General features: G+C 40.9%; 2 protein-coding genes across 3 annotated transcripts; one reads left to right on the forward strand and one right to left on the reverse strand.

Moving 5' to 3' along the window:
* Window positions 1–1,269: 1,269 nt before the first annotated feature.
* On the reverse strand, window positions 1,270–9,363 carry dld (deltaD). The gene is made up of 12 exons (XM_047362531.1): window positions 8,511–9,363; window positions 8,091–8,393; window positions 7,389–7,449; window positions 6,539–6,796; window positions 5,186–5,246; window positions 4,954–5,084; window positions 4,670–4,839; window positions 4,365–4,581; window positions 4,088–4,261; window positions 3,275–4,004; window positions 2,935–3,190; window positions 1,270–2,833 (listed from the first exon to the last, which is right to left on the reverse strand). The coding sequence occupies exons 1-12, from the start codon at window positions 8,562–8,564 to the stop codon at window positions 2,828–2,830; spliced, it is 2,421 nt and encodes an 806-aa protein (XP_047218487.1). The 5' UTR covers window positions 8,565–9,363; the 3' UTR covers window positions 1,270–2,827.
* A 5,897-nt stretch (window positions 9,364–15,260) lies between these two features.
* Window positions 15,261–45,114, forward strand: fam120b (family with sequence similarity 120B). Of its 2 annotated transcripts, none has more exons than XM_047363753.1 (15): window positions 15,261–15,345; window positions 15,661–15,798; window positions 17,092–17,282; window positions 17,447–17,580; window positions 17,715–17,837; window positions 18,028–18,219; window positions 19,193–19,457; window positions 19,566–19,746; window positions 19,888–19,989; window positions 20,120–20,292; window positions 27,434–27,526; window positions 34,731–34,937; window positions 35,116–35,263; window positions 44,135–44,414; window positions 44,493–45,114. In XM_047363753.1, the coding sequence occupies exons 2-15, from the start codon at window positions 15,663–15,665 to the stop codon at window positions 44,515–44,517; spliced, it is 2,250 nt and encodes a 749-aa protein (XP_047219709.1). In that variant the 5' UTR covers window positions 15,261–15,345; window positions 15,661–15,662; the 3' UTR covers window positions 44,518–45,114. The 2 variants fall into 2 exon arrangements, with proteins under 2 accessions (XP_047219709.1, XP_047219708.1); XM_047363752.1 differs by having other exon boundaries at window positions 15,291–15,505.
* The last annotated feature ends 26,975 nt before the right edge of the window (window positions 45,115–72,089 follow it).

The raw sequence follows: 72,089 nt of genomic DNA on the forward strand, positions 1-72,089 counted from the left end.
TGCCATACAATTGGAGCCACCAGGCCCTCTGACCATGCTTAGCGGGCAAGGCGGGTGAAGTGTTTTGCCCAAGGACACAACGACTGAGACAGACAAGGCGGGGGTTCGAACCGGCCACCATCAGTTGGACTCCCACCACCTGAGCCACAGTCACCCTATATATGAGGAAATATGAGGAATTATTTCACTCTGACCTTTATCCTGAAGCTTATCAGGCCTCATGGTCATCTGCTTTTACAATTAAAACTGTATGACACAAACTGGAGTGTATAAATGATTACCCTGTGGACATGACCTGAGGAAAGAATAGAAGCAAACTAAATGTCACATTTTGAGGGGTTCATTTACACTAAATAAAACTGTAAAACTATTTGCGAGCAACACATGGCTTATGTATTTTTTTAATATTGCAGATAAATATAATTTAAAGATACGTTAAAAAATTGTTATTTATTTTTTCTATTCATATCAGACAGCCAAACCATGACTTCTGTGTCTCTGTATTAATGTGCTGCATGTCAACACTTAATCTAGTGCATCCCGTTGGTAACTTGTAACTTTCAGATCATCCGTCATCCAATTTTACTGCCTATTTTGTGTGTGTTTATAAAAGAATGCAAACCATATGAGTTTCTTTGATGCTCCTACTCTCTCAGTGGTCGCTAAATGGAACACACACACACGCACGCACGCACGCACACACACACACACACACACACACACACACATTTATATACAGAGTGTAGTCAGGCAGGGGCAACTGGGACTGCATCCAAACTGGTGGTTTCTGTCTCTAGCTAAAAATACCCCTCTGCCTAAATAAGATCACACACATAAACTTTTACTCAAATAAAGAGGCTCATAGACAAAAAGAGATTCAGTCACAAACACATTAAGGAACAGAAACACACACATTTGGACTCACATTCAGATCCACACAAAGAAATGACTATGGCCTCAGAGGAGGCTCTCTAAGCGCTCTATGATTATGGGGTGTGTCTTTGTCTCATTTAGTGGTTCCACAAGGAGACAGTCTTCTGCTGTGTCAGACAGATACACACACACGGACACCCACACACACATACACAAGGACACCCACACACACACACACACACACACACACACACACACATCATGCAAACACTTAGTGACGACAAATCCCTCTACCTAAATTTGTTCGGCAACTTTTTACAGTACTTGTACTGGCTTTGCCATCTCCTGTGTTTCTCCAAACAGTATTTCCTTAAAAAATATATTTCAACACCATAGTAGATTTCGTTTCTCTTTAATTTTGGAAAAATATTTCATTTTCCAGTTATAAAAAATGACAGGTTTTGTACATACGACTTTTCTCTTAAATACAACACAGTCACAGTGGTCTCAAGTGCCTAACACATGCATACATACATACGTACATACATACACCATCTGCCAAATAAAAACAACACAACTTAAATTATAATGGACTTAACAAAAACAGCACAACAAAATAGAGCAAAAATAATTACATAATTAAATTAAATGCATACATCTTTCTTTAGATAACAAATAAAATTTAAAAAACAAAACAAGAGATCCTAACCAGTGGCAGGTAGTGTGATGGTGTCCTTGAATTGGCTGATAGCGCAAGACTGGGGCGGGAGTGGGCAGTGTATACATCGACACCAAATGCGGTCATTTACGTCCTCTGTACACACACTCGCACACACACATATACACACACACCTCTATAGTGCAATAAGGTCTTGGCAGTTAAGACTTTATAGCTAGGCCTTGTTCTCTTGGAAAAACATCATCATTAAGAGGTCAGTAAAAAAAGCCAAACTGTCTGTTTTAAGTTGAACAGATGATTTGATACTTAAATGTCATGCATGTATTTGTTTGATTTATTTTGTCTTGTATTCCTTGCCCTTGACTTTTCAGGGTTCAGAGGCCAGTATGGCCCAACAGCATCCATGGTGGATTGATCTGCAGTCACTACTGGAGTTTTCAGTTCTCTGTTTCCTGCTGAGAACCAGCTCAGCCACATCTGTCAGTGCTGTAGAGTTGAAGGTATTCGGCTGTCCTACAATTGGTCCTAAAATTTATATAATCTTGTATGGAAAGTTCTGCTTGAGATTTACAGAATGAATTCCTAAAAATGGGCAGCCTATAAATACAGGTACTCCTACTTTTGCAACAGCTTCATACTCTACTCTCCAGCACTGCACAGAACATAAACAATTGGAAATCCAGGACAGATTTTACACAGCAATGTGAAACCACAGCACATAACAGTACTACAGCAGTACTTTAAAGGTTTTCAGTACACTAAAGGTACTACATTGTTCAATGAGTCGGTACACCACCGTACAATATCATCGGTCAACATCCAAGTCAATGATCCGCTGCTTATCAGGAGAGAACAGTTCATCCACTTATGAGCTGTAAATCTTCCAGTGCTGCAAGGAGACATCAGGTAAGCTCCTAATGAGTTCTCCAGCAGTCTTTGACTGTCTGAATCAGCATTATGTCTGTATAAAGTCTGTACGAGTGCTGGCACTTTATTCTGGCGCTTCATCCATAGCATAGAGTCACCAATAGACCTGCGTCCATCGAAGGCCAAGAAGTTTCTATATTCACCCGTAGCATCACTGTAGTCCTCAGTCATGGCCAAGCAGGTAAAGACTCGGCACTGGTGCCTCAATACCTTGGCTCAAAGTCCTCTAGGAAATCCCAGGGAACAGCAGCAAACAGCAGGAGTAAAACCTCCCAGAAACAAGCCGAGCTCTACTGCTCACGGTTGGTGTGCATGGACAACATCAACCATAGGAATCTGGTATCATCATTATACCTGTCAAATAGAGAGAACAAAGTTTGTGTTAGAGTACAAATGCAGATGGAATGTTTTTTTTGTGTTGTGTCTCAAACTGTTAAAAAATATTGTGTTCTCACCTCTGTAGCAATGATACATTCATCTTTCTGGTCTGATATGACGTAGACAGACTGGTATTTGGTGTCGCTGGAACAGGGGTACCGGGTGTCACTGGCAGTGGGATACCCAGCCTCACTGCTCGACTGGTATTTGAGGTCGCAGGTTGACTGGTACTGAGGATCCCTCGCTGCGTGACAGTTTAAATCAGTGGTTGATTGATCTTTTGTTTCGCTGCATCCTGGTGACTCTGCCACTGGTTTCTTTTCCGATGCATCACTTTGGGATGAACAGGAAAAAGATTAGAAAGACTATCCCCCATTCTGCATGGGGTTACATTGTATAAGGGTGATTCTTGTGTACCTGTTTTGTCTTTTCCTAAATCCTTCCCCAGTAATCAGCTCATCTAGTGGTTCACATTTGTGCTCTGGCTCTTTAGATTCCTCCTCTGCAAATGGTGACAGATCTTCTTGCCGGAGTTCGTGGACCAAGTTATACTCCACACTTGGGTAACGAGGCTTAAAGCCATTTTTCTCAGATCCATTGAGGCTGCTGATTCCGCTCAGGCCCCCAAGTGACCCAGCAAGGTCAGCATGATAATCTGCCTTCTTATTGGTGTTTTTAATTGATGTTGTCATCATTCCACCAAGCTCCTTCTCACTTCGAAGACAGTTATTGGTTGTGAGGTTATTCATGGTCTCTTGGCTGTCACTGTGAACACTGTCGCTGCTGTGATTGTGTCGGGTTTGCAGTTTGACCCGAACATAGACTACTAGGACAGAACAACTGATCAGGATCACAAGAACGAGGAACACTCCGGCACAGACAGCTGTCCATGGGAATCTGCTGTCATCATCCTCCTCAATGTCAGCATTTCCACTTTCTGAGGATGAATATCGCCTATCTGGTCCATCGATGACTGGCTGGGAACCCCCGAGAACTTCTGGTAGGAGGAACTGGCAGTTATTTCCACCATAGCCAGGCACACAGGCACACACGTAGCGTCCGCCACGTTCATGGCAAGTGGCTCCATTATGACACGGGTTGTGAATGCAGCGAGAGATTGGTGAGCTGCAGTTTCTGCCAGTATATCCTGCAAAGAAAATATCAGAGACTCAAAAACTGGTCCAATACAACATAGAAAGACAGTAGAAAGTAGATCAAAAACTGTCATACCTGGGGGGCAATTGCATGTGTAGCTATCCACTGTCTCCTGGCAAGTTCCACCATTCTGACAAGGAAAGGACTGACAGTATCCAGAAATACTGCTGCTAACCTCACAGTTGGGACCTGAAAATCTTTCAGGGCACTGGCACAGGTAGGAGTTCACCAGATCCACACATTCTGCGCCTGTAAAGTGGAGAATTATTAAGATTAGTCTCCCAGTACTCCACTACTTGGTTTAGATGTAAATGTGAAATAGGTATACTGACAAAAACAGACAGAAACCTACTGTTTAAACAGGGATTGGAGGAGCAATGGTCAATTTTCTTCTCACAAGTAAAACCAGCATATCCCAATGGGCACTGACAGAAGTAGCCACCTTCAGGGTTGTCTACACAGCGTCCACCGTTGAAACAAGGCCCATCTGCACAAGTATTGGCGCTTAACTCACAGTTGTTTCCATAAAAACCAAGTGGACATGTGCACTTGTAGCCACCGTCATTGTCCTGTGTTGGCAACAATTGTTGGTTATGCACAAGCATAAGGTCATAGCTGTGCTAAAAAACATTCTTATTTCTTTAAATAGGTACTCACATTGCAGCTCCCTCCGTTACGACAGGGATTTCCTGAACATTCATTGACTTGGATCTCACAGTTAGCACCCGTGTATCCAGGTGGGCAAGAGCATGTGTAGCTGCCTTGACCAGTGTTAGTGCAGGTGGCTCCATTAAGACAAGGCTTGTGGTGTGTACAGTAGTTTAGGTCTGGAAATCCCCAAAAATAGCACTTATGAGGCAAATAGATTAAAAGCAAGCAAGGAAGGCAGGAATTCAATGAGTGGCACAGCATTTTAGTGAATTTGTCAACAACAAACCAACCCTGGTTGCAGAAGAGTCCACCCCATCCCTCCTGGCAGTTGCACTGCCACGGTTGTTGGCAGGTGCCATGGAGGCACCCCGGGTAACGGATGCAGTCATCACAGTAACGCCCACTGAAGCCCACGCGACACCTGGGAATACACCACTCATTTAATATAATTAATTGAAGGGGATAATGATTAGGGTTACCTTTGTTTAGAGACACGTAACAGCAACATATTTTTGGACTTACTTGCACTCTCCTGGTTTATCACAGAATCCATGTTCCTCATCACAGCCAGGAAGACAAATTGCTGTAAAAAGAAAACAAATAAAGTCAGTCAAAGTATGGCAAATTCAAGATTTTTAAACAGCAATTCAAAAAAACTAACATTTACATTGCTATTTGTTTATTTGGTGTCTGAAATGTTTGTTCAGTTATCTATGACTACTCTTTTAGTCTCTCTAGTTCAAGTTTTGGCATGTTGAAGGGTATCATTGTCATCAGGTCATTTGTGACCACCCTTAGATTTTTTGTAGGTGTTACAGATGCAAATTTTTATGAAATATTACCTTTCAGCCAAGCTGGAAGCCATCACAGTTTGGGTCTCAAAACAGGAGAACCAGCCAAGAAGCCCCCTCTTTTAACAGGGTTGCTCCACAACAAAAAGCCCCCAAAACAAAGCCCCCTTTCTCCCCTTGACTGTGGGTCAGAAGTCCCCTTTTCCCACCCCTTGCCTCTGTCCTTAACCTTTTTTTCTTTATTTCTTCCTCCTCCATCCCCTCCCCTACTCCTTATCTCTTCCTTCTCCTCCTCTCCCCTTCTTTCCCTCTCTCCTTGTCCCCCTCCTCCTCCTCCACCTATTCCCCCAGGGCCAGCTGGTCTGTGAGGAGCTAACCACCAGACAGCTGCTCCATTGTCTCCTCTCACTGAGCAGCTGCCCCCTCCACAACAATACACAGCCCAGCTCGGCCAATCACTAGCCTAAGCTGCAACAATACAGGACCCCCACTTGGCCAATCGGGGAGGAGGTTTGGGGGCGAGGAGGCCCCAGTGGTCTAATGGAAGGCACGCGGCGTGTGAATTACTGAGGAGCCACCGCGGCTCATTAGAACGGAGGTCTCTGGTGCAATGGAATAACTAACTGACGCCTGTTGCACACGGGCGCTGCATTATGAGGTGAAAAAAGTCTCCAACAATAAAGAGAGGCAAATGACTGTTGGGAAATTAACTTTAGATAGAGACACGGTTATATAAACTGTGCAGAAACCATAAAAAACTCAAATCCTGTTGTGATGATTAAATACCAGGTTCTTTAGGATGGAAGTGTCTTAGCAACAACTAATGTAAGAATCTGTTGTTGCATTGGTCAACAATATAGGGACTGTGAGCGTGATGTACACATCAGCTTCCTCAGCTAATGACTGTGTATGTCCCCCATTTTATCAATGACAACCACCTGTCACCAGATCCAAATATTTCCCACTGCTTTACCACTGAGCTGGAACAGTCTCCCATCATTTTTATGCCCCTTTCATGGCCTTTCATTAAGATGCCCTACGCAGGCATAATGATAGAGTTTGATTAATGTGCACCCCCACTCACGTTCTGTGCAGTACTGGCCCTTCCAGCCGGAATTGCATAAGATTTCCCCACGCTCGCCACAGGTAAAGTGTCCAAAGGCATCGTCCCGAGGCCGGCAGAAGACCGAGCAGCCATCACCATAGTAGTGCTCATCGCACAAGAAGCGGTAGGAGAAGCGCAGCTCTGTCCTGCTGGCCGTCTGCATGTCCTTGGACCATTCCTCTCCCACGGTAAGGTGCCGCTGTGTGGTGAACCTGCTTATCAATCGCTCAGGGTTCTCTGTAAAAGTGAATCAAAGTTTGCACAAGCTCATTTGATATCACTGTGAAGTTTAAAATGCAAACATGCTGTTTCTGCCATAGAGAGTGGCACCTATATTAAACTTGCTTTCAAATATAAATATATATCAGTTTGAGGGTGGGAATTAAGTGTAAGCTCGTATTGTTTTGTCTTCTTTTATAAATATGAAAGGCTCTTTCAATCACAATTTCCACTTTCACTTTCTATGGCCTGCCTTAATTTTAGAGCAATAAGTGATGGTAAGGCACTACAATGGTAGTGCACGATGCACTTTTATTTCAGGATAATTCTGAAACAAAACATGGGAGTCAAAATTACAATGTATGTTTGGGTTGAGGAAATACTAATGCCTTTTCATGGAAATTACTATTTGAAGACCTTATTTTAAGGAAAGATGCTATCTATACTTTTGAAACATAAAATGCATAAACAAAAGTACAGCTGAGTGTTTCCTGATCACCCATGATATGATGAGATCTGAGTGGAAAAACATGCAAGCAAACAAGGCCATCATTTAACCCCCCTCCCCCGTCTGTCTGTTAGGGTCCAGCCTCCTCTTGCTGTCACCCACCTGTTGTCAGGTCGTCCAGGGACTTGGTGTGCAGAGCTTCAATGATCAGTGAAAACGTCCCCTGAGGAAACAGGAGAGAGAGTCAACAGCTGCTTTACTTGGAGAACCCCCCCCCCCCCCCCCCCCCCCCCACCCCACACACACACACAAACACACAAATCTCCCCCTCACCTCGCCTCCCCTCCAGAACAGCAGAGCACCATTAAGTAAACTTCACAGTCTAATTCTCCTGTTGATTAGAGGCCTAATAAGGCCAGGGTACCTGCTCCTTTTTTCACACCCTTGCTACTATCACACTCTGACACCGGCGTAAAAACCAAAATGAGGCGGAATTTCACGCTGCGCTGCCAATGATGTGCCAACTCAGAGGATGCTAGATTTCCCACCACGACTGGGTCGGAGGGGAAAATCTTTTTGGTGACACCTCCCCTCCTCCCCTCTCTCTCTCACCCACATCCCCTCCCTGTTTTATCTCACCAAAGAGCACAGAATTACTACAATAGCCCCTCTCACACTGCTGACAAAGCCCCTCACAAGTGTTGAGTCTGAGAGCATCTGAATATGTATTCATATATTTTTTCTGCTGTTTCCTCTTTAAATATATCTCACAAATATAAATTCCTACATCGATTACATAAAACGTGAGTATAAATGATGTGATGAGATGATTGTAGCTGTCAGGACATATAAGCAGTTACTCACTGGCCATGTGAAGCCGAAGGAAAAGTGGATTGGGTTGGTGAAACTGTCAGCGTTGGTCTCCGGCACCTGGAAGGAGTTGGAGCCCAGCACGGGAGTCACCGCGCCGCCATAGGTGCAGGGGGGCTCCGGGGAGACGCTCGCCTGATAGTGTTTCAGGCAGACCCGAAAGAAAGTCTTGCACTCGCACTGCTGGTGGCCCTGCGGGTGCGCTGCGCCTCCTGGACAACAGTTAGCGTTCCCAGGTATCCCCTTCTTGTTGAGAAACTCCTGCAGTTTGAGCTCGAACACGCCGGAACACAAAACCTACAACACAAAAAAATGTTGGATCTGTCTGAAACAAGTTTCTAAAGAATTAATTATTTTGGATCAGATTTGATTGCTTATAAAGTGCGCAAAGGAGCCCTCAATTTTGGAACGTACCTGGCAGGTGAGTAAGGACAGACTGACAATCAGGAGCAGACACAGGCGTCCCATTGTGTTGACAGTCCCCTCAACAAGCAGTGAAAGCTCCGTGGGTCCGTGTAGCAACACTCAAACACTCATGGAGAAAGTTTTCAAAGCTGTCCGCTGTGCTACAGTCAAAGCGCACTTTTTACGCACAAGGCTAAAATTTAAGTCACTTTTCCTGCAGCGTGTGAGTCACCTGTCCCTCTGTTCACCCCCCAAAAGTGTCGGACTTTATCTCAAAATTAATCTGACTTTCACAGATACAAGTAAGATCCAGCGGAATAGCCCCTTTGAAGAAATCCAGAATGGGAATATCGGAGTTAATTCCAACTAGTCGTTGTAGAAAAGACGGTCTTCTTTATTTGTTCCAGTTTATTTCTTGTCGGATGCTAAAAAACACACATCCTAAACACAGAAAGCAAGCCTCCGTTCCTCTTTGATTACATGTATCAGTGCGTAAGTCTGATAGGTTTCGTCCCCTGCGCAGGATTTTATACCGGGCCAGCAAGCGAAGGGTAATAAGATGCAAATGAGGCCCTCTGACTCTCTCCGTCCCCTCCTTCCACCACCACCACAAGTCCGCCCCGGGGCCATTACAAAGAAAAAGGAGGAGGCGGCGGGTGGTAGTGCCCCCCTTCTCTCAAGAGGACAGACCAAATGGCTACTGAGCTGTTAAAAGTGCAACAACCCTTCGCTTCCCTTGATGGCTCCCTCCTCCACAGCACACGGAGCCTATTTGCATTCCGACAAATTCTTAAACCTCCACACGAAATCCTCAACTCTATCCGGAGAACTATATGCAGCAGTCAGTTGGACGGTGGCTTCTCATATCTGAGCTTATTAGGGTGAAGTCTTGGCTGGCCTGATGCGGGTTTGCGCGGCCAGCCGGCTAGCCAGCCAGCCATCCGCTAACGACCATCTGCTCCATCGCATTCCTATGGTGTTACCCCGTTTTGTTTTTTTTTTTTGCATGTTCCCACCCACAACTAGTCAATCTGTTCCTGTTACAATAATTTATTGACTTGTTTATCTGCTCCGTGCAGGATAACTAAAAGAGCCTGATCATAATCGTTTGGATGAACATCACATTTTTGCCGGCAGATGGACTATTGGTTTGATTAAGTTTAAATAGAAAAACAAATAGAAAAACATTACTGTGGTTCCAAGAGTAAAATATGGGGTGAGCCTATCAGTTAATTTGTCGCTTTTCAAAGATTTAAAGACAGTTTATTTGTGATCGAAAACGTCTACATGATATATTAAAGCGCATAAAAGTGATAACAGAATTTTACGCCAAAACAAAAACATTACTGCGTCGCGATACCAAATTACGCTCAAGGGCCACAGACCAGCGCACCTCAAATGTTTATTTCCCTTCATGTCTGTATTTCCCTTAAATGCGCTTTGGTATATGCAGTAAAAAAATACTTGGTGGTGTGTCATTCGCGTGGCTGTCATTAAGGGACTTTGTAAGGGGAGGGTGGGGGGAGGATGAGGAGGAGGGGACTCACAGAGGGAGTAAACTTTTTTCTCTTTGTGCTTTCAGCTGTATGTTAATTGGGCCGGCAGCACCTGCTCTCCCACAATAATACAACACCAGAGACCCACAAATGCACACACAGACACACGAAAAGCACGACCGGTTTTATAAACAGTAATCTAAACGTGTATTTAGATATTACAAATTTCATTACTTAGAGACGCGCGCAAGAGATGAAACTTTACAGATGGTCAAAATCTCCTGTTGTTTGCACAAAACGTGACTTGCAGGTCTGTTTGTCACACAGCCGGATGACATCAGCTCACACGGACTCACAAGCTTATTTGCATATGTGTTTTTTATAGCAGAAAAATGCGGGGAAGAATGCACACTTGTTGCCATGAAGTTATTATGAGCTGGCCTCTGGCCCTAAAGCAGCTTTAGATGTTAATGGACCTTTGATCATAACTTATAGTCAATGCCTCAGCATCCTATTATTTTTCTGTTGTGTAATATTTTCATGTGGGTATTTCCACAAATCTTAAGGCACTCTCATTTCATCAGTTAAATACAATACAGATAAAAAAATGCGGTGTTATCAGTGAATATGTGGGCTATGTTCACAAAAACTAAATGAAAGGCTTTAAAGAGAGTTGCTGATTGGCCAGAACAGTTAATTGGTGTTTAGTGCCACACTTGTCAATCACCTCAAGCTTAAGGCTATGCAGCAGAGATCCAGAGAGAGGGCCTCCTCTCTGAATTATTTATTTATTACTGTGTTGGCACACCAGCAGAGCTCACTGAGAAACAAATGCGCTGCATCAGAGTACTATGCCACTTATTATGTCTACCAACACACACACAAGTTCTGTGAGAAGGAGGACAAGAGGAAAGGAGGGAGCATTAATCAACTTCTCTAGTTAAAGCTGCTCTGCATAGCTTCAGTGTTTTGGTCTACAAACAAGGCTCTCGTTCACAAACTACAGCTAACATGTGGTCAACTTTCAGCCTGCCATGTCAACACATACAGTGCTGATGCAATATGTATGAATACTTTTCAAGGCAATTTAGACAGAAAGAAAGAAAGAAAGAAAGAAAAAAAGAAAGAAAGAAAGAAAGAAAGAAATGTTTGGGAATGGTGAGTTCCACGAAAAGTATATAATTTACCCATAGTCACAAACAGCTAACAGCTGACATTATACACTCTCAGCCCACTACGTCACATACAGTGCTGAAACATTTCTTTGTGGAAGCTGCAGTCCTGTTGCTGCATGTAAGCTTGATGACCCTGCTGTGGATGTCCAATATTGTTTTGTATCTGTGGAGTGGCTGACTCAAAGGCCTTTAACGTTAAGCATTGACGCTATTATTCTTGCCTGCCAGTCTTTACATGTCTACCCCTGTTGAGCTGTAGGACGCTGCTTATTTTATTTTACCAGTTGATTTCAGCCCACATGTCAATAGTCCGTAGTGCTCCTTTGGCATGGTGTAAAATCCATGTCTTGAAGCCTTTTATTTAAACTCAACAACTTTCAGAGTTCTTCTGTGCTCTTTCTACCCCTCTATGTGTTAGACCAATACCTACTATCAGTCACTCATCACCATGACATGGCACACATTTCCAGATTATGGCAGCAAAGCGTGACTGAAAGGCATGTGAGATGACCCCCCCCCCCCCCCCTCAGTTCAACAACGTAGACCACACTTTTTTCCAAAACATGATTTATGTCAGGAGATTGTGTGTCTTAAGGAAACAGCATAAACTCCTCCCCTCTGATGCCTCTTCTTCTGCGTGCGTGCATGTAGCTACGTGGACGCGCGTGAGGGATGTTGGTAAAAAAATTGTTTAAGTGTAGGTCTGATTGTTTAATTAAAGTGCTTTACTGTTGTCTATCTGCGTGCGCGCGCGTATGTGAGAGAATAGCTGCGTGTGAGCGCGTGTTTGTCAGTGCATGCGCGCGCGCAGCGGGAACAACAAAGAAAGAGGTCTCGCGCCCCGCCGCCCATTCATCTCTTTCTCTTGTGAAGTAATTCCCATTGATTCCTATTGAACGGCGAGTCGCGAGCCCCTCAGGGGAGAACTTGTGATTTGTGAAGGGTCGCGAGGACAGTACACGCCCCTCCTCAAGCCCCGGCCATCTGCTCACCAAACACCAAAACACCGACCAACCAGCCACCAAATGTCTTCTCTCATCACTATCTATCTATACTGCTTCCCTTAGAGGTTGGTCCTGCTTTTCCTTACAGCATTTTGTTTCTCCATCTCTGTGTGATCTCTTTTATTTCTCCGTCTAATTTCCAACAGAAGAAGCCAAGGACCTCTGCGGGTGAAACTGCTTGCCTCCAGAGCCAAATCACAGTGGTGGCATGCAGAGGCTATGAGGTGGCCATATGGCCCGTGAGTGTGTGTATGTGCATGCCAAGAAATGGATGGATGGCCATCGTGGGAACCTCCACATCATCACCATCACACCAACTACACACACATGCACATTGTTGCACATATAGCACGATGGCCTTTGCTTCAGTCAGCTGTAAAAATCAAAGTTCAAAGGGACTCTGGACTGCTCTGATTCAGCATTGCTATCTGTCTTCTGGTTCCTATGTTAGAACACTCATTTGGATTAGCTTTATACGGAAGTGTGATATTTATTTAATGTCAGAGCCATGATGGTTATGTAAAGCTGAACTGAGATACTCAGTCAGACAGAAGTTAGAAATCATTGGCCACTGGAGCATCTCTTTTGAAGACCTGATGTCCTCAATTAAAAACCCAACAACTTTGAGTAAATCTAGTCTGTCAGTTTGTTACTGAAGGCCATCTGCAGCCAACAGAAATGTTGAATAGATCGATAGATCGATAGACTGATCGATCGATAGATAGAAACACGATCTGCACCCTGTCCATCTGAGCCACAAATAAGAGATTTTAAAGAATATTAATACAACATTTGTTAGAGTTGTCATTTTATTTTGAGATTTCTGTCCTCTTAAGGTACTTAACCTCCACTATGTAATTTTCAAACTTAAACTCTGTGTTGTTTGTGGGGATATTCCAGTACCTCCAAAAGGCACTACCTTAATAAACCAATCTCAAGAAATGACATTAATCAAGAGTAGGTGGATATAGATTATGGGTTCAGGGACTTGTTAAGCAGGGACTGATGAAAAATGCGTTTTTGAGAAGGTTCATAAGTAACTTGTTGATTTTAGTCAACAACCTCAGTGACTTGATTTATTAAATATAACTTTAATATATTATAGAACTTCAATTATGCTGAAAATATTTAGCATGTTATATGTAAATTCTAGTCACTGTTTTAATCAATACTCATATCCTAGAACAAAAAGTTTTGATAATAATGAAGCTGATGAGCTACTGGATCAGTGGCACTGTGACTTTTAGAATTTGAGATGAACTTAAAATAAGCAGACAAATCCCTCTCCCCTACATTTTGAACAAATCACACAATAGCTGCTCCTGGAGATCCCTGACCCGTCACTCTCCAGGAGTCCTTGGCCTTTAGTTTGAGAAACAGTGGTCTTCAGCAGCTGGATTAGTCAGGCCAGCTGCCCACAGAGACGCCGGACCCTGGACGCTGACACCAGACCCCCAGGGTTTCTGCTATCAGGCAACCTGAGGGGATCTGGACAGCGCTTGGTGTGTGAGGCTGCATGTCTGTGTGTGTTGCTCATTCATTCAGACAACTGTTGAGCTCTTACAGATTTGGGCAGCAGTGTTCTTTGTATGAGTGTGTGCATGCTTGTATGGCCTATTCTTTCTGGGGGTTAACTGCTGATCCAGTACAATTGGGAGGTGCTGGGGGTAGGTGGGGGCTTGGAGTGGGGCTGAGGGCAGTCGTGTGCTCCTGGAACATCTGCCTCTGTTACTCCCAAGTCAAGCTTTGGTCAGGACAGGAGGGGAAAGGAGGGGAGGTGCATGGAGAGGGGAATCAAAGGGGATGCCATCGAAGAGGAGAAAGAAGAGCAAGTGTATGAGAAGGAGGAAGCTGAAAAGATCTGACATGAATAGGCAGCAGACCCAAACTATGAGAAATGAGAATGAGATGCAGGATTATGGAGTTTAAGCCTTGCTCTGGACTGGTCACTTTGTAACATTTTTGGGGGGTGGTGTATGAATGTATGCATGCAGATGTGTGCAAAAGCAGGTGTCCAGTTTTCTTGAGCATGTGCAAATGTTTTAGAAGCAGACGATCATATTCAACATTGACACACTGTAAGCTTAATGACTTGGAAATTAATGATGTGAAAATCAGATTTTTAGAATTAATAAATGGGTCTACCTTTTTAAACAAATTGAAAAATGGATCTGCTCTCTAAGGTTAAAATAAATGAATAAAAAATACTGCAGAGTGATTGATCCTCATGTCTTCAATGAATACAAATTTATTATGAAATTATACCAAAACCTGAAAATGTAGAATGATATTAATGGTTCAATCACACTTTTTCTTGTGACTAACACCTTTCTTTGATAAGCTTTTTGGGAAGAACACTGGTTGTTTAGTAGGATTGTTCAGTCAGTCCATGTAGCATCTGGCAAAGAACCAACAGATGCTGACAGCTGGACTGACTGCCAGCATATGTTCCCTTTCTTATTATTGCTCAGTGCAGACAATAGAATGAACGGAATGGGGTTGCTTTATGTTGAGAAGGTAGACCTAATAGCTTCTGACTCCTGAGAGGAGGACCCCTCCCAACCCCATGCTCTTTGGGTGCAATTAGACCCTTACTTACTCTTGCCTGGAGAGGTATTATGAGGACTGACTAAGCCCACAAAAGTAGAATGGTTCATTCTCATTCATGACACTTTTAAAAAGTGTATTTGTAATTACGTCTGTACCTAAGCACTGTTGTCAGTTATATTTTCCACCGGCACTGAATATTAACTAACACCTGTTGTCTTGACTGTTTTTGACAAACTATTTCACAAAGATTTTATCTTAACAGAAAAGTTTTAATGTGGTGTAACCAGTGGCTAAAAACTTCCACAAATATTTAGGTTTCATTTGTTGTGCAGGAATTATTCAAACGTTTAGTTCAACAGTAGATATATATTGTGGTGTAGTTTAGATGTTTTTAAACACATATTCTGCAAGATGATCTAATATTTCTTATGTGGAATTTACCAAAAAATAAACTAGATTAAAATGGCTCTATTACTAAGTATCACCAGTAAAAAGAAAGAAAGAAAGAAAGAAAGAAAGAACGCGTTGACGTCACATTTACGCACCCGGAAGTAATCACAATTTTCGTTATGTAAACACTGCGCGGAGAAATACTTGACAGGCACCCCGAATTTTCACAGTAGGTTTTACCTAGTTTACCTCTTAATGGTGAAATAATTTTCGCAGACTCTCTTAAGTATTGTAAGGACATGACACGCAGCTGTGAACAGTTCTGTGACCGGGTAAAAATAAGGCTGAACGTATATTTATTCTCATGCTGTCCTGAGCCTTAGATTAAGGTAATCGTCCTACTATCTGTTGCTACACAGCAGCAGAGAAATGCATGCTTTGGGTTTCAAGTCCTTCATTGTTTTAACATGACATTAACAAGAATAGCATATTCAGAGCACACACCTGTTTCCTTTAGGGATGTCTTTGTGTTTGTGCTCTGCAGGGATGGGTGTAAAAGGTCTGCAGAGCTTTGTGGAGCGATGCTGTCCAGAAGCTTGTGTGACAGTGAACCTGCGAGAAATGGCCAGACAACATGTCGCCAAAAACCAGCAGAGCTGTACATCCACCGCTAACATCACCAGCTGAGTTTCTCTGTGTTGTCACTGTGCCATTGGCGAAAGGATTTAATAGTCTGACCTTATTTTCACTGATAATAACTCTGGGTCAAACTGAGGGGTGATGCATCTGGTCATGTGTCAGGTCTTTGCTGGACTTTATTTTCTATTTCTCGACTTTTAGATACTGTTAAAGTGGAGATTTTTTCTTTGTACTTTACTTTATTAGTTTATTCCCACACAATGCACATCAAAGTGAGAAATGGCCGGTTTTAGTCTGATATCTCTGAAAATTACATTATTTTGTTAAAAAAAAAAAAACACCAACCTTTATCTGTTGACTTTATTTGTAGACACAAACAAAGAAATTCCCCAAAAAATTACTGAAGATGCTGCTTATGTTGAAACAACTTTTTAAAAAAACCTTTAGAAAGCATGGGGATTTATAGTTTAACCATGGGATCAACCAGTAAGACTTTTCCTGACTGATACTTGTTTTGGTTTATTCTTTTCAAATAAAGGAGAAAAAAATCAGCTTCAGTCTTTTTTTGATAGGGGGTTTCAGTTTAAAATCCAACAAAGATGAAGACATTATCTCCATTTATGTATCAAGCTATGTCTCTATTCTTCAAATAATTTCCATTAAGCTAAAGCACATTATAGCACATACTGTTGATTGTTGCATTTATAGATTGAAAATGGTGTACATTAGATGTCTTTAATAATGGAAAAAGGTTTTTATTGTTTGACCTGTCGATCACTGATCAGAGCTGATCAAGGGAAACTTGTGCAATTGACAGATAACAACAAATATAAAGAGAAAATGATGCAGCAGTGAACACAAGTCATTATCTTCAAATTACCTCAAATTAACTATAATCACACCTCAGCCGGATAGTTATAGTTAACACTATTTATTTGTACACAACATCATGTAGATTGCGATGCACCTGTTGTGCCATTTGTTTTAAGATAAAAACAAAGACCATGAATGTAAACACTGTGAGATGTATCATGGAGTTATTTATCTGGCATCTTGAAACTCAAGTGACATGACTAGCTTAAACACAATGTGATGTTTTAATTGTGAAAATCAAACTGCATTCGGTTGTTTAATATGTTTGGGCACTATTTAGTGATATCATAATGAGATATAAACACTTTAATAAATATGTACCTGTTGTTTTGTCATAAACTTAACTCTTATTACTGATTCAATGTTTTATGTTTCCAAATTGTAAACTTAGATACCTAAACATTTCTTAGGTGGACTTTGCTTTGGTTTAGCACTTACATTTTCCTATTTAACTGTTGTGCAGGTCCCACACTTGTTGTTGATGGCATGTCCTGCCTATGTCATTGGTACTCGTGTATGAACTGGGTGTGTGGAGGCCAGTGGAAGGAGTATATTGATGTCCTGAAGAACTGGGTGGAGGCTTTTACCTCTGCAGGCATCGAATTAGTCTTTTTCTTCGATGGAGTCGTGGAAGAGCAGAAGAGACCAGAGTGGGTGAGGAGAGACACTGATTAGGTGGCTCAATTTAGCTGCATATGTTAAGTACAGGGAACATGCCCTGCTCATGTTTCACTTATATTAAGCGGCTTTTACAACTATTTTCTTCAACTAAATACAATCCCAAGATGTTTTTAAGCCGCATGGCGTCTTTTCTACAGGTGAAGAGGCGACTTAGGGTGAACAGGGATATTGTAAAAATATTTAACCACATTAAAGAACATGGAGAACAGCCTGGCAAACAGCTGTCTTGTCTGCCATCTGCTCTGGCAACATTCACCCCTTTGGCCCTCAGGTAAGCGATTCCCTGGCTGACTGTGATGCAGCTGCCTTTATGTAGAACATGAATGCTTTATAATTGAGTTCTTACTGACAAAGAATACAAAGTTTTGTTGGATGAAGTTTGATAAGATGCTGTCTTGTCCATAGATCACTGGGCCAGGAAGTGTTCTGCTCAGTGAGAGAGGCAGACTATGAAATTGCCAGCTATGCTCGTCAGCATGGCAGCTTGGGCATCCTAGGGCAGGACTCAGACTTCATCATTTATGACAGGTTTGGAAAAAAAATGATTATGTGGGTATAGCCGGAGTGCTTTGTAATGGCTGCAAAATGGCAGGTGTAACCAAAATTGCTGCTTTGGACTTCATGTTGATCTTACATTAAGATAATAATAGTAATGACAATAATAAGTAATGGAAAAATGTTTACAAACTGAACATGTAGTTTTATCTCATCTCTTAAGTGCTCCCTACTTGTCTGTGGCAAAGCTGCGAATAAACAACCTAACAACTGTCATGTATGACCGGCAGAGGCTCTGCAGAAACATTGGACTAACAGTTACTCAGCTGCCTCTGCTGGCCTGTCTGGTGGGTAACGATGTGGTTTCAGAGGAGCACATGCAGAATATCAGACACAATGCTATGGCAGCATACAGGTATGAATTACAAACATGTAAGGTGCTGTGAAAAAGCTTAAACAATCTCGTAGTTCTTTGTATAAATTAATTATAATCTGAATAAATTCAGTTCATTTTATTTTTATTTATTGGCTTACTTAACAGAGACAAATGTAGTCAACATTGGGTTATAGATGATACAAAGTTAATTTTCAACCCCACAGAACAACCATCCACACGCTACTCAGATACAATGGCAATTTAGAATAATCAATGAACTTAACAGGTCATGTTTTGGGGCTGTGGGAGGAAGCAGGAGTACCTGGAGAGAACACATGCAGTCATGGGGAGAAAATTTAAACTCCATGCAGAAAGACCCCAGGCTGGGATTTGAACCCAGGACCTTCTTGCTACAAACCAACAGTGCTACCAACTGTGCCAGTGTGCAGCTTTATGTTCAATTCATTTCAGTATAATCAGTTAATTTCAGGTTCAGTTCAACTCAATTAATTTCAGTTTACTTCATTCAATTCAAGTCAACTCAAATCAATTCACTTCACTTTATATAAATAGTGCCAATTAACTTAAAAATGAATCTCTTGGCCCTTTACAGGTCCAGTTCATATGCTGTTAAAGGCAATCCAGTTCAATCCAAATTAATTTGATTCAGTCCAGTTAAGTTAAATATATTTAGTTCCAATACACTCAGATTACCTATCTAAGAAAGTCCCCAGATTGCATCAAGTCATTGACTTTGCAGCAATTCCTCAGGCATAGGGTAACAGTGGAGAGGAACAAATCCTTCATGCATAACCAGTATTTGGTTTGAATGGCCCTTTGCCTTAACTGGCTGGGACTGAGAAGACAGGAAAGAGACAGAAAAACACAGAATCAAAACAAAATGGAAAGTTGGGCATTCACCTGTAATCTTCCGGAACCAGTATAGTTGAGTTTGCCTGCAGTGATGGACATCCATTTGCTTGGGAGGTTTGAAGATCTTTATCGTTCACAGGAGAACCAATCCAGCACCATATTCCGGTCCTCCTCAGGGCCAGGTAGTTCTGGCTGTAGCCCAGTTTGTGAGGTCTTTGTATGTTTCTGAAAAGGAAGAAACTGGACTTGTACCACATTCTCTGAACATATCATCTTCTGAAAGAGAGCTACTAAAGAAGGGAATCTGCTCCTACTTCACACCTGGACACAAAGATTATGAACTGGTTGACCGTTCTGCTCCACCCTGTGCCTTTGAGAAGGATGTTAGTCCTGAGATTTTAAAGGTATGTTATGATTCATAATTTTAGCTTTTCAGTTGTAAATCTCCCTGTAATGTGTAACATACCGAATACCAGAAGAGCTAAATATTTTTGCTGTGTGGTTTTCCACAGGCATGTAGAGAGAAACATGTAGCGGCGAAGGGTTTCATGGTTTACAGTGTTGTGTGCGCTGGAGTCACCGAATGCAGCAACTCTCTGGAGGACGAGGAGGACAAGGAATTGCTGCCTCAGGCCATCGTCTACAAACTGTGCAGACAACGCGTCTATGGTTTGCTGCTGCTCAAAAAGGATGGTAGGACAGCAAAAAAACAAAGACTTAAGTCTACGCATCAAAATGAGCAGAGGACACTGACCTAATTTAATCTTCTACAGAAGAAGGGTTTGATGAAACAGTAAATTTAGGTTAAACATGTAATTTTTGGTATGTTCTTAGGCAGCTCTGTGGATGTTCCAGCAATCAGAGAATGGTTCGTCTTCCCTGGAAACCCTTTGAAAGAAGCGGACACGGTCCATCCTGTCCCCATTAACATCCCATGTACTGCTTGGATCCTACTTATTTACTGTGAAAGACTGCTTGAATACTGCCTAAAAATGAAAACATCTGTTATTTTTTATCTGCTGTTTTGCATCCATCCCATATTATGTTCTCTTCTGTCAATTTGTAGGTGGTCAACCCAGTTTGGACCTTTTATGGTTTAGCTCTGGTCCTGAGGTTTCTGCTCTTCGCCTTGCAGCCTTCCTTACAGTCTTTGACTGCCTCGACTATTCTGACTTACAAGGAGAGATTGAAGACACTCTCTTGGCGGCTCTATGTCTCATCACATACATAGTCCTTCAGGTAGTGTCACCTTGGTTCACTGATATTGAAAAACATTTTCAGGTTTTATTTTTCTTTATAAATGGTAATCATAGAGAAAAGCAGTGAAACATGTATCCCCTGGTTATTGCACTAAGTCAAATTTATCATTAAACAGTGAAAATTTAATATTTTCATTACAATGCTTTGTAAATGTATTCATACAATTTGAACTTTTTTCACATTTGTTGTTCTTTATTGGGAGTTTATGAGACAGACCAAAGCCTAATAAGGCATAATTAGGAAGTGGAATGAAGAGCATACATGGATTAAAAAAGTGTGGTGTGTATTTGTAGTGAACCCACTTCACTCTGATTCCTAAATAAAGTCCAATTTACCCAAATGCCCTTAGAAGTCACCAGGTAAGTAAATAAAGTATACTTAAAACTCAGCAGAAATGCAGATGTTCTGTGAAAGCTTCAGAGGTTTGCTAGAGAACATTACTGAACAAACAGCATCATGAAGAGCAATAAGGACATCAGGCGGATCAGGGATAAAGTGGTGGAGAAGTTTAAGATTGGAGTTAAGTTTTAAAACAATATTCCACACTTTGAACATCTCACAGAGCTCTGTTCAACGTAACATCTGAAAATGGGAAGTATAGCACAGCTGCTAATATACCAACACAACTAAACTGAAGGATTGGGTAAGCAGAGCAATAATCAGATAAGCAGACTAGAAGCTTGTGAAACTTTTGAGAAAAACGGCTCCAGTCTAACACTACCGTGCAAGATGTTTTGTACAGTGCAATGCACCCACTGCAGATTAATCCCTGAACACACCACCCTCGTAATGAAAGATGCTGTGTGGACGAATTTCTTTTAGCAGGGACAGAGAATGTGTTGGGGTTGAGGGGGGGAAAGACTTGAGACTGGGGAGGACGTTCACCTTCCTGCAAGAGAACAACCCTAAACATACAGCCAAAGATACAAAGGGGTGTTTCAGATGAAAGCATGTACATGGGTTAGTAAAGCCCAGTCAATCCCGAATCCAATTGAAAATCTGTGGCAAGTCTGGAAAATTGATCTTGACATAGCTTAAGCAATATTTTGTAATTGCAGCCAACTGAGTTACTACCCCCAAAAGTATTGACTTTTGGGGTCCTGAATACAAATGAAAGCTTTCCAGAGGTTTTTTTTCTGTTTCATAACTTTATGCCCCCTTGTGTTGTTCTGTCACATAAAATCCCAGTGAAATACATTGAAATTTGGGGTTGTAACGTGATGTTAAATCACAGGTAAGTTTAATGTATATTTTCATCTTTGTTCTAGACATGGCATGAGATGGGCGGGGGCACAGTGGTAAAACGCGCAACCCATGTTCGGAGGCCTTAGACCTCCAAGTAGCCCGTCACGGGTTCGAGTCCTGGCCTGTTGACCTTTGCTGCCTGTCTTCCCCCCTCTCTCCACCCCTTGCCTGTCAGCATACTGTCAAAAAATAAGAAAATAAAGGCCACTAGTGCTGCAAACACATAAAAAAAACAACATTCCCTGAGACATGTTTTGTTCACTTACATAAAGTATGAAAACATTGTGACTGAACTCCACTTCTTAGATCTGACATCTTCACCTCGATTAATATGTCTGTTGTGGGTTTCAGTGGTCAGGTTTGCATGTCAGGCGTAGCCTCCAATGAATACAGTACAGACCAAACGTTTGGACACACCTTCTCATTCAAAGAGTTTTCTTTATTTTCATGACTATGAATATTGTAGCTTCACACTGAAGGCATTAAACTATGAATTAACACGTGTGGAATTATATACTGAACAAAAAAGTGTGAAACAACTGAAAATATGTCTTATATTCTAGGTTCTTCAAAGTAGCCACCTTTAGCTTTGATTACTGCTCCGCACACTCTTGGCATTCTGTTGATGAGCTTCAAGAGGTAGTCACCTGAAATGGTTTTCCAACAGTCTTGAAGGAGTTCCCAGAGATACTTAGCACTTGTTGGCCCTTTTGCCTTCACTCTGCAGTCCAGCTCACCCCAAACCATCTCGATTGGGTTCAGGTCCGGTGACTGTGGAGGCCAGGTCATCTGGCGCAGCACCCCATCACTCTCCTTCTTGGTCAAATAGCCCTTACACAGCCTGGAGGTGTGTTTGGGGTCATTGTTCCTTCCTGCCCACAGCCATCAGCATCTACAACAGCTCTTTGAGGAAACCCTCATAATGAGCTGCAACAACATTTAATTTCCCTTTGGGATTAATAAAGTATTTTTGAATTGAATTTGAATTGAATTGAATTGTTCTGTTGAAAAATAAATGATGGTCCAACTAAACGCAAACCGGATGGAATAGCATGCCGCTGCAAGATGCTGTGGTAGCCATGCTGGTTCAGTATGCCTTCAATTTTGAATAAATCCCCAACAGTGTCACCAGCAAAGCACCATCACACCTCCTCCTCCATGCTTCACAGTGGGAACCAGGCATGTTGAGTCCATCCGTTCACCTCTTCTGTGCCGCACAAAGACACGGTGGTTGGAACCAAAGATCTCAAACTTGGACTCATCAGACCAAAGGACAGATTTCCACTGGTCTAATGTCCATTCCTTGTGTTCTTTAGCCCAAACACGTCTCTTCTGCTTGTTGCCTGTCCTCAGCAGTGGTTTCCTAGCAGCTATTTTACCATGAAGGCCTGATTCACACAGTCTCCTCTTAACAGTTGTTCTAGAGATGTGTCTGCTACTAGAACTCTATGTGGCATTGACCTGCTCTCTAATCTGAGCTGCTGTTAACCTGCAATTTCTGAGGCTGGTGACTCGGATGAATTTATCGTCCGCAGCAAAGGTGACCCTTGGTCTTCCTTTCCTGGGGCGGTCCTCATGTGAGCCAGTTTCTTTGTAGCACTTGATGGTTTTTGCGACTGCACTCGGGGACACTTTCAAAGTTTTCAATTCAATTCAAAAATACTTTATTAATCCCGAAGATAAATTAAATGTTGTTGTAGCTCATTATGAAGGTTTCTTCAAAGAGCTGTTGTAGATGCTGATGGCTGTGGGCAGGAAGGAGCTCCTGTAGCGCTCTGTCTTACAGCACATCTGAAGAAGTCTGACTGAAGACACTCTGTTGTTGTAGGACAGTTTCATGAAGAGGATGCTCAGGGTTCTCCATAATGTTCTTCATTTTATGAAGAATCCGTCTTTCTACAATGATCTCCAGAGGTTCCAGAGGAGTCCCCAGAACAGAGCCAGCCATCTTTATCAGCTTGTTGAGCTTTTGAAGTCCCTGGCTCTGATGCTGCTTCCCCAGCAGATGATGGCAGAAGAGATCACACTTTCCACAACAGACTTATAGAAGATATGCAGCATCTTGCTGCAAACACCAAAGGACCTAAGCTTCCTCAAGAAGTACAGTCTGCTCTGTCCCTTCTTGTAGACAGCTTCACAGTTGCATCTCCACTCTAGTCTGTTGTCCAGGTGAACACCGAGGTATTTATACTCCTCCACCACCTCCACTTCTTCTCCCATGATATAAATAGTTTTTGACTTATTCCTGTTTCTCTTAAAATCTACAATCATCTCCTTTGTTTTAGTCACGTTCAAGATGAGATGATTGTTTCCACACCATGCCACAAAGCGGTCCACCACCATCCTGTACTCAGCTTCTTGTCCATCTCTGATCCACCCCACGACTGCAGAATCATCCGAGTATTTCTGCAGATGACAGGAGTCTGTCTTGTACTGGAAGTCTGAGGTGTACAGAGTGAAAAGGAATGGTGAGAGTACCGTCCCCTGTGGTGCTCCTGTGCTGCTGACTACCTGGTTAGACTCATAACCTTTCAGTCTCACAAACTGTGGTCTGTTTGTCAGGTAGTCTTTGATCCAGGAGATTGTTGAGGCCTCCACCTGAGTCTTCTGGAGTTTCTGACAAAGCAAATCAGGTTGGATTGTATTAAATGCACTGGAGAAATCAAAGAACATGATCCTCACAGTGCTGCTGGCTTTGTCCAGATGACAGTGGTTCTGTTGAAGCAGGTGTGTGATGGCATCTTCAACTCCAACTCCACAGCAATAAGCAAACTGAAGGGGGTCCTGATGGTTTACTGCTTGCTTACTCAGGTGGGCCAACAGGAGTCTCTCTAGGACCTTCATGATGTGGGATGTCAGGGCAACAGGTCTATAGTCATTGAGGACTGATGGGTGAGTTTTCTTTGGTACCGGAACAAGACATGAGGTGTTCCACAACACCGGAACCTTCTTCTGGGCCAGGCTAAGGTTGAAGAGGTGCTGCAGAATCCCACAGAGCTGCTCTGCACAGCCCTTCAGGACTCTAGGGCTGACATGATCTGGACCCGCAGCCTTATTCCGATTCAGTCTCCAGTTGCATCTTCACTTGACATCTTGAGACATACAGGTGGAAGGGGGACGCAAAGGAAGCATCAGCATCTTCTGATATGGTTGAAGGCAAACATGTAGAAGCAGAAGGGTCCATGGCTGAGGTGTTATTGGACAGCTGTGGGTCAAAGGAGGGTGGAATGTCTGTTTGGCTGTGAGCAGGAGAGGAGGATGCGAAGCTTGTTTCTGAACTGAACCTATTGACGAATGTGTTCAGTTCATTGACTCTGTCCAGACCTTCATCGGTCTGATCATCGCTCTGCTTGAAGCCTGCGATCTTCTTCATCCCTGTCCACACATCTCTGATATTGTTTTGCTGGAGCTTGCTCTCCAGCTTCTTCTTGTACACCTCCTTGCTGTCTCAATTGTTTCCCAATTGTTCGGACTGACTGACCTTCATTTCTTAAAGTAATGATGGCCACTCGTTTTTCTTTACTTAGTTGCTTTTTTCTTGCTATAATACTAATTCTAACAGTCTATTCAGTAGGACTATCAGCTGTGTACTGTATCCACCTCCTGTATAACACAACTGATGGTCCCAACCCCATGTATAAGGCTTGAAATCCCACTTATTAAACCTGACAGGGCACACCTGTGAAGTGAAAACCGTTTCAGGTGACTACCTCTTGAAGCTCAGCAACAGAATGCCAAGAGTGTGTGGAGCAGTAATCAAAGCAAAAGGTGGCTACTTTGAAGAACCTAGAATATAAGACATATTTTCAGTTGTTTCACACTTTTTTGTTCAGTATATAATTCCACATGTGTTAATTCATAGTTTTGATGCCTTCAGTGTGAAGCTACAATATTCATAGTCATGAAAATAAAGAAAACTCTTTGAATGAGAAGGTGTGTCCAAACTTTTGGTCTGTGCTGTACTTACTGCTGGTAATGAATGGGTGGTAAAGCTACACCTGCTGATTTATGTAAACAGTAAATGAAAGACCAAATTTATTTGGTGACATGTAAACAGACAAGTCAACTCTGGATTTGGGATTCACATCAGTAACATACACAACAATTATTCTGCTCTTTTGTCAGCATTTGATGTGAAATTAAACATTGCTTGTTTACACGATGGGATTTGTGGTGTTGCTATTAGCTGAGGGAGGCCTTTATCACCCACAGAGTCTAGAGTTCAGCTGCAGACACTGGTCTTTGTAATTTTGTAACAACGTCATCTAGTTATCTGAACGAAAACAGAGATCACAGCATCAAACCTCTTGGATTAACGTGCATGCATCACATTACAGCAGCAAAACAAAAATTAGAAAGTAATTTATTACTTCACTATCAGCTTTGTTGCATGTAGCCTTAAAAGACACATATATCCCTCCTTTTCATAAGTTAATGCATCTTCTGAGGGTTTAATGAAATACCAGAGTCAGGAACATGTTTTGATCAAAATACAAGAAGTTTACACAACTTTTACCAGGTTTTCAGGGTCATACTGAGACTCGGATCCCTACCTTCCATATTTTCAATGCAGTGAGTTTTGGTTATGGTTTTATAAACACAAATTACCCTAACCTGAATCCCTAGAGTCTTGAAATATGCAGATGTTTGAGAAGCACAGTTTGACTCTCAGATACCTACATTTGCCTGTCTAGAGTTTGGCCAGTTTATTTTTATAGTGCCAATTACAATGTCATCTTTAAAGGACTTTACAAAACAAATCAAGTTTATTGACAGAACTATATGGTCCATTCAGTCTATTCATTTGGACCGATTTTAAAGTAAGTTACATACATTCCAATTCAATCTTAGTTATAAGACACCACAGTCAACTTCAGTTTCTTACTACAGCTGATAAATAGTTTCCTATTTAAGGAAACCCGGCCTGTTGCACAAAGTCACTGTCTTTGCAGCAATCTCTTATACTGAGCATGCTTGAAAACTACATGCTCCGTTTTGGGTTGTTACATGTTTCACACTTCTGCTGAAATAAGTAACAGCACTAAACATACAGACAGCTACTATGGAATGGTTTATATAAAAAAATATTAATGTGTCAGGATGGCCTAGTGAAAGTCCAGGTCTCAATCCAATTGAGAATAAGTGTTGGATGGGTAGCCTTGCACTGTAATTTCTCAGTTAACATGTATACCATACCATTTGGTTATAAATGCATTCAGTGTCAAACAAACAAGCTCAAAAGTTGTACTTATATTAAATTTCTTTCCTATTCCTAAGCTTCTGTATTTGTGCCAAAATCACAATTTAAGGCCTTAAGACAACAATCCTTGTCATTCATGGGGGTTAAATTGTATTTCATGGAGTTTCAGTTCGATATTAGTACCTTTAACATTTCACCTAATCACTTGAAGTTGGCATTTTTAACAGACAGCTGAGGGACTGGCAGCCAGTTTTCCAGACACAGTGATTTCAGTCCCACAGACAGACTGTGACTGGCAGCTACTGATTTAAATGGATGAAGGAGCAACAGACAGACATGAGAGCAGCTTGTCAAACAGACCATTAGACAAGTAGATAATCAGAGATGAGCCGACGACCTGACCCACAATAGTGGCCGTTGTCTGATCTGTGCTGCATTCACATTCTCCTCTCACTGCTCTATTTAAATTACTTCAGGGTTTGTTTGTTTTGCACGCACAACCAAGCAGCTTTGTTTCTGCTGTCAGCATTGTTTCTTTCTCTGTTGAATTGTTGGGCAGCGAGCAGACCAAACAAACTCACCCACACTTGGATGTGATTGAATTTGCAAACCATATATTTTCCTTTCTATGTGTGTGGTGTGTTTCTTATTTATGAATATTTTTGCACGTGTCAGGTACAAACTTTGTCAGAGGAGGACGTAGATGCTTACCTGAGCCAGGCCGTGTGTCTGAGACTGAAATCGCCCCTGGAGCTTCAGCAGATTGAGGTCAGTCACACACACATTATTATCAGAATAATAAAAAAAATATCTTGGTTTTTTTGTCACAGACTCTTTTGGGCTTCATGCTGCCAAAAAGACAATGTATGCTTGAATTTACAGTAAACAAAATTGTGTTGTGGTAAACACAACTTGGAAAGCGCTTCAATTATGAGAAAGTTTAGGGAAAAGTGAGAAAGAATAGTGAATAAACTGCTGACTTTCCAAGAAATCATCAACTTCATAAAACCCAAGAGGATGATGGGTGCAATAAACTATTTTGGTATTTTGAATTATGGAAAATTTGTCAATTTGTACCTTGTACCAATTTTTTGTTTGTGACCCTAAGCTTTATTTTATTCTTCACAGTAAAACTCAATCGCTCTGATTTATTATGAAACGTAAACTTAGCCATTTATTCCTCAACAAATATGGTCCCATTCTTCAGAAACAAGAATAAATACACTGAACTAAAAGTGTAGCAAGACCCTGTAACATCCAAACAATGATGAAAGTTACATATACCCAAGAGAATGAAAAGAACCTTAATGTGAAACATAATTCTGTTCTTATGTAAATGTAAAAAATAAATGTAAAAAACATTATACGGTTAATGTATAACAGTTATACATTACAGTTCAATAGGAAAATAAAAAATAAATTTAATGGGAATGATTTTTAAACTCTTATAGTAGCAGATGTATTTCATATGAAAGTAAAGGGCCACCTTTTCAGTATGAACCTAAAATCCACCTTGTATTTCATCAATATTACATGATCTACTAGAAACCTGTGATTTTTTTTTATACACAACTCTCCCAATAACGATTTTTAGGAGGTTTTCTAGTTTCTTTTATATAAACCAACATTTTGTCCCATCTCTGGCGTGCCTTCTGAAACATAGCTTTATTTTTTATTTTTAAAGGACTGCCTGACTCTGCTCAAACAACTTCAGTAAGCTTTCGTCTCACTCTTCTAAAGATCTTTGGACAGGGAGATGTTTGCTGAGGTGCTAGGCTGACGTCAGCTTGCCTTCTCTACATTTTGATATGACTCGTTGATGATTCAGCACATAAGATGTTTTCATAGCAGTTCCAGTTAATCGTGTGTGGACAAAACTATAACTTTAACGATAATTTTCCTGTTTTGTAATCTAAGAGTGCTTTCCCACTAGAGCTGCCTAATGATGTTAAAATATTTGCTATAGATGCTTTCTGCTCATACTGGACAGCTTCTTATGACGATGTCCCAAGCAAGCATCTGTTGTAACTGCATGATGTTGTTCTGGTGGTTTGGTTGACTTTTGCAATTGAAGTGTGAAAGTGAACCAAATTAAATTAAGTCCCGTTTCCCCTGACTGCCCTGGAGTAAAAACTTGCTTTGCTTGAAGTATATAATTAATGTCACTGGAGTTGTAGTAGTGGACTGATCTGTATTCAGGTCGCTTCCAGACTGCTGACATGTGACATGTGGACTGGGTTTAGATCGGCTTACTATGTGGTCTTAATTCGAAACAGAGTCTGGACTTTGTGAATTGCTGATCTCAGCTAATGATCTAATGCAATAATGGTTTTTATAGTTGTTATTGCAACTATTTTCAGTCAAGGACTGTAAGAATTGTGCTAAGCAAATAAGAACCAAGGACCAGGAAAACTTACCCAGAACTCAGTTTAAACTCCTGGAACTTTAACTTTGTTAGCTTTAGAGTCTTCAGGGAGCTCTGTTCATTTAACATGTCAGATCCAACAGTTTCTTGCATATCAAGTCAGAGGTACGTTTTCACTCTCTGGGGAAACAGCTGCATCGTTTCCTCCCTATTTTTCCTTTTTTTTGCAGCCCCATTTATTTTTACAGCTTAATTACCGTACTCATGTCAAGTAATTTGTATTTTTTGTAGCTCGTCTGTTCTCCACACAATAATTAGGGCTGGGTGTTGATTTGACTGTGACAGTCAGGAGAAGATGCAGGGGTTGAAGAGGGGCTTAACTGACTGCAATCTGACAATAGTTTATAACAAATCGGTGATTTATTAAAGGAGAGTGTGTTTTTAACTGACACACAGCGTGCTTGTGTGTGTTTGTGGCTTAGAAAGAGGTAGATTTTCAGTGTAGGTAGGTGTTCGCTGCCGGATTCCTCCCCATGGGACTGTGATTTTGGTGTGTGTGACAGGGAGGGTACACTGGCGACAGTCGGCTGCTTGTCCTGGCTGACGCTCACCACATGGAGCTATTTACACCACACACACTCCACCCCACTGGACACACACACACACACATTTCAGTCTTTGTCTCTGGCCTTTGTGTGTTCTCATGTTCTCTTACTCTGAGCATCTGACCACTTTCTCCTTTTGGTGTTTCTCTTCATGTTTCTCTCCATCTCTTGTTTCTCTCTTTCCGCATTAGTGTCAATGTGTTTGTGTGCCCTTGTGGGCCTTTTGTGTCTCAGTTCAGTGATCCATTGTTTTCCGAAGATGAAGCTGTGTTTGACTGGAAGCAGGTGGCAGGCAGGGCTCTGTGTGTGTGTGTGTGTGTGTGTGTGTGTGTGTGTAATCACTGTTATCAGGGCTGTTTGCCAGAGGACAGGTGAGAGCAGACACACACAGACACACATCTCCCTGCTGTTACTGACCACAGTCCTTGACGTCTGCTTGTTTTCAGCTCTTAGTCTTTATTGTCTCCTCCAGTTTCATCTTTTGTTTCTCAGCAGTACATTACAAGAGCTTGTGTGTTTTATTTCAATGTTTTTAAGAAGGGTCATGTGTAGTTCTAATGAGCAGTCAGTGTTTTAGATGCAGTTGACAGTGTCCGAATGTCATGAAGTTTACTCTGGAGAGATGAGGCAAAGTAGACATTTTTTTGCATGCATGCAAAATGTTGTGTATGGTGGAACACAAACACTGAACAACACCTTGAACACACAACCCCCCATGTTGAAGCATGGTGCGGGCAGTGTTATGGTGTGGGGATGCTTTTCTTCAGCAGGGATAGTGAAGCTGGGCAGAGCTAATCACAGGGCAATTCTGTGAGAAAAGTTGTTTGAATCTTTTGAAAAATTCTCCCACCTGAGTTGATGATCTCTGCAGCTCCTCAAGAATAACCATGGGCCTCCAAACTGTTCAATGCTCTCTATGAACGGCTTGTCATTTCAGCTGGATGGCAATGTTGTAGGCAGGTCTGCATATGTGCCATAGTTTTTCTATTTTCAGGACAGAGCTTTGTAAGATGTTCTTCTTTAAACTTCTCCACCACTTTCTCCCTGGCCTGTCTGTTGGGTTCCTTGGTCTTCATGATACTGTTGGTTCACTTATTTATTATATTGTTATATTTTACACATTTTATATTTTTATACTCTCCCACACAGATGAGCTATATTGATTGATTATTAACATTTGAAGACAATTGTTTGCACTGGACTTTATTTAAGGGTTTTGAAAAAACAGGAAATTAGTTTTTATCAAACAATGGAATGTTGAGGTAAGAGATTGTAGATTCACTCATTTAAGGTGACTTGTCCTTAAATGTGTGGTTAGTTTTTTTACAAGATATCTGCAGCATCGTCTGCGCACAATAACGTTTTAGCATAACATGTTCTTCTGTTAAGGGAATAAAGATAGTGTAGTCAAAACTTCATAAGAAATGCCTAACAAAGTGTTTGCTCGGTTTAAAAGGAAGAATTTTGAGTTTGACTTGTGTTATATGTTAGAAATTTACACTTAATTGGCGCTGTTTGCTTGACTCAACCATGAGGATTCCCCAAACTGCTTTAGTATATGAAGTTTTAAATATTTAATAGTGAATCACTCAGCTTTGCCAAGGATACGGCACTTATTTCTGTTCCCTTTAATGTAGTTTGCCATACTGTTCAAAATACCCTCATGATTGTATTTCTGCACAAGAGTAAAATATTTTCAAGGCACATAAACAGGATATAGATTGTCTTGTGTTATCTTACCACTTGTCTTTCACTGGTAATCCCAACTCTTCAGGAAGTAGGTAGACAGATAAATGGACAGATTTGTCCCTGCTATCTGACACTTAACAGGGTAAAGTAACATTGAAGTAGGTGGTTTGAGTAGGATGTAATTGGCTGCTTTATGTGTCAGAGTGAAGCAGATAAGGTTGTGCTATTGACGCTGCCTAATGCTGATTAGTTTTGCAACCATGAGGGAGTTGTTTCTTCTGGTTTTGACACTTTGCATATTTAAAACACAGATAAGTTTACATTCTGCAACCTAGTGAAAGAAACTAATTACTGGTGCATAGACTATTGAGTTAAATCCAAAAGTAAAAGGAAAATCTAATATTTTTAATCAAAATCACAAGCAAATGTATTTCATGATATCGCTATACGTCATACATGCTGCATTTTTTATTTTATTGTGCCATTGACGTGTATACTATAACTGTAGTAATAGAGAGAACAGGGGTGGCCACAGACACTGATAGATCTGAGCGAGGGAGATTTGCTCGCCGTTGTTCAGGGCATCAGGAGGTTTTTAGTCCAACACCAAAGAGGTCTAGGTGAAAGGTAGAGAGGTTGCCCCGATTGCTGCAGCAGTAATACAGAATTCTTTTATCTCACTAATGAGGTTGAAACTGAGGAGGATCTTGACTTTTTAAATGGTTCTGCAATGTTTTTGCAACCCTTTCCTAAATTAATATTTCCTTATATGCAGTCCACACCTTAACCAGTCAGTAAAACTGCAATAAGACACACATAACCTGAAACTGTGATTTTATTTTATTTACATTTGAATAGAAATTTGTATATAATTAAAAAAACTGTGGAAGAAGAGAACATCAATAACAAAAAATAAATTGTAATAAATATATTTCTCATAAAATCAATATAAGTAGTTAGTAAATAGCATCTTTAAGTTTGATCGCCAGACAGAATAAAACAAAAAAATCAAATTAGATTTTGATTACTTAAATAATGTTTAAATGATGCAATATTAATTCTTGAAAATCTAAAAAGTTAAGCCTCAAAACATTCACCTTTGCTGCATACCCCTGGGCTTCAAGTTTTAATTTGTTAAATTAAAAAGTTTCTTGCCTTTTCAGAACCCTAAAATTATGGATTATCTTAAAGGCATAGTGCTTATTTTTGTAATTGGGGTTGTGTAATACACTTATGTGGAGTCAGTATGTTACCAGCAATAGACCCTATAAAATGTAATCTAAATTTGGGGACTCAGAATGCAATTCTTGGCCATGTACCATGCAGAAGTGTGTAGGTTTTAAAACACATTATATTATCAAACGTATTGTCTCATCTGTCCAGATTGAATCGATTGAATTAAGGTGTCCCAGTCATTTCCAAGGTGTTTAAAATCCACCTTGGCATGCAGACAGCTTCTACAAACATTTGCGATTGAATGGGTTGCACGTAGCAGCTCAGTGATACCGTGATAGGATGCCACTAGAGCAGTAAGTTCACTTGAGAAATTACCTCGCTACTAAATATTCTACATCCGTCATCTGTTAGTGCTATTATAACAAACGTGAAGCATATTGAAAGAACTGCAACTCAACCATGAAGTGGCAGCCCATTTAAAATCAAAAGAGCGGGGTCAGTAGATGCGAAGGGGCACAACGCACAGAGGTAGGCAACTTTCTGCAGAGCCGGTCACTGGAGACCTCCAAAATTCATGTAGCCTTCAGCTTAGCTCAGGAACAATGCAGAAATGGCTTTATAGCATGCCTATCTTGACTGAACAGCTACATTGCTAAATGCAACGTAAATCATCAGATGCAGTGGTGTAAAGCACCCCGTATCTGGAGCAGAGGGAATTATAATGTTGGGCTGTTACTTAGGACTTGGGCTTGGCCCCTCAGTTCCAGTCAAAGGACCTCTTAATGCTTTAGCATATCAAGACGTTTTGGAAAATGTCATGCTCCTTACATTGTGGGAACAGTTTGGGGATGGCCTCTTTCTGCTCCAGTATGACGGAGACTATGAACCAGGCCTTTTCTTCCAACATCAGTGTCTGGCCCCAGAAATGGGCTTTTGGAAAAATTCTCTAAAGATTCCATAAACACTCTCCTAAACCTGGTGGAAAGCCTTCCCTGAATAGTTGAAGCTGTAACAGCTCCAAATGGAAGGGTAAACCCCATCTTATACCTCATAGAGTAAGAATGGAATGTAACTTAAGTTTATTTGTGTGTGATGAAAGACAAGAAAATTCTTTTGGAAAATATTGTATTTAGTGTGCTGTTAGGTTGAAGTGCTTGCAGAGTTTAGATTTCCACATTGTTTAGATTATTTACTCTGCTTTTAGAAGTTGTTAACTAGAATCCTTCATTCTGACTACTGACTACTGCACGCAAGATACTGACTACTCATAGGTTCTCCTTAAGCAAAGAAACAAAAATTAACTATCCCTTTTAAAACTGAGAGATAGGGGCAGGTTCAGGCTCACTGAACCGTAGCTTTATTGTCCTGGAAAAATGGCTCCACCACCAGAACACAGCTGATAAACAAACTGACAAATACTCACAGCTAACTAAACCATGAAGTGATAATGCAGTATAAAGAGAAATACACTAAATACCTGACCACACAACCAGAAAATCACCTCCTTTTTCACAGTTTGGGTTATATAATCAGGTTCAAAGGCTTCTTAGGTGGTCTCTTGTTCATTAATTTGCCTTGAACACAAAAAGCCATGAAGGATAAATTGCCAGAGAAGATTACCTTTTGTTTACTCCTTGTAGGCTCTGCAGCATGTTGTTCATTATTCAACGTGTCCAGGGGAAATCGATTGTTTTTGCAGTTATTCCATTACATTCAGCGATATCTTACTCTGATAGTAGAGCTGTTCTCACTTTAGTAACTGTAGTTTTGTGATTTCTTGAAACATGTTGTCTTGATGCTCTGAAGTGTCTGTTACGATCCCAAAGTTGCTTTTGCCAACTTATTTGTAAAACCTCCTCTCCTAAAATTTTACAGTTATTGTGAATAAAGCACCCAGCATCCCATCTAGAACAATTTGCACTAATTGAAAGAGAAACGAGTCCCATTTATTGGTGCTAAAAAAAGAAATTACTTCAAAACAGCATAGCATCGAAGCACGACTTTGATCACCAACGTTCCGTTTCTTTTTTTTTGTACTTCCTGACCTATGCATCTGTTCGTAAAGCAAATGGAAAAAGAAAAAGTTGTGGTGTACAGCCGTTTCAAATTAAAATTATATAACTTTCCCTTTTCCTAGCTGCCTTTCCTTTCTAGCCGAGCGGTGCAGCTGGGATCTCTCTACATCCGAGGTCTGAGCCACCTGCTGGGAGCTAACAATGCCAGCGGCTGCCCGCTGCCCAGTGCTGCTCTGATGCCTTGGCGCAGCTTCGACGGACGGCTGTTCCACTCCAAATACCTGCTGGCACACAGCGGCATGGAGAAATCTGAGTTGCTCGACAGTGATGTGAGTGCAGATTCAAAAAAATTAACTAATGCGGAGGAAAAAGGGATTTCCTCTGCATTTGCATATCGGTTTTTCTGACTGCTTGCTATTTATGAACTGTGAGGGTTTGTACTTATGTTCAATTATGTGCAGCCTTAAAAGTGGTATGAATTCTTAATAAATCTGTTTTTCTTTCCAGATTTCCTGCCTTTCTCAGTTTGTTCAGCTGAAGGAGAATCTATTAGAAACCTGCAGGAAAAGAGACAGAGTCCTACAGTCCAGACCCAGAGTAACACAGAAAAATCTTCAAACCCCACCTGGAGTGAGATACAGAGGCACACACCCAGGTAAGACTTTAGACTGACATTTGATAAAGTACATGTTGATTCAGCAGGACACATAGAGCATAGTTCTCGTACTCGTACTCGTCGTCTTCCGCTTCCTCAACTGGCTTCTCTTGATGTGGAGGAGCAGCGGCTACTACTCCGAACCCCTCCAGGATGGCCGAGCTCTTCATCCTATCTCTAACCATAATAACAGGAAGTGGGGAATCAGTGCATCTGTTAACAATCTTAATTAAAAAATCCTAATCTGGTTTCACAAATTAGCTCATGTGAAAAAAAAACTAAAGAGAGACATAGTCCCTCCAGCGTATCCTGGGCAGGAGGGACCAGGCATCCTCGATGTGGAGGAGCAGCAGCTCTACTCTGAGCTTCTCCTGGATGGCTGAGCTTCTCCCTATCTCTAAGGGAGTGCCTGGCCACCCTACGGAGGAAGCTCATTTCAGCCGCTTGTATCCGGGATCTCGTTCTTTCAGTCATGACCCAAACCAGACCCCCTCCGGCCCTTGGCTGCGTCTAGAAATCCTGTCCATAAATGTTATGAACAGGACTGGTGACAAAGGGCACCCTGCCGGAGTCCAACATGCACCGGGAACAGGTCCGACTCAGTGCCGGCAATGCGGACCAAACTCCTGCTCCACTTGTACAGAGACCGGTTGGCCCCTAATAAAGGGCCCCCGATTCCATACTCCTGGAGCACCCCCCACAGGGCATCACGAGGGACACAGTCGAATGCTTTCTCCAGGTCCACAAAACACATGTGGACCGGTTGGGCAAACTCCCATGAACCCTCGAGCACCCCGTAGAGGGTATAGAGCTGGTCCAGTGTTCCACGGCCGGGACGAAAACCACACTGCTCCTCCTGAAGTCGAGGTTCGACTATCGGCCGGACTCTCCTCTCCAATACCCTGGCGTTGGCCTTACCAGGGAGGCTGAGGACTGTGATCCCCTTGTAGTTGGAACACACCCTCTGGTCACCCTTCTTTTGAAGGGGGATCACCACCCCAGTCTGCCAGTCCAGAGGCACTGTCCCCGACAATGTTGAAGAGGCGTGTCAACCATGACACCCCCACAACATCCAGAGACTTGAGGTACTCAGGGCAGATCTCATCCACCCCTGAAGCCCTGCCACCGCGGAGATTTTTAACCACCTCGGTGACTTCAGCCTGGGTGATGAAAGAGTCCAACCCCGAGTCCCCACGCTCTGTTTCCAACAGGGAATATGTGATGGCAGGATAAAGCAAAGTGTTGGTTTGTAATGACATTTTTTGGGGGTTTTTTTTACGAGACACACCAAGACCAATAAAAACAATTATTTTATTTTATTTTATTATCAGATGCTTCTGATGTTTGTAGCACACTTTTTCCTTCCACCTAACTTTACATTAATATGCTTGGATAACGCACTCTGTGAACTGCTTACCCACCTTGTTGAAGGTGTCTGGTGGAAAGTGGGAGTCTTCTCCATGATTGTTTAGATCATAACATGGCTGAACTATCATGTTTCTGTATTAAAAATCTTTTTATTTTTTTATTTAGATTGTTAGAGAAACAGAATTTTAGGTTATCATTAGTTATAAGCTATAATGGTCAAAGTGATATCTAATATGTGCTTAAGGTTTTGAATAAAATTGCTACTATAAATCAACTTTGTGATTATATTGTAATTCATTAAGATGCACCTTTATATCTGTCTGCTTCTGCCTTGTTAATAACAGTTTAACAACAAATGAAATTAATGTAAATATGTGTTAAAATCTTTAAAACGTACACATCCAGACCTGATTAAATGAAAATAGAAATATTAAAAGTTCTGAATATAACTCCTGCATTTTTAAAAATCATTAGCTTTAATTTTGTTAACTTCCCATTGGAGTAAAATAATACTTTTTGTTTTACTTTTTTGCTATTCATTGTTGCTGTGGATGTTTGTTCTCTGCTGTTGTTTTGATGTGTAATTGCGCATGCATTTGATTTCAAACCCTTCCTTGAGTGTCAGAAAGGAAAAAATTTTTTTTTGACCCAAATAAAGAACTGTTCTGCTGTTTTTAGGATCCTGTGGGTAAGATGCATGCCAGAAAACCTCAATGTTATGGCGTCACAGTCCTCCCAAAAATCCGAGGAGCGTATTAAACAATCACAGCAGCGCATCTTTTAATTGAGAGAGCGCATAGCTCTGATCACAGGCGTGCACCTTAATTCGAGAGCCTTTGAAAGCAGCACGGCGAGCAGTAAAACGCCCCCTGCACCCATCTGTTCGCTCTCGCAGAAAAATTACGCTCTCTCGCTCTGTTTAGTGGGTGTAATTGTCAGTTGGGGACAGAAACTCTTCTGATTGATCTGATTGGCCGGATTTTCACCTCATATCCAGTCGCAGTCAACACAGGACTTTGCCTTATAGGAGAAGAAGAAGAGGAGGGAACGTGACGTGGATTCAAAGCATTAAAGAAAACGAGGAATAAATAAGAAGGAAAGGAAAGGAAAAGTTGGTTGTTGATTGCAACACTTTTTTACCCGTGACATTTATCCAAAAAGAAATCCAGATTCTTACAGATGTTAAGAGTGGTGTGAGACTCACTTCCTCTGACATCTCACAAAACTCTTCAATGCTGTCCTCAACTGTATCAAACAACAATGTCAATAAAACGGTTATTATAATCAGCATCCAGAGTTTAGAGAAAACCTCCTCTCAGAGACATACTGTTAGTGTTGAGATTTTGACATCTACAATTAGAAATAGTCTCAGGCTAATTAATTTAACATATCCACTGCTAACTGATTGCTAATAAAGTAATCAATAATCATTGAAGAATCTTTACTGTCATTATGAGACCATAATACAATTTTATTGAGACATCCGGCTCAGAATGCAACATAGGATACAGTCAGAAATTTAAAACACTTAGAAAACACATAGAAAATAAAGAAAAATAAGTATCCTTAGAGGACACCCTTGAAAAATATAAATTAAATAAATGTCACCGGTAGAAAAGTGTTCCAATCAACAACCAACGTTTCCTTTCCTTACCTTCTTACTTATTCCTCGTTTTCTTCAACGCTTTGAATCCACATCACGTTCCCTGCTCTTCTTCTCCTATAAGGCAATGTTTTTTTTTTCAACTTTATTGAAGTATATAATGCAAAACAGTACAGGTGTACATTATACATACTAACAGCTGCCAGGGGGTTACAGATGGAGACAATGTTTTATAGTCGCATATTACACAAATATATTGAAAATGGTACATAAGGTGCAAGTTTTAATCGCTTTAACATTGGAGGAATTTCTGATAGTTTCAATGTATTGTTTAAACTCATTTTCAAAAATGAAAAGAAGTGGTTTTTGGTTGGTATAACGAAATTTATGAATATGCCATTTAGCTAAGTATATAATAAGGTTGATAATATAGAATTGGGGTTTTTTGGCTATTGAAAAGTCAGTGAATCCAAGCAATACATGTTCAAAGCAAAAAGAAAGATTCGGCTCAATATGTTTAGAAATCAAAATGCAAATTTTTTTTCCAAAATTGAGTAGAGATGGGGGAAGACCAGAATAAATGATATACGTCTTCTGGGTTTTCTTCACAGAATGAGCAAACAATATCTATATTTTTGTTAAAGCGTTGTAAAAAAAAGTTTGGATGGGTAAATTCTGTGAATAATTTTGAACAAAACTTCTTTTACTTTGGTACTTTTCATAAATTTGGATGGCAAAGTCCAAATCCTTTTCCAGTTAAGGTTATTTATTGAAGCGTTCCAGTAAGAAATCACATAAGGAATTGATGCAACATCTTTCTGAAATAAGGAACGTATATGATGGTTGCACGGATTGAGGGAAAAACAAATTTGACCAATTTTGAGTTTAGTTGGATCAAAAGGCAATAGAGTGAGATTCTGTCCTGCAGTACTTTTAAATAAAATGACTACTCCAGTAGGGATTGCATTTATTATAATATAGAATTCTTTAAACGGTATAATGATACCGTATTTCATGACAAAATCTTGATATGTCATTAATGAACCATTAGAGTTGAGCAATTGATGAACTAGAAGTATATTGTGAGTAAACCAATTAGGGTAGAATATGGATTTGTTTTTATATAAGATGTCTTTATTGTTCCATGAATAGCATCTATGGGGGGAGAAATTATGCTTCTAGATCAGTGACCAAGAAAGAAGCATCTGCCTATGGAAACCAGATAATTTTGCGGGGATTTTTTCAACATTATAGTTGTAAAATAAGAGGAAGTTAAGTCCTCCTAATTTAGAGAAAATAAGGTTTGGTATGAAATTCCAAATTGAATATGGGTTCCTGATTAATTGTTTTTTAAGGCAATGTCCTGTGCCGGCTGCGACCGGATATGAGGTGAAAATCCGGCCAATCAGGTCAATCAGAAGAGTTTCTGCCCCCAACTGACAATTACACCCACTAAACAGAGCGAGAGTGTAATTTTTCTGCGAGAGCGAACACATGGGTGCAGGGGGCGTGTTTTACTGCTCGCCGTGCTGCGTTCAAAGGCTCTCAAATAAAGGTGCACGCCCGCGATCAGAGCTATGCGCTCTCTCGATTAAAGGATGCGCTGTTATGATTGCTTAATACACTCCTTGGATTTTTGGCGGGAATGTGACGCCATACATGGTCCCCATGCAGCGAAGGAGACCTTCGTTGTCAAACCCATTTTCTCTTTCTGGGTTTTCTGTCTGTTTCTTGTTGAGTAACTTTCTATTGCAAGAGGATTAACAAGCTGAAATATTGTATTTTATATTATTTTTTAAACAACCTCAACTCACTACTAAGGCACTAATCTAACGCTAAACCAAATGAACAAGCAACCCCAATTAGCAGTAATTCTTTGCAAGAGAGTTAATTAATAATATAAGCACGATTTGCTGAGTGGAAGTTAGAATGGAGCACGAGGTCCTATCTCTGCAGATAAAAAGTTGATTAAAAGTTATCAAGAATCTGTTTGAATTTTTGAAGACCAGAGGAAGATTCCTTTTGTTGGTTTAATTTTGAGTTTTATTAGGTGAAGGTAATTTTGATGGAGAGGGAGAAAGGCTGAGAAGGTGATAGGTTTATTAAAAAATAAAGTTGTTTTTATGTGGCAAACCCCAGATAATCTGCCAACAGGACATGTGAGGAAAGTGCTGGGTGGATCCGGAATGCAGGTTCTTTTTCTTAGTTCACGAGACCACGACTGTATCTTCGCAGATATGTGGCCCTTTTTACTTTTGTCTCTTTAGTTAGAGACACACCTCAACACAGCACCTTAATTATCTGTTATTTTTTCTTATTAAGAAGTCTAATGTAGCTGCAGCTTGGAGTGTCAGAAAAACATCTTTATGATGAAAGACTTCTGAAATATTTTGACAGATACTGCATTTTGTTTAGACTAACAGTTCTTTATGCCTTTAGCAGCCAATTGAAGTGGGCAGAAAAACACTCATCATTTGTTTTTAAATCATGAGCTTTTAGTTTTTTAGAGCATTAAAGAATCTGAGGGCTGATCTACAGTTGGAGTTCTCTGGGCCCCCTAACAGAACCACATTACCCAGAGGTCTGTGCTGTAATGAGGTCCATGTGTACTGTGGTCGTAATGCATACTTGGAGGCTTGCTTTGTCAGAGCAGCAGTAATAGCAGGTTTCTGTTTATAGGCTGGGAGAGCTCTATTTTAAGACACACAACAAGACGAACTGATTACAGACTCCTCACTTCTGTCTCTACCCACTTTATGCTCCCCTTCCCCTCAACTGCTTCCCTCTCTTTCACTCTTTTTCTCTTTGTCCTTTTAGTTTTTTGTTTTTCTTTTCTTGTATATCAGTAATTTAATCTAATGCAACTCCTTATCTTCAGGTTGAATGGCTGACTGCTGACGCAGTCTTTTATAGCATGCAGATTTTTAGTGCCGCTATCCAGCTGCTGCTTATAAACGTAATATTTCCAATCTTTTCTTTGTGTGCCATGTTGGAGCTGACTCTCAGGGTTTATACCCGGCCGTCTGCCTTTTGCCCAAGTCAACCCTTGTGGGTCTCGTGAGGATGTTTTTTGTTTCATAGATGAATGATATACACTCCTTATGTCTCAGAGTTTCATTTCTGTTGGACACAGACACCAATCATTACTACAGAACTGTGGGGTGAAGAAGTGTGTGTGTGTGAGAGTAGTGGTGGCGCTATGTGGTATCATTGAGAAGCCCGGTTTGGTTTTTGTTTGGAATCGGGCCTGATGTTTAGTCTCCTCAGCGAATATCTCCTCTGCCTGTCTGCCCTAGCAATCACGCTCCAGCAGTGAGTCTCAAATAGCTGTTCTCCCATGTTCTTTCGTTTTACTCTCAGTCCAAATAGGTAAAGATAAACAGCTGTTAATTAATGCTAATTTCTCAGAATACATAATATTACATCTAATAACGATAATTTTCACCTATATAGATCAAACTTTCTTTACAGCTTTTTAGGTATATAATAGCCAGCAAAGTAAAGCCAACAAAAAAATCGTGTGTGGTTGTGGCCCAACATGCCATTCATTGGCACTTTGCATCTGTATGTGTGCTTTTTTTACTCATTTAACACTCAGACTTTATATTGTGGTGTGATTTAGTTTAGTAGACCGCATGTCTCTTTTGATGAAGTCTAAACCTGGACTTGGATGTTTTTTTTATTTTCCGTAGTTAGTAATTGCCATAAAATGTCACACATCTGCCTGGTTTGCCTCAGTGAAAACATCTTACAGCCTTTTTCTTCATTCCAGAGTAACTATACAAGCTAAAGATGCTTTAGGGTTTTTCCCTGTCAGCTAATCATTTCAAAAACCAGATAAAGAGTAAACATCATCAAAACTAATGATTATTTTGCTAATTGATTAATGTGTTGACTGTTGGTTAGCAAACGGTTAATAGGAGTCATTTTTTTACAGAATTTGAACCAGGTGAAGATAAAGCAATGCCACTTGCGGAGTTCTGGATAAAGCATATTTACAAAGAACGTTTTTCGTCTTAAATGCAAAATGTATATATTTCTTTGTACAGTTTTGGCTTAATTACTGCTCTTAGGGGGTTGTTCTATCAGCAAATTATATGTTTTAGAGTCTCCAGTTAACGATTATTCAATTACTAAATTAGTTGGCGCCTCTAGACGCCTAATCAGTGAATCCACCTACATGTAGTTTAATCTCAGTGTAAATACACAGCAGCCAAGAGACCTATGATAACTCTGGAGAACTCCGGTCAGAGAATCTGCTGATAGAAAAGCTATTAGTTGTAAACTCCACAAATCTGGCCTTAGTGGCAATGAAATTGTTAAAAATTGCATTGCCATAACAATGCAATTGTTAACGGAAAGCCATTCAGTTCCTCTTTGCAGTTTGCCACAAACCATGCAGGAGACACAGCAAACATTTGGGGTATGTTTGGAGGAAAATAACACTGCAAACCACCCTGAACAAACCATCTCTGCAGTGCAACTGCTGTGGAGATGTTATTTTCAGCAGAAAAACAAGTTTAAAAAAATAAAACATGCATAATTTCCTTCCACTCCACATTAGTTTGCTACTTTTTGTGGGGCCTATTGCATCAAATCCTAAAATTCATTTAAGTTTGTTTTCGTAACGGCAGAATTTGAAAATGGTTTAAGGGGTGTTTCATGCAAAGGTGCACATCTAATGTGGTAGTTATTTGTCACTTGGCCATTTGGCTGTCTTGGTGGTGAAGGGCTGCTCCAGTCTGTTTTACAAATGGTGGCTTTGGTCCTGTTGATGGCAAGGAGGAAGGTTTACTGTGGGTACTCCTTTTGAGGGGGAGGGGAAACACTTGTTTGGTTTGGCAGGTCTTCTGTCTTTTAGGTTTGTTGTGGATTCATAATTAGTTTTAATTTAAAAAATCCATCACTTTCTTGTCTATGGCCCTGCCTTTTCCAGACTCTAAATATTGTTATGCCATCATCCCTCTTTGATAAAATACAGAAAACGTCACAAGGGATATGAGGAGTTTTGCAAGCCACTTTATGTCAGACTAAGATAGAAGTGTGTGAGATATTCTCCTCTGTGTTGAAACATTTAACTTTAGCCATTGGATTTAAATGTTAGTTGAATAATCTTTCCTCAATCCGCCCAACCCTCTACTCCAGGGGTGTCCAAAGTGTGGCCCAGGGGCTGATTTTGTGCAGCCCCCCGACTGCAGCTCAAGAATAGTAAGACAAAACCTTTTTAAGTTTTTAATCTACAACGATTTACACATCTCTCTCCATCTGACTACTTTTTTAAAATTAAATATTGCATGCTTAGTTTAATGTTTAACAGGAAAATAAAAATAAAAACATAACTTATTGTGATTTTAGTTTTAAAAAATATGTTATTGGCCTTCCGGTACTCCGGTTGTGTTGCCAACATTAGCCTTCATTGAAATGAGAGTGATGAGTCGTTCCTCCACAGTGAACAGTCTTGGTAATTGCTGGTTCAAATGATGTACTTCGGCCCAGATTGCAAGAAAAGAGGACTTTGGTTCAGAATGAATGCTACCATGTGCCTACTGCACTTGTAGCTTAAAAGCCTGATATTCACCACTATGGTTTAGATGTGGGTGAATAAAAACTGATCATGTCTTAAGACTGTAAAAAAGAGATCAAATATCTGTCTTCTAAAAATCAGATTATCTTACTGTCCTAAATTGGTTTTTCATCTTTTTTTGGCATTCAGTAAGTTTCTATCGATATCCTGGAAGAGACTACCATAATCAAGACAGAAGGGCTTTCTTAATGTCTTTAATGTGATATTTTGAGTGAATGTTGTATTATAGATCCAGCAAGCACCCAGGTTAAAGTAGTAAATCTTTTTTCTGAAGTCTATTTATGGTTATAATTAGCTGTTTTCATCACACCCTCAGGTTTCTCTCCAAGAGTTGATCAGGATTGGAGAGAAGAGACAAAAAGAGATCTTCAACATGAACAAAGATGGAGGGAAAGAGAGGAGGTCTGGAGAGAAGGAAGCGACCATGGAAACCCAGAGAGACTCCAGTGGAGAGGAGGACACAGAAGAGGAGGTCCAAGTTTCCAATCATATCATTTTAACTCCTATGAAGGACGACCCCTGAACTGGAACCAGCCTCGCAAACAGACCAGAGGTCGGCTGTATCAAAACAGAGGGAGATACCAACTGGCTCCCAGGTAGGATCTGTGTGGCTCAAAAATAGGAACCGATTTTCTTTATTGATTTATCCTTCATCTCCTTTGCTCTCCTCTCAGATGGCAACCTCCTCCTGCTCCTTGAATGCAACTCAAGCTTAAAGAGAGAGGAACTAAGGATTAAAGAGGAGGACTTTAGAAATGAAGAATATAATAAAAGGCTTGATGAAAAGGAAGAGTAGATCGAATTCCTCTGGGGAAACTGATTAGCAAATGATCCTTGGAAATGTTTGTCTAAAGGATGAAGCAGGAAGAGACATGAAGTTTAAACAGGACACACAATGGTAATAGTGCCATGGTATTTTACAAAGAAATCCTGCTGCCTCTTCCTTTTACAGCAAAACTTTTATTTATTGGAACTGAAAATTTAACTAAATTTAAAAAAAAGCATGCTTTAGTACTTAGATGTATTAACCGGGAGCTTGTTTCTGTCACCTATCTTTGACAGCTGAAAGGAAACTGTGTGTAACCAGGGGTATAATGCTTTCTTAAGTAATGGACTTTACCAGAGAAATAATAATGCTTGTGTCAGGGAGCAAATGAAACGGTTGTGTTAAAAACAAAATTTAATCCACAGCTGAAAGTTTGGTCAAACTAAAATGTTTTCTAATATTAATAAAAACAGATTATTTGTGCATACTCATTTTTACTCCGTCACTAACAATAAACAGCAACATGCCAAGTTTTACTCATCAGTGTGTTTAATGATATCCCCTTAATTTTAAATTTAGTAACACTTTGAACCAGTCTTACTTTGGCAGGGGCTAAACTAATGCTATCCATAAATTATCCATTATGTTGGTCTGTGGAGTTAAGCTAATATTTTAAATACATTTCTTAAAATCTATTCTCAAAAATTGTACATTTCCAAAGTGGAAACTATGAAACACAGATTTTTCTTATAGTTTTGAGCAACCACTCTTAAAGATACTCAAAAGCTGCTAAGACTTCAATCAGTGTAAGATTGGACAAGAACAGCTGAACTGTTGGTGTTTTGAGTCATTTTTACACAGTGAGAACTTTAATGCATTTTGCTGGGATTTTATGTAATTGACCAACAAATGTACATGTCATTTACAAAAAAAATTTCCGAGTAAAATAAAAGTGTGGAGTACCTTTGTATTCAGCATTCAGGACACCATCACCATGGTGAAACATAGTGGTGGCAGCATTATGCTGTGGGTATGCTTTTCTCCGGCAGGGACAAGGAAGCTGGTCAGAGTTGATGGAAAGAGGAATGGAGCGACATACAGGACTGTCCTGGAAAAGTACCCGTTAGAGGCGGCAAAAAACTTGAGACTCGAGTGGAGTCTCACCTTCCAGCAGGACAACGACCCTAAACCTACAGCCAGAACCACTATAGATTGGTTGAAATCAAAGCATATTCATCTTTTAGAATGACCTATTCAAAGTCCAGACCTAAATCCAAGTGTAAATCTGGCAATGCCTGAACATTACTTTTCACAAATGCTGTCTATCCAATTGGACTGCGCTTGAGCTATTTTGCAAAGAAGAAAATACCTCTTTTGGTAAAGAATTTAGAAAATCATATATCATTTCCTTCCACTTCACTGTTGAGTTCTGCTTTGTGTTGATGTATCACCTAAAATCCCCCTAAAAATGGATTAAAGTTTTTGTTGTAACTTGTCAAAATTCGAAAAATCAGAATCAGAATCAGCTTTATTGCCAAGTTTGTACATACAAACAAGGAATTTGACTCCGGTACACTTTGCGCTTTGGTTTTGTTTTTGCATTACAGAATATACATATTTACAATGTACAATATACACATATATAATAAAAAGGTGCATTTGCAACATCTGTATGCTGTTGTTTTGTATTCTATTGAATGTTCAACAGAGAAACAGACTAGGGGAAGAAACTGTCTCTGTGGCGGCTGGTTTTAGCGAAAAATGTTAAAGGCTGTGAACATTAGGTCCAAATGATGGTATTCATGCACAGTGGAAAAGCATGCAGGGTAAGCTGAAGTGCTTTTTCATTGCTCTGTATGGGCATGTTTGTCTGTGATTGTGTATTGGGCTGTAAGCAGATTAGAGAAGAAATGTGAGAGTGATTTACTTAACAAATGGAGGGAGGTCAAACTGTTGATTGAGTGATGGTGGCCCTAACAGAACCAAAGCACAGAAGTTTGGCTTTACAGAGGCCTCTCAAACAGAGGCAGCCCCAGAGTGTGTGACTTTAGCAAAAGAGTAATAATCCTGACGGGAATACATTTTTAGTTAGTAAATGTGCAATAAAAATGCTAAGAAAACAAAAAGATATTGCATGCCACCAAAACATGGTGTATACATGGTGAAATAACAAAAAATCAACTGTGATGTGTCAAAAAAGGGTTAGTGTGAGTGATTTTGTCTCAAAGAAACATGTAATTTAAAACAGTCAGAAACAAATAATCATCAGGGTTATAATTTTGCAGGAAACCATTAGGAATATCCCTCCTTGAACTGCCACCTTAAAGCGGTGGAGGGGTTTGAGTGCTCAAATGATCTTAGAGGCTATGTTGTCTGAGGCTTAAATGCCCCTGGTAGGGTCTCCCATGACAAACAGACTCTGGGTGACGGGTCAGACAAAGAGCGGTTCAAGACACCTTCATGAGGACCATACAATCGAGGCACGGGATGTCACCCGGTACGGCGGAGCCGATGTCCCACCCTGGAGCCAGTCCTGGAGTTGGGACTCGTCGGAGAGTGCCTGGTGGCTGGGTTGCTCCTCATGGGACCCGGCCGGGCCAAGCCTGAATGAGAGACGCGAGGCCATACCCCAGTGAGCCCACCACTTGCAGGGAGAACCATAAGGGACCGGTGCAAAGAGGATTGGGCAGCTGACAAAGGTGGACACCTCGGCGGCCGATCTCTGGATGCTTAGGCTGGCTCTAGGGAGACGGAATGTCACCTCGCTGAGGGGGAAGGAGCCTGAGCTTGTGCGGGAGGTCGAGAGATATCGAATAGAAATAGTCTGGCTCTCATCCAGCGTGGGCTCTGGAACCCATCTCCTCAAGAGGGGCTGGACTCTCTTCTACTCTGGAGTGGCCCACGGGGAGCAGGCTGGGGTGTGTTTGCTTGTTGCCCCCCAGTTCAGCCGTCTCGTTTTGGCATTTACCCCAGCGGATGAGAGGGTCGCATCCCTGCGCTTTCGGGTTGGGGTCAGGTCTCTGACTGTCGTTTCGGCCTACAGGCTGGTACACCCACATGGCAAACGACAGTGACACCTGGAGAGGCGTGTTAGGGAGGAATGGCGTCCCCAATCTGAATGGTGCTACATTATTGGACATCTGTGCTAGTCACGGATTGTCAATAATGAACACCATGTTCAAGCATAAGGGTGTTCATCAGTGCACTTGGCACCAGGACACCCTAGGCAGGAGGTCAATGATCGTCAGACCTTCGACCACATGTTTTGGACACTCGGGTGAAGTGAGGGGCTGAGCTGTCCATTGATCACCACCTGGTGGTGAGTTGGGCCCGCTGGAAGAGGAGAAAGCCGGACAGACTTGGCAAGCCCTAGCGCACAGTGAGGGTCTGCTGGGAACGCCTGGCGGAGCCCTCGGCCAGGGATGTATTCAACTCCCACCTCCGGGAGGTTGGAGACACAGAGTCCGAGTGGACCATGTTCTCCGCGTCTATTGTCAACGCTGCTGCCTGTAGCTATGGCCGTAAGGTCTGCGGTGCCTGTCACAGCAGCAATCCCCGAACCCGGTGGTGGACACCGACGAAGGCATGCTGTCAAGCTGAAGAAGGACTCCTATCGGCTGTGGTTGGCTTGTGGGACTCCTGAGGTGGCTGACGGGTACCGTGAGGCCAAGCGTGCTGCGGCCCGGGCGGTGGCAGAGGCAAAAACTAAGGCCTGGGAAGATTTTGGTGAGGCCATGGAGAAGGACTACAGGGTGGGCTCGAATCGATTCTGGCAAACTGTCCGGTGCCTCAGTAGGGGGAAGCAGTGCTTCGCCAACACTGTTTACAGTGGGGGTGGGGAGCTGCTGACCTTGACTGGGGGCATGATTGGGCGATGAAAGGAGTACTTCGAGGATCTCCTCAATCCTGCCGTCACGCATTTCCTGATGGAAGCAGAGGCTGGAGACTGGAGGTTGGACTCTTTCATTGCCCAGGCTGAAGTCACCAAGGTGGTTAAATAGCTCCACAGTGGCAGGGCTTTGGGGGTGGATGAGATCCGCCCTGAGTACCTCAAGTCACTGGATGTTGTGGGGGTGTCATGGTTGACATGCCTCTTCAACATTGTCGGGGACAGTGCCTCTGGACTGGCAGACTGGGGTGGTGGTTCCCCTTCATAAGAAGGGTGACCAGAGGATGTGTTCCAACTATAGGAGGATCACACTCTTCAGCCTCCCTGGTAAGGCCTACGCCACAGTATTGGAGAGGAAAGTCTGGCCCATAGTCGAACCTTGGCTTCAAGAGGAGCAGTGTGGTTTTCATCCCGACCGTAGAACACTGAACCAGCTCTACCCCCTCTGCAGGGTACTCGAGGGTTCATGCAGGTTTGCCTAACCGGTCCACATGTGTTTTGTGGACCTGGAGAAGGCTTCAACTGTGTCCCTCGTGGTGCCCTGTGAGGGGTGCTCCAGGAGTATGGAGTCAGGGGCCCTTTATTAGGGGCCATCCGGTCGGTCCTGTTCTCAGTGCATCTTGGACTCTGGCAGGGCTGCCCTTTGTCACCGGTCCTGTTCATAACTGTTATGGACAGGATTTCTAGGTGCAGTCAAGTACCGGAAGGGGTCTGGTTTGGGGACCAGTGGATTTCGTCTCTTCTTTTTTGCAGATGATGTGGTCCTGCTGGCCCCATCTAGCCAAGACCTACAGCATGCACTGGGGCGGTTCGCAGTCAAGTGTGAAGCGGCTGGGATGAAGATCAGCTCCTCCAAGTCCGAGGCCATGGTTCTCGACCGGAAAAGGGTGGCTTGTCCTCTTCAGGTTGGAGGGGAGTTCCTGCCTCAAGTGGAGGAGTTCAAGTATCTCGGGGTCTTGTTCACGAGTGAGGGAAGAATGGAGCGGGAGATCGACAGACGGTGCGGCTGCCACAGTAATGGGATCGCTGTGCCGGTCCGTTGTGGTGAAGAGAGAGCTGAGCCAAAAAGCGAAGCTCTCAATTTACCTGTCGGTCTACGTTCCTACCCTCACCTATGGCCATGAACTTTGGGTCATGACCGAAAGAACGAGATCCCGGATACAAGCGGCTGAAATGAGCTTCCTCCGTAGGGTGGCCAGGCACTCCCTTAGAGATAGGGTGAGGAGCTCAGCCATCCAGGAGAAGCTCAGAGTAGAGCTGCTGCTCCTCCACATCGAGAGGAGCCAGTTGAGGTGGCTCGGGCATCTATACCGGATGCCTTCTGGTCCCTCCTGCCCAGGATACGCTGGAGGGACTATGTCTCTCTTTAGTTTTTTTTTCACATGAGCTAATTTGTAAAACCAGATTAGGATTTTTTAATTAAGATTGTTAACAGATGCACTGATTCACAAGTTCCTGTTATTATGGTTAAAATGTCATTTTTTAATGCCTAATTAATTTAAAGACCAGCATTAGGCGGCTTCACAAACAAGAAAGGCATTTTGATGCTCAGGCACGATTTGTTAATGTAAAAAATTTAAAGAATGTTTGTTTCCTCGGAAGTGAAAAAGAAGATGGTTTCTGCGATTGTAGAGAAATCAGAAGCAAGGCTTTAATTACCTGCCAAATACTCAGAAGATCCTCTTCTTGTCTTCTTGAGCACCTTTAAGAAGGTTTCATTGTCTGGTCCTGGGGTATAAGGATAAGCAATTTGTTCCTGAAGCCACTCTTTTTGGGCGTGATGCTGGTGTAGGGGTTAAACGTGCGACCACATATAGTGCCTATAGTCCTTGAAGCGGCTGTCCTGGGTTCGATTCCCAGACCCGGCGACCTCTGCTGAATGTCTCCCTTTTTTTTTTCTTGGTGCCTTACTTCTGCTTATTGCTCTGTTATTATGTAACTTCCCACCGAGCCTGAGACCCTAAACGCTCCACATCTGTCCTCGCCTCATTTGTGACTTATTTACCAGCCTGTTTGACTTTAAATGGATTGTGCTGTTTTTAAAGATGTGTTTTCTTGGAGTAGTTTGGCATTCATTTTATTATTGTTCCTTTGTAATGTTTATTAGTAGCTGTACCCACTCCAAGCTTTAGCAACTGTTGAGGTTAGGCTGGTACATTAGATGTTATGGTGTGGACTTGGTACATGTTGGCATGTATATACAGTATATAAACATTTAGCTTTAAGTAACCGTTCTAAGCTTTTTGGTTTCTCAGTTTACTTGAAAATACTACCCAAATATTTTTGCATTTAATTCCTTGGACAGGGTTGGAGTTGATGAATGGAGTTAAATGCAGTGTGAGCCTAAAAGAAACTCGGTTACAGACTGCAAAAGATTTTAGACTGGGACAGAGGTTCCACTTCCACCAGGACGACTCTTAGCATAGAGTCAGAGCTACAATTTAAAGCAAAGCATATTCATGTGTTACAATGGCCCAGTCAAAGCCCAGTCTTGAATTCAACTGAGAATCTTATATCAAAAAATTGGTGTTGACAGATTCTTTCCATCCAATTTGGCTGACCTTGAACCATTTTGAAAGGAATTGTATTTCTCTCTATAGATGTGCACGATGAGATGTTACAGACATACTCCCAAAAGGCCCCCAGCTGTAACTGCAGCAATAGGGGCATATGTATATAAATGCATTGTGCATTTATTTGTGAAATTCTTTGAAAACCATGTGTACCTTTCCTTCAACTTCTCATTTTTGCAATACTTTGTATTGGTGTATCATGTATAATGCTAATAAAATATATTGGAGTTTATGGTTGTAACGTGACAAAATGTTAAAACGTTTAAGGAGTGTCAATATATTTGCGAGACATTTTAAAAACCAAGTAATTTGTATGACTGAAAAGCGTATTTCAGCTCAGTTTTAAATATGACATTTAAATACTACAAAGACAAAGAAGGCCCAGCTTCGTAGCTGACCTGTGAAAGGGGCTTAAATATTACAAATATCAAGTATAGTCTTGATGAAACATTGAAAAGTCTGTGTATTTGCTGTGTTTGCTGGAGTTACAATAGGATACAGGGGCAGGAATCTGAACCTCGGCAGTAAGTGACTGATTTACTCATGCAACCTTTTTTTAATGGGATGTAACCACACAATCCACTCCCTGTCTTTCTTCTCCGGCCAGTGGCAGCAGAACAATCAACAGAGTGAGCGTGTGGGTGTTGTGGGGTTTGTAAGTGCTGTGAGTGGGTGTGGGTGTCTGTGTGAGAAGGAGGCACCTGGGTGGGGCACACAGCACACATAGAAAACTGCAGTCCAGTCACTCATTCTAGATCATAACAACAGCAGGAAGGACAATTTCTGTGGTGAGGGGGAGGAGAGGGATGGAGGGTAAAATGGAAGTAAACTGGAGGAGGAAAATGGTTACTTTTAAAAACTGAGAAAGGTAAGGAGCAAAGGGGACAGGTGGATGTGTGATGGAGAACACATTTAGGAAAAATCAGGATGAAGGCAGAGAGGAGAGGAAAAAGGAAGACACATGAGTCTGAGAGCCTCACAGACTCTGCCCTCAACCATAGGAAACCCAGTTGGCAGTCTGACAGATTCGTTTCCTGTGTGTGTGGTGGAGGTCCGGGCGTGGCCCCTCCAGCAGCAGCGAAACAAACAGACAAACTTTCTCCAGAGGCCTCCTCCCTGAGACTGGCTCAGACCTCCTTCCTCTATGATGGCGGCCACTCTTGACTTTTCTCCAGCTGAGGTCAAAACACTGAAGAAACCTAGTGTGCATGCAAAAGTATTCATACCCCCAGAATTTCTTCACATTTTGACATGTTGCAACCATAAATTCCATTGGGATTTTAATTTGAAAGGCTATTATAAAGCAGTAGTTGTAGAGGAAAACAAAATGTCTTTTCGTAAATCTTTTTGGTAGTAAAAAAGGATACATGATGGTTTGCATTTTTTTGACATAGTTTTTAAAGTGTGGCATGCACTTGAGTACAGCCCCTTCGAGTACATACTTAAATAACAAAAGTTTTGCAGGGCCCTGGTACTGGAACTAAGAGGGGATTTGTTTTAAATGGTATAAAGGAGAAGCTACAAGGAGTTGATCCAACTGTAACATGAAAAACACGTTGCTCTAGCAGTTCTAGCCCCAAATACTTTTAAAAGACTTCATCCTGAAATGCTGGTTTGTCTAAAAGTATCTGTGAACTCATACCACAAACACAAAAGAATCTCGGGGGCAGAAATGACTGTTATTTTGTTGTTGTCGATTTCACAAAGGCACGCACCAAAGGGACACAGGCCTCCAGAAATACACAGAGCCATGGTGAACAAATATAACCCGTGTATATTTACAATGTCTATAAATACAAACTGCCTTTTTTAGCTGAGGCCAACACACAGAGGGCTGTTGTTTGTGTGAGGAAGCCACCAGTTCAAACACTACCCTAACCCTAATAGCATGTGGTCAGTGGAGTTGGACACACACACATTGATGGAGGCGACAAAACATCAGATGATGAAGCTTGAGCTCATTTTGAACTTTATTAGCTGAAGGTAAAATCAGCTGAATCACTTTCTTGATGCTAGACTCCTCCAGTGAAGCCCATCAGTGTCTGATTATCAACATGTATTCTCAACTCAGATGTTTGGATCTGTTTTTATACACAACTTATTACTCACATACCAGGCAACAGTCAGTCAGTCAGTTTCTGCTGCTTCTTCCATAGTGGGTCGCGGGGAACTGGTGATTACCTCAAGCAATCGGGCGGGAGGAGGGGTACAACCTGGACAGATCGCCAGTCTATCGCAGATCTTTACTGTGTGTGTTTGGAGTTGATAGCTAATCTTTCAATATATATTTATACTGTTTTCAGTCTGTATTATGAAAATCTGTTAGAAAGTACACTTTGTTGAGTTTTGATCAGTTACTTTATCTCACGCAAACACATTTGAAAAAAAAATAGGCCCCAATGATGCAATCATTCTTATGATAAATAATTAACATTTAATTTATGATCTAGGGGAGAGAAAGGGGAACCTAAAACAGAATTTCATAAATATTAATAAAATAGTGGAGGCACCAATGTCCTTATCCTTCAATATATACCAAAGGAAAAAACAGTAAAAGAAAACAGTCCTCCTGTACAAAACCTTTTACTGTCCATCAAAAATGTGTTTGTACAAAAACCCATTTGTCATCAACAAAACCATGATGTTTTTGAGTTTAATGCAACTTAATCTAAAATCTTTTATGGTTTTTATAACATGTCTTCATTTCTTTATGTGTGGCCAAAGAACAAGAACTTTAAAATAACACACATTTTATAATAACACAGTATTGTCTGGGTCAAACATGAAATATTCTCCAGGCATTTTCCTTTTCAGTACAATGAAATCTTGTGTTCTCTCTTGTTGTTTTTTCTGGGTTTTTCTTATTGTTAACTTATTTGAAGAGGTGTAGACAGAAGTTGTAGACTAAATTTGTAGATTGTAAAGGTGCAATTATAAGCAACACAGTTTTTGGTTGAGAATGTTTTTATCTTGCATGTGTAGTTTTTTTCTATGAGAAGCTTTATCCATCCATCCATCCATCCATCAATCCACAGTGGCTTGTAAAAGTATTCATACCTCTTGAACTTTTCCACATTACAAACACAAACAAATAGATTTTACTGGAATTTTATGTGAAAAATCAAAACAAATTTGTGTACAATTGTGAAGTAGAAAGATAATTATACATGATTTAGAAATTTTTTAGAAATAAAAAAACTGAAAAGTGTGGTGTGCCAACGTATTCAGCCCCCTTTACTCTAGGTACAACAAATTGCCTTCAGAAGTTGCCTGATGATTGCTAATGACTACATAGAGTTCCCCTGTGTGTAATCTAATCTCAATACAAATACAGCTGCTCTGTGACCGCCTCAGAGGATGGTTAAGAGAATTTTTGGGAGCAAACAGCATCATGAAGTTCAAGGAACGCACCAGAACGGTCAGAGACAAAGTCAGCTGAGTTACTGTGTCCCCCCCATATTGGGGACACACACAGTAAACATGTGAAAGAAGGTGCTTTGGTCAGACGAGACTAAATTTAACTTTTTGGCCAAAATGTAAAGCGATATGTGTAGCAGAGATCTAATACTGCACATCACTCTGAACACACCATCCCCACTGTCAATATGGTGGTGGCAGCATCATGCTCTGGGGATGCTGCTCTTCAGCAATGACAGGGAAGGTGGATGGAGCCAAATACAGGGCAATCTTGGAGGACAACCTGTTGGAGTCTGCAAAAGACTTGAGACTGGGGAGGTTCACCTTCCAGCAGGACAATAACCCTAAACATAAAGCCAGGGCTACAATGTAATGTTTAAAACATATGAATGTATTAGAATGGCCCAGTCAAAGTCCAGACCTAAACCCAATCAATAATCCGTGTCAAGATCTGAAAACTGCTGTTCACAAACAGTCTCCATCTAATCTGACTGAGCCTTAGCTGTTTTGCAAAGAAGAATGGGCAAAAATGTCAGTCAAATTTCTAGATGTGCAAAGCTGGTAGAGACATACCCTAAAAGACCTGAAGCTGTAATTGCAGCAACAGGTGGTTCCACAAAGTATTGACTCAGGGGGGCTGAATACGTTTGCACAATGCTCGTTTCAGTATTTTATTTGTAAAAAAAACATATATAATTTTTATTCCACTTCACAATTATATGCCACTTTGTGTTGGTCTTTCACATGAAATTCCAAAACAATATATTTATGTTTGTGGTTGTAACGTGACACTATGTGGTGAAGTTCAAGGGGTATGAATACTTTTGCAAGCCATTATATACCTGCTTAATCCTTGCATGTTTGCGGAGGGATAGGTAAAATCTCCAGCAGTGAACAGATAAGAGGGGGGGTGCATCCTGGACATGTTGTCAAATAGGATAAACAACCATGCACACACTCATATCTAACGGCAATTCAGGGAGACTAATTAACCTTACATGCATGTTTTTCAGTAGTGGTGAGAAGCCTTAGTACCTAGAGAGAACCCAAGCGTGCACAGGGACAAATTACAATCTCCATGCAGAAAGTATGGAGAATTCGATTCCAGGACCTTCCTGATTTAAGGCAACAAAGCTAACAACTATGCTTCCATCCATAAAACAAATGGATGGATGTTCTGCCATTTTTCCCTGAGATGTCCTTAATATATTTAACTATAAAATAGTTTGTGACGTATTCATTTTGTAGAGGTTCTGTGATTTCTAAATTATTTCAATTGAAGTCTAAGGCTGCTCTCCGTGTCAACAATAGTCTGTGCCTTTGATACCAGTGGTACAGGAACCCTTATTGCTTCTTCCAACTATTATCTTTCTTTCATTCCCCACCACTCTTTTTATCTTTATTCACCTCCATCTATCCCTCCTCCTCACTTTATGGCCTACCTCGCCATCTCCCCACGGCCCCCACCCTCCACCACCCCCATCCAGCCCAACCACCACTCTCGTCTCACCGTGAATGAATGCTCTCTGACTAGTGGAACATATGCTGCTGGTTGTTCAATACCCTCCCTCTGAGCAGGGGCACATCCACGCATGTGTGTGTGTGGGAGACTGTCTGTTTGTGTGTGTCTCCTCGTGTGAATTCAAGTTAGTGTGTGTGCGTGTGTGTTCATTGAAACATACGCCGCCTGTTGCACATCGACCATCTGTTCCTTGAATGGACTGATGGAGTGCTGCTGTAACCATGACTATAGGCCATTCAGTCAAACAACCCATCAAACCACCCCTGCCTTCCCCCTTCTCTCTCTCTCTGTTTCTCTCTGTGTTTGTATGTGTTTATGTTTAGGAATTGGCTGGCAGAGTGGAGGAATTCCCACATGTTGATGAAAGGATGTTGACCTTCCAAGACGACCTGCTCCTACTTTATCCACTTCTCCTTTGGTCTCCACATTCACAGAGATCACTTTTTACTGTAGCTGAGGAAGCAGTGCCCAACGCCCAGCTGGAGCACTTATAAATCAGGAAGAAAGGGAAGCACAAAGTAATTAGAGAGCGATACTGAAAAACATGAGATAATGAGGGAGAAAAGATTACATCTTAAACTTTACATTTTTGTATACAAACTTATGTTAACATATGCAATTACCTATACTAACTTTCATTTATTACCGTATGCATGGATGAGTAATAAAGCCTTCAAGGATATTTTGATTCTTGGGTGTGTATGTGTGTGTGTGTGTGTGTGTGTGTGTGTGTGTGTTTGCACCTATTTTTGTGGCCGAGTGAGAACCATTTTTTCTTATTTCACCAGCAAAGTGAGGCCCGTTTGTTGTAAAGTGAAGACATTTTCATGGTCCTCACTTGCTATTTTGCTAGGGTTTAGGTTTAGGACTAAGGTGTGAATTGAGTTAAAGTTAGGCTTAGTGGTTCGGTGTGTACTGGCAATGATTAGATTTAGGAGTAGGGTCAGGGTTAGACCATAGAAAGGGTTGAAAATGAATGGAAATCATTGGAAGTCAATGAGAATCAATGCAAGGTCCTCACAACATATAGTAAGGTAAGAGTGTTATAGAATTATAAAAATAAAGGATCATGGTAGATGGCCACTCACACTTAGCCTGACTCTGCTACATGTTTCTTCTTGTTAAAAGGGGAATTTTTCTTTCCACTGTCGCTACATGCTCAGTATGAGGGATAGCTGCAAAGTCAACAACACAATGCAAGAGACTGTCCACTGTCGCTACATGCTCATCCAGGAGGAGCGAAAGTTGCAAGTCAGTGACTCAATGCAATCTGTTGGGTTTCCTTAGGCAGGAAACCTTTTAACCAATTTTAACAATAAACTGATTTTGACTTTATTGTCTGACAACTAGGATCAATTGGAATGAATGTAGTTCACTTGGAATCTCTCTGTATGATTGGCTTGAAATTATTGTTTTTGTGGTTTTTTTTGTAAAGTGTCTTGAGACAATATGTATTGTGAATTTGTGTTCTGTAAATAAACTGAACTGAATTGAATAAAATACTTAAATCTCATGTGTAACTTATTTAATTATCTGAAAACTTACACTTTAATCCCATTGATTGTTTTGTCTGCTTGTGTCAGCTGACTTAAAATATGACAGATTATGACCCCTGGTAAAACCAGAAATACTATGACTATTATTTTTCATTGTAGTCAAATCACTGCAGATTTAGATTTAAAACTTACTTCATTCAACCAAGATATTTGTTTCTAGGGTATGTGACATACATCTCTCAAAAATATATTATAAAAATAATAACTTATCTGTTTTTATTTACATTTTAATGAAACAACGTGTAGAAAATCCTTTACCTTTCTCAATAATGAGTGGAAAATTATTTGTTGGCATTACTGCAATCAAACCCTGCTTAAAATTGCTGAACAGCATGTTTCCACTGCTGTTTTGACCATTTATCTTTGGCGATTAGCTCCAATCCTTTGAGGTTGGAGGGCCTCCTTGCCATCACCCTAATCTGTACCTCCCTCCACAGATTCTCTATCACCTTAAAGTTTGGACTCTTGTCTGGCTGCTCCAGTATCTTAATACTACTTCCAGTCCGAGGTACCATGTTGGTAAACTAAATCTGCCTGATGTGTGCATAATTTTGAGTTTAAGTGTAGTAAACTAACAAACATTATGTACAAGCATCAGCAAAAACAACATGAAGCATTCTGTTTTAGAGCAGAATCTTGTTAGCTTTAGATCCGCTGTAGAGGACAGACTTAAGATAACAGATAACAAATATCTTAATTATTCTAGTTTGCTATATTTACCTCATGAGTAAAATCTCAACAACCAAGTCAGAAAACCAGTGAGGTTTGCTTATTGTTGTGATCAGTTATAGGATACTGGCAGCAGCCATATAATACAGACTTTGACTGGAAGCCTTAAGACTTTAGGCTTAGAAGTCCAAACAAGAACATGAACCCAGTTCATCTCTGCAGCTCGCATGATGTTTTATGCATTTATCAGGCATATCTTATTTTGAGGCAGTGCCTGGTGACAAACCTTCAATTTTTGATGAGTAAAGCTGGAATTCTGACTTGAAGGACGACCAAGATATTTTCCAAACTAGCTGTCTCAAGATAAGCTTATTTTACATTAAGCTTATTTATGTATTCCGTTCATAATTCTTTCTGCTTCTTTGTTTAAACATCACTTAAATCCTAAGAGAAAGCAGCTTGAAATTTCACTGTCATTATAATGAAAAACAGATCACTCAAAATTCAGAGCATTGAGTACAACATTCATATAGAACACAGGTTTAGAACAGCTAGCTGCTGCTGGAAGGCACAAAATGAAAAATGTTTAATCTTCCAAGTGCAATTGCTTCATCATTCAATTGATTTTTGTATAATCTCTTCATTGAATTTACTTTCTTTTCTACTACCAAGTGTGAACAATTTGATCAGATAATGATTTTTGTTTAGGGTTGGTGAAAAATAGCTGCCATAGTAAAGTTCTTGCTGCAACAAATCATTTGCTGGTGGTGTTTGTGAAACGTCTGAGCTGTGAACTCAGTGAAGTTGTACAACTCTATACTTTTCCAAGCATAGAGCAGTGTTGGGTTCTGTCTGAAAATGTTCTCATTTTTAGACAGAACCCAAGCTCTGCTCTTACCCTCAGCCCACCCCCTTATCCCTCCTGAGAAGTGGCCTTCCTGCGTGCCTGGACACACACACACACACACACACACACACACAGAGCAGTGGTGCAACAGTGAAAATGAATATTGAGTTTCAACTGTCTCTAACCACTGGTCTATTCATCTGAACACTCATCCAACCATTCAGCAGCCCCACCCTCACACACACACCCTGCCCCACCTAGTGCAGTGGTCTGCTGGCCATATGTCAGCCCCATCTCCTCCGGGACACCTCTCCTGGGACCCCCACTTCTTTTGTATTTGTGTGTGTGTGTGTGTGTGCATGTATGTGCCTTCTAATGCATTTGCCATCCCATCTCACTATCTGCTATCTAAATTCACCGTCTTCTGTCAGGAATAAGGAAAGGATGTTGGTTCAGCTGACCACATATCAGACGTATTTTCAATATTATTTAAATCTCTGGTTTGTTGGTAGAGAGAAAAAAAGCACAAGTTTAAATGTGAACCGACTGAAAACAGTGATAGGCCGCCTGTTTTCCTGCAGGGCAACGCTGACTGATATTTGAAGACATAACTGTTAAATCTGAATTTGAGTTTGAGTGAGTTGACCTTATTGAGTCTGTGTGTGCCTCTGTGTGCAAAAACATTAATGTAAACATTCACTAAAAAAGAGCAAAAACAGCCTTTTTAGCCATAATTAGTGGCAGTACTGTTTTCTGGGCCCATACATATGGTTTTTACTAATGCTGCTGCTTATCTTACAATTATCAGCTTGATCTATTCTCCAACATGCTTTTCATTTCATTATGCTCTTTGATTCCCCAGTGCTCCAGGGTGTGCCCGGTAAATCAATCCACATTTACGAACACAGTGCATCCGGATAAAATTCACATATTCATGTCTTTACTGTTTCAACCATAAGATCATATGTTTTTCAGGTTATGTGGACAGTTTCTGCTTGATTTAATTAAAATAACACTGTGATAAAAACAATGTTCTCCTAATAATTCACAAAACACACATGTAGTGCTTGATAAAGTCCTGTTTAAAGTTTGCCACAGGCCATGTAGGGGACACAGCAAACATGTGGAAGAAGGTGCTCTGGTCAGATAGGATCAACCTGAACGTTTGGCCTAAAAACTAACAATGCAAATCACCCCAATCAGACCATCCCAATGGTAAAACATGGTAGTGGCAGCATCATGCTGTGGGGATAATTTTCTTCAGCAGGAACAGGGAAGCTTATCGGAGTTGATTGAAAGACAGATGGAGCTAAATACAGGGCAATTTTGGGAGAAAAGCTGTTAGACGTTGCAGTTTAGTGAGGTGACAGTCAGTCAATTCAAATTAGATCAATATATACATCCTAATTCAACCTCAGATATCAAAATAAGATTAAAGTAACCTTAAGAAAACATAAACTCTAATCAAATTAAGTAGTAGTTCTAAGCTGCTTTTCTACTATTCTGCTCTTTGTTAAATCTTTCTGATTACGAAGTTGGCATTATCATTTGATGACTGTGTATGGGTTTCAGTGCTGAGAAGTGCCCAAACAACAGAATGTACTAGGCAATTCCCTCATTTCGCCAACATACACAGCTGACTGACAATGTGCAGTAACATTAAGGGGAGAAGGGATCAAACTCTGCGCTCCAGAGAGACACCAGAGAAAAACACACACTTTCTCTGACTCATAATTAAGAGACTTAAAAACATGCAAACATAGCACAACATAGCAAATTTACTTTTTTAAACAGTGGCATACCTTGTAACTGGAAACAAACCAGTGCCTCTAAACTAGGCGTACATAAATAATAGCTATTTGAGGGATGCCTAACTCCAGTCCTCAAGAATTACTATCCTGCAACTTTTAGATGCATACGTTCTCCAGCACACGTGAATCAAATGAATGAGAAAGGATGCATCTAAAAGTTGCAGGAAAGTAGCACTCAAGGACTGGAGTTGGGCATCCCTTTGTCTGCTTGATCCATCAGTCAGTTTGGCGACAGATTTGTTTTGACTTTCCTTTTTATGTTTTTGATTTTCACGATTTTTGTTGTTGTGGCAGTTTTGCTGTTGTGGCATTTGTCTAATTTTTGTTGGCCTCCTTCAGTTTCAGTTTACAGAGGGACCGACACCTGTCTTTTGTCAGCAGTTGCCCTCCCTTGTGTTTAATACATATGTGCAACAGTTTTCTTTGATTTCTGCCACTTTCTTTTTAACTTCTGATTCAATCTACCCATGCATGGTCCTGCTTCTTCTATCCTTTCTTTTTGCTGTTTCCAGCATGTTTTGGATTTAATCTTTAAATTGCCTTCCTTGCAGCACTTTGTGTATGTTTGGGTTTGGTTTCATTAAAGTGGTCTGTTTTCTTCAGCTGCCTCCCTCCTACCAGCTGTCTGGGCTTGAGTCCTCTTTCAAAATACAACCGTGACAAACACACAACATTAATAAGCGACGTAGCATAATGTTTAATGCATTAAATCATAACCATGGGAGAATGTTGTCCAGGAGTTTTTGCGTGGTCAGATTTCAAAGCAAATGTGCGTGTGTGAGTGAGTGAGTCGAAGTAAAATCATGAAGGGATTGTAGTGTGTGTGTCTGTGTGGTAGAAAACATTCAGGATTTCCCTCTAACATAACAGTGTGGTATTTATTGGCATGTCGTTCTTGTTTGGCAAGCTTAGGCTCATTTCAAGTTGTGTTGTTTTTTCTTTGTGCTCAAACCATGATCTAGGTTTAATGCCAAACAAGTATAAAGTTTTGCATTAAGCAGGTTTTTCAGTTTTGGTTTAAGTTTACCACATCTTCCTCAGCAGCGCATGTAATACTAAACTTAACACAAAAAGTAAGGACATTTGTGTTTAATCCTTTATTTGTTTGTTGTAACAATTGTTCTTGGCAATTCATATTTTGCTGCTGGAAAGCCTGTTTATCTCCCTTTAAATGCTGCCACATTTATAAGGAAAAAGCATTTGTGGGACTGAGCAACAGATTTGAGTATGTGGGCTGCTCCCTTGAAAAACTTGCCAAATCCTCTCTGCCACTGTCAAACAGTTTCTTTGGTAGAAGCAGTCTGATGGTGTGGGGTGGAGTATCTCTCACAGAGCAACAATGCTTGACATGCCTACAATGAAGGGGACCTTAATGCAGAGAAATATTGAGATTTTGTTCTTCAACCAGTGGGAGTCCCATTTTTCTACTATTAGGGACTGAACAACATCTTCCAAGTTGTCAGGAGTCTCAGTTCTTACCTCAGTCCTATTAAACACTTGTGGGACATTGACTAACCTGCAACAAATTCTGGTTGAGGAACAACATGTCATCCCACAGCAGTGTGTGATCAAGTAATTGACCACCAGTATGTGGACTGGAGGTTCAAGTCAGTTGTGGTTGTATACAATTCTCCCACATACTGCTGAGAGTTTTGTTTGTTCAACTAATAAATTAATATAATGCCAATATATATATTGTTTCTTCAAACTTCAATCAACCAATTCAATAAGCAGAATCATACAGGAGTCAAAAGCAGATAAAACTGTTTGACAGTGGAAGAAAGGACTTGAAAAGTGTTCAACTCTAATGTTCAACCCACAAATGCATCCTTACAAATGTGGCACCATTCGAGGGTAGATAAACAGGCTTTCCAGAAGTGTAAGATTTGTTGCCAAGAAGCTTGGGTACACAAAAAAATAGACCAAGCACACATTTTAAGTTTATTGTCACTCAGAACAACAATGCTGTGTTACAAAATTCTCAAGAAAGAAAACAATAGTTTTCTGATCAAAATGGGCACAAAATTGAATAAAATACATGAAAAGTGCTCTAAATATCAGTCTTCATTACCATGTACCTGTACTGATAGTAGTAATTGGTCAGAATTATGTGGATACCCAATAAGTTGATATATGAAAAAATGTTAAATCTTAATAATAATAATAATCCCTATTTAGCATGTAGTGATTATGTATGCCTGAGTGTTTGAGTCTCTTCTGAATAAAAAACTCCACAAAAAGGTTAAAAGACATGTTGACATAGGTTAATGTTGCATAAACCAACCTGTAATGTTGATCTTTCACCTGCTGAGACTCTTTACTCTCCTGCTCACTTCAGCTAATCAGCTGGATTCTATGATTTAGAAAAAACTAACTCTTTGTTCACACACAAGAGAGCATATTTCCCCAAAATAATGAGCTGATTTCTCATAAGTATGTCTTTTGTGACCTTCAAATAGTTCTTGTATTGTTCTGTTTATATGAAATACATTTTCAGCTGCTTTGGAATTGAATTTCAATTGAACATTCAATTGAAACTGAATGTTCACTGTGATAAAATTCTGAAATCTGTGAAAGGAATGCATGTGTAAATACCTTGCATGTTCAAATAGCAACAGTAAGCCTCCTCACATATAAATCCCTTAATGATTTAGCTCCATCATACATCAGAGATCTGATTGTTCCAGATGTTCCTAACAGGGCACTTCGTTCTCAGACTGCAGGTTTACTGGTGGTTCCCAGAGTCTCTAGAAGTAGAATGGGAGGCAGATCCTTTAGTTATCAGGCTCCTCTCCTGTGGAACCAGCTCCCAGTTTTAGTCCGTGAGGCAAACACCCTGTCTACTTTTAAGGCTAGGCTTAAAACTTTCCTTTTTGATAAAGCTTATAGTTAGAGTGGCTTAGGTTATCCTGAGCTATCTCTGTAGTTATGCTGCTATAGGCTTAGACTGCTGGAGGACATAATGACCACTTTCACCCTCTTCGCTACATTCTCACACTACTCTCCAATTTTGCATTATTTGCTGTTATTTCAGCTTTTAACTTTGTTCTCTCTCTTTTCTCTTCCTAGAAGCTACACCTGGCCTGACTCTGTGTCTACCTGTGACACCTTTCTGGAGAGGGGCATCGTCCAAGCTTCTGCTGGCAACAACTTAATGCTCACCCTCTACCGATGATCCACATGGCCCTGTCTTTCAGTGTTTAACCCTTTCTCTCTCTTTGACATGGCGATTGACTGAGCTTTTACTGTGATTAACTCTATGTGCTCTCTTTCAGACTCTAAAAACTGGCTCAGAGTTTATTTGTTCTTTCTTTCTAGGTGAAACGACTAAAGGAGCTACATCCATTAACATTTACTTTTCCTTCCCATAGAAAGGATTCCTGGATCAGTGCTTCTTTGTTCTCTTTGTGTCTCTGCTCTGTTCTCTCAAACCTCTAGTCGGTCGTGGCAGATGGCCGCTCACACTGAGCCTGGTTGTGCTGGAGGTTTCTTCCTGTTAAAAGGGAGTTTTTCCTCTCCACTGTCGCTACATGCATGCTCAGTATGAGGGATTGCTGCAAAGTCAACGCCAGTGACTGTCCACTGTCTCTACATGCTCATCCAGGAGGAGGGAATGCTGCAAGTCACTGACTGGATGCAATCTGTTGGGTTTCCTTAGACAGAAAAACTTTTTATCCAATTTGAATAAATAGCTGAATCTGACTGAACTGTTCAATGATTAGGATTAATTGGAATGTATGTACCTGACTTTTGTGAAGTGCCTTGAGACGACATGTGTTGTGAATTGGCGCTATATAAATAAACTGAATTGAATTGAATTAAGCAGCAGTTTGTTTTAGTTCAGATGAAATCTTGTTGGTGAAACCAAGCATCTCTCCAGCACCAGAGAGGAAGCCTTCATGTTTAATAGCTATCTCACCTTACCAAAACAAAATCCACTCTTGACTGGCTGGTTGTTTATAACCTCAGAAGTTACATTTTTCTTTCCCTTTGTGATCCCCTCTTAGATTTTAAGAGCTACCTCACATAATACTTCTGATTTTCTCTTCTCTCATGCCTAGCTGTTTCAGGTCATCAACATCAAAGAAAACCTCAGTAAATACAAAAACTGGTTTACAAATTATTTTGTTAAAGAAATGCTATCCAAACTAAAGTAGGAGGCTCAAAGATCTTAAAAAGCAACACATTGTGCCCCGCTCAGAAGAACTGAATAAACATATGAGAAACAAAGAATACATGGAACAGTAATAAAATAAACAGCAGTTCAATGAATGCAATGAAATGAAACATATAAATGGCAACATAAAAGGCCTGATGGCCAACATTAAAAAGTGAGTTTTCAGGCAGGATTTAAAAGATTGTATGAACACTGCAGTGCAGAGATCAAAAGAGAGGTTGTTCCAGAGTCTACGTGTTGCCGCTGCAGGAGCCCAATCCCCTCTCTTCTTCAGTTTCAAACTAGTCTCCATTTAACACATCTGGCTGATGATCTCAGTGCTTGTCTGAGAATTTATAGCTCGAGCTGTTAATTTAAATAAATGGGTGTCAAATCATTTAAAACCTTTAATGTAAATAAAATAATTATTTTTAAATCCCTGCGAAAATGGAAATAAGCTAAAATCATGATCATGCCTTCATATACCTGTTGACAAACTTGCTGTAGCATTTGGGACCAACTACAAATGATGAAGTAATGATTATTCACTGCCAATTTAGAGAGGTTACAAGTTACTCCACAGTAGAACTGGAGTCAAAAGCAATGTCCACTAGAGTAATTAAATAGCAGGGCAGTTTGTTACCAAGGGCCTCCTGACCAAAAGAATGTAAAATCCTCTGTTTTGTTTTAAATGTATAGTCTGAATGTTAAAAGACTACTGGTTCAAGCACACAGCTATGTGGAACTCCTTGACTAATTTTGTTGTTTACTAGAACAAACATAGTGCAGTTCCTTAATTGATTTAATTTTGTCTTTATTATTCATTCATACTGATTGACCACTTAATTTTCACACCACACATGAAAACCACTAATCTCATGTTTCATGACCCTTACAAGACTTTATGTTTCAGTCAGATGTCTTGTTAATTCCAGCTGAAGTGTCTTTTTTAGAGTTATAACCCTATTCGAAAATAGTATTAATGCTCTAATACCCTTCAGTTATCCTTATGTAACCACTGGAGGATAGTTAGAACTTAAAAACATACTGTTCCTGCTGGCGCCCGCAGTATTTAAACAGTCTCAGTGGGTAAAGATAATGCCATCTCCTACAGGCTTGATTATAAAGCTTCTGCTTTTTATTTCTTGGTTTTGTGCTGAGCAGTTGAAAAGCTATCGTTGTTGACAGCTACTAAAAAAAAACCCTGCAAACAGACATTATGATGTATCTCTGTGTATTAGGGAGGGGGTAAAATTGTGCAACATCAGCTAAATCATAGAACACAGAATTACTGACCGCAGTGTCCTTAACTAGTTATTCTCAACAAAAACATCTCCCTGCATTCTCAATGTATGCCTGCCTTTTGGAAGCATCTCAGCAAAAGGCTGTAAATTCCAGACCTTTTCTCTAGTTGTATTCTCTTGATGTCGTCCTTTGTTTTGTTTGCAAAGTTGAATGCTTTCCATCACTTTCCCTTTTTCTGCCTTTAGATTTAGATTTGTTCAAACTGAGGTGCCCCATGGCTCTGTGGTAGAGAAGGCACACCATATGCAGAGGATACTGTCTCAACGCAGTTGTCTGTGGTTCGATTCCTGGCCTTGGGCTAACTTTTCCATCTACCCTTCCTTCTGTCCAGCTACTACTGAATAAAGGCTACTAGTGCCACGTATGCCTTTCAAAAATAAAGATTTGCCTAAACCTTCTTCTCTTTATGGAGAGTGGGAATTTTGTGAAATTTACAGTGCTAAAATAGTATTTGGAAATTTTCTCAGTATTTTTGTCAGTCGTCAGTTAAATTTTAATGTCAGACTAAGACAACCTGAGCAAACAAAAAATTGTTTTCCTAAGATTATTTTTTATCTTAAAGGAAAAAAAGCTATCCAAACCAACCTGGTACTGTGTAAAAATGAATTGCCCCCCTTGTTAAAGTTTGATTTAACTATGATTAACCACATTTTTTTGGTTCAGTTTTACCAGCAACACTCAGGCCTGTCAGACATGTAGAATCAAGAAATCAATTAAATCGAACGTGTTTGACAACATGAAGTAGACTAAAAGATGTCAAAGGTATTTCTTTTTTTAAGATATTTTTTCAGCACTTGTAGCCTTTATTTTTGACAGTAGGTAGACAGGAAAGGGGGTAGAGAGAGGGGGAGACATTTGGTAAATGTTGCCAGGTCTGGGACTTGAACCTGGGACAGCTGCCTCAAGGACTGTAACCTTCGTACATGGTCGCGTGCTTAACCCCTATACCATCAGTACCGCGCCCCAAAGGCATTTCTAAGTCTTCTTTATTTCATCTTTGCTGTTTTACATGTTTTTAGTTTCTATATCTGCAGCTTGTACTGACAAAATGGCCTATCCTGTCTGCTGCTATTTTCTGTTCATTCCAATTATGATATAAAAAAACAAAATGTTTTGTCTCTTATTTTGATCTCACAGCTGCCATCCACAGCATCTGTTGGTTTGTATTTTCCATATTTGTTTCAGATTTGTAAAACAAATGCCTTCAAATTTAAAAGTTAAACTTGCCACCATGTGTTACATTTGACCTGAAATGTTGTAGTGATGTAACCACTGTAGCTGCATGTTTGAATGTTGGTGTGCTTAATCAACCATCAACAAACCTCAGCAGCTCCTCTCAATGTAGATCTGGTTCTGCTGTAGATTCTAACCTGAATCGGACAACCTGTTGAATGCTCACAGTGTCCCCCATCATTGCTAGAAACTTCTAGGCCTCTTCCACTTGAATTACGACACTTTCACTTGGGTTTTCTCTCTTCCTTTCCTTCGCTCTCCTTTGCCTTTTTCTGTTCTCCCTTTCAATCTCTCAGTAACGCTTTAAACCTCCACAGATGACTGCCAGTTGGGACTTCCTCTGAAGTGCAGATGGGTCACATGCACGAGGCCCAGGTTAACAGGCTGACAGGTTGGGGAGGTGGAGATCAGACAGTCATGGTCAAAGGTCGGGATAACTGGGAAGTCCTCAAGCTCAATAGAGACTGACTCATCTCCTTGTTCTCTGATCCATTCAGAAAAATCTGCCTTGATTTGCAAAGCACTTCACATTTTGCTGCTCAAATTATCACTTTGAATTTATTTTTTGCTGCTTTCGAACTTTTATTCAACTTTGTACACAGTGTTTGCAACCAACAAGAGGCTAAGCATTCAGTATGTGCCTTTTCAGAAATATTGTATGCAGCCTTACCAGCTGCTCTGATCACCAGAAGGCGGGGCTGAATCCAGGTGTGGACACATGCACATGAAACAGAAGATGCAACCACATCTGCCAACTCAGGCCACATTCATTGCTGCAGCGAGGCATAGAACCAGACAAATCTGTTGGTATCTCTAGTAAAGATGTGTAAAACGGTGGCATGTCTCACAACTGCAGCAGTAGAATATGGTGTGTACATGTGAAAATCATTTTAATTTTAAGGAAAAAAATAGATTTAAATCTGTTTAGGTTCTAAAAAGCAATCTTTATCCTCATCACAGCTTGTGTTACCCTGTCATCAGCGTCCATCATGGCTCACAGATCATCACAGACATATTCTCACTCAAATATGCATTGATGTCAATAACATCCCATTATTAATATAAAGGCTTAAATAAGGTGTTGGCCCACCCTTTGAAGCTATGACAGCATCAACTCTTCTGGGAAGAGTTATTTTTACTATTCTTCCTTGAGGGCATTTGTCAGGTTAGACACCGATGTTTGACGAGAAGGCCTGGCTCTCAGTCTCTGCGGTAATTCATCCAAAGATGTTCTATGGACAATCGAGTTCCCTCACACCATACTCATTCATCTGTGTTTTTATAAACCTTGCATTTAATTTTATTTAATTAATTTTAGTATGCAAATAGTTCTTGTTTTGTTCTGTTTTTATGCAATGCATTTTCAGCTGCTTTGGACTCACACTGGTGTGCAGTCATGTTGAAATATCAAATTTGTCCAAAATGTCTCAGTATAATAATGCTCTAAAAGTTCCTACAAAACTTTACACTTTACACAATGCAGTCAGGCAAGATGGGCTCTCCAGGCAACTGCCAAACCCAGATTTGTGTAACGAATTGCCCAAAAGAGAGGCATGATTTGTCACTCCAAAGAACACGTCTTTGTTACTCCCTTAGTCCAGTGGCAACCTGCCTTAAACCACTGCATCCAACCCTTTGCATTCAACTTTGTGAGGTAAGACTACGTTCACACGGCAGGCAAATTCTTCCTAAATCAGATTGTTTCGCCTTTATGCGACCCATATCTGACTTTTCCATGGCAGTCTGAATGGCCCAATTCCAATTTTCTCATTTCCCAAAATATAAGAATTGCGGCACTTCCATATGTGGTATTAAATCATATGCGTACCAGATGGTTTTCAAAGCGTCCGCAGTCTGAGCGATCGCGTCGCATTTCATCCACACAGACTTCTCTATAGAAGTAGCAGTCACTGCTATTCTCTGCTGCACCGTAACGTCAGTACTCTACTTCTGCGCAAGTGGGTTTCTTTGGGGTGTTAAACCGTTCAGAAAGAAGCCTGATGGCGGTCACATTACATAGTAGTTTAAATGAACATGCAAAAAAAAATTGTTATTTCAGCAAAAAATCTGAATTGAGCATCAAGACCTGCACTGTGAACGTAGCCTAAGACCTGGATGGAGCAGCTCAGCCATGGAAACTCATTCAATGAAGCTCTATACACCATGTTTTTAAGCCAATCTGAAGACCACATGAAGTTTGATAAGTCTGTAGCTGTTGACTATGTAGAACGTTGGCAACCTCCGTTCACCATGCACCGCAGCATCCGCTGATCCCCTGATGAGTAGATGGCCTACCACCTCATGGCTGAGTTGCTGCTGTCCCAGTAACTCAGCCATGTTTATGGTTGAAAAACCATAAACAGTTAACTGTGAAATATTTATTAGCGAGGAAATGTCACAACTGCACTTATAGTACAGGTAGCATCCTATCATGGTACCACACTGGAATTCAATGAGCTCCTGAGAGAAACCCATTCTTTGACAAATGTTAGCAGAAACAGGCTACATGCCTCTGTGCACATTTTATACATCTGTGGCCATGAAAGTGATTGGAACATCTGATTTCAACGATTTACCATTATAGTGTTAAAGGCTGGAGCTCCCTGCAGAAAAAAACACTTCCTCTGTTGGAACTGTGTTCCTCAAGTACAAAGTCCATCTGACTGGATGGAAATACTTCAGAATTGACAATAGGATCAGTCAAAAGCAGCTTGTTCAGCATAGTGTTCATTAATGCCAACAGATTAACCTGATCTCTGATCTTTGAGTCAGCCTTGTTGCTTCCAATTAATTTGGTCATCTACTATCGTTTACATTGGATGACCTGGAAGTATTTTGATGAAATCCTGCTTTGGAAATTCACAATTTTTATATCCTGATCATTTCTCATGATAATTGCACAGCTGTTGAAAAGAAATGTTGCTTTAGGGTTTAAAAGAAACTACATGCAACCTAGGGCTGCACGGTGGTGCAGTTGGTAGCACTGTTGCCTTGCAGCAAGAAGGTCCTGGGTTCAATTCCCATCCTGGGGTCTTTCTGCATGGAGTTTGCAGGTTCTCCCCAGGTACTCTGGCTGCCTCCCACAGTCCAAAAACATACCTGTTAGGTTAATTGGTCATTCTAAATTGCGTGTGTGCATGGTTGTTTGTGTGTTGCCCTGCAATGGACTGGCAACCTGTCCAGGGTGTACCCCACCTCCTGCCCATAGACTGCTGGAGATAGGCACCAGCTCCCCTGTGACCCACTATGGAATAAGCAGTAGAAAATGACTGACTGTTATAAACAGACATTGTTGAATTCCTCACAGCAGTGGTGGTTTCTTCCTCCACATTAAATCACAGCTTTGGCAGCAAATCCTTGCTGTGAGGTCTTTGATCCTAGAAAAAAGTATTAGAGAGAGAGAATGTCAGCTTAGCACCTTCTGGCATTTAAGAAGACAATTCAAAGAGTCGCTGAAATCAGCTCAAAACGACCCACGCCAAATGGTTTAATCACACTAATTTGGAAAGGAGTTTGATAAGACTTTTGACTTCATTTGGCCTAAACACACTCACCCCCACCACACACTCACACACACACGATGTCTGTGCGTTAATGGAGGCGTAACAGCTCAGTTTGAAAGCTGGAAGCTTCTCAGCAGGTACACATCAGCTCATCCTGCTCTTTGATAAGCACAGAGACTTCCATTTAGCATGTGACTGACAAAATGCATACATTCACCTTCTCTTGTAGCTTTACAATGCAATGCAATGCTTAAACATTCACAGCCCACACTAAGCTGGGAAAAATTCATTCATTTTGGTCATCACCTTACATGAGAATGCTGTAATTCATGCATCCATTCTGCTTTTTTCCCTGTTTACTTTTTCTTTTTTTTTTTCTTTCACCCAAATGTTACCCCGACACAGAGACCTCTGCTGCACTTACACACAACATAAGTGATAATTAGAAGATTAGAGGAGAGAGGTCTAAAGTTAACAAAGTAGTTTGAATTTTCACACCCAGATGATGACTAAAGTCACAAAGAAGCCTTAAATTGTACAAATGAGCCACTTTAGCATGTATCTGCTGACAGGAACAGGATGTGTGAGGAGAGAGTTTAAAGGAGCAGCATACATGATGAAGACCCTCTCAGTACCCTGCACAGTGCAGCCATTAACAGTTTAACTCTGATTTAGTATCTTGTTTGTTCTGAGCCCTCATTGTATGTGCTCTGATTACTAAAGGAGGCCTCAATAAATAAGACTGTTTATGCTCATGGTTTAGGCTTAACATTAAATCTTCATCCATGTGTTACACACACTGTTTTCTATTTTTATTTCTCTCATCCCACCCGAACAGAGGCCTCTCTGTCTTCTGTGTTTTTCATAATTTTACCCGGAGTAAGAACATAAATAACAGGAAAACAAACAATTGCAGTACTGTACATACAAGCTGTGAGGAGAGGCTGTTTATTAAATTTTGTGATTAGTTTCATCCATTGAAAAAGAGAAATGTGTTGTAAAAATAGATTTTTGTCAACACTTT

Source organism: Girardinichthys multiradiatus, chromosome 4 (assembly GCF_021462225.1).
Source record: "Girardinichthys multiradiatus isolate DD_20200921_A chromosome 4, DD_fGirMul_XY1, whole genome shotgun sequence".
In the NCBI taxonomy this organism is placed as follows: domain Eukaryota; kingdom Metazoa; phylum Chordata; class Actinopteri; order Cyprinodontiformes; family Goodeidae; genus Girardinichthys; species Girardinichthys multiradiatus.

What these genes read in the sequence shown, in the direction of transcription:
- dld (XM_047362531.1), bottom strand. Translation starts at nt 8,564, where the DNA reads ATGGGACGCCTGTGTCTGCTCCTGATTGTCAGTCTGTCCTTACTCACC. An exon ending in GGGCCAGTACTGCACAGAAC is followed by an intron (nt 5,247 to 6,538) that starts GTGAGTGGGGGT and finishes TTCTTTTTACAG; the next exon opens with CAATTTGTCTTCCTGGCTGT. An exon ending in GATAAACCAGGAGAGTGCAA is followed by an intron (nt 5,085 to 5,185) that starts GTAAGTCCAAAA and finishes GTGTATTCCCAG; the next exon opens with GTGTCGCGTGGGCTTCAGTG.
- fam120b (XM_047363753.1), top strand. Translation starts at nt 15,663, where the DNA reads ATGGGTGTAAAAGGTCTGCAGAGCTTTGTGGAGCGATGCTGTCCAGAA. An exon ending in TTCACCCCTTTGGCCCTCAG is followed by an intron (nt 17,581 to 17,714) that starts GTAAGCGATTCC and finishes TCTTGTCCATAG; the next exon opens with ATCACTGGGCCAGGAAGTGT. An exon ending in AATGCTATGGCAGCATACAG is followed by an intron (nt 18,220 to 19,192) that starts GTATGAATTACA and finishes TATCGTTCACAG; the next exon opens with GAGAACCAATCCAGCACCAT.